This window comes from Cetorhinus maximus, chromosome 10, assembly GCF_964194155.1.
Source record: "Cetorhinus maximus chromosome 10, sCetMax3.hap1.1, whole genome shotgun sequence".
Lineage (NCBI taxonomy): Eukaryota > Metazoa > Chordata > Chondrichthyes > Lamniformes > Cetorhinidae > Cetorhinus > Cetorhinus maximus.
This window is the reverse complement of record NC_135888.1, coordinates 134,237,048-134,309,136: the sequence shown is the minus strand read 5'-3', so window position 1 is coordinate 134,309,136 and position 72,089 is coordinate 134,237,048. Positions and strand designations below refer to the sequence as shown.

General features: G+C 45.4%; 1 long non-coding RNA gene and 1 pseudogene across 1 annotated transcript; both read right to left on the bottom strand.

Moving 5' to 3' along the window:
* Positions 1-36,891: 36,891 nt before the first annotated feature.
* Positions 36,892-67,435, bottom strand: LOC144685314 (uncharacterized). Its single transcript, XR_013577710.1, has 3 exons — positions 67,371-67,435; positions 63,937-63,989; positions 36,892-37,481 (listed from the first exon to the last, which is right to left on the bottom strand). It is a non-coding gene; the product is annotated as an uncharacterized LOC144685314 (long non-coding RNA).
* Positions 67,436-67,442: 7 nt separating this feature from the next.
* On the bottom strand, positions 67,443-70,031 carry LOC144686111 (protocadherin-10 pseudogene; annotated as a pseudogene).
* Positions 70,032-72,089: the final 2,058 nt, after the last annotated feature.

The window sequence follows — 72,089 nt, the reverse complement described above, 5'->3', positions numbered from 1 at the left end:
ATTTGGCCTTATGAGGCTTAACCCTGTCCTGAGACGTCTCTTCATTAATAACTCTACGGGGGCAATAGCGGTGGCTGTAAGTGGCATAGTCTTATAGCTGAGCAGGAGACATGATAACTGCGTTGCTGTAGAGTGTCCCTCTAGTTTCTTCATCCCGGCCTTGAAGGTCTGGACTGCCCTCTCGGCCAACCCATTGGATGCAGGGCAGTATGGCGAGGCCTTAACATGTGTTATGCCATTGAGAGCTTTTGAATTCCCCACTGGTGAATGCCGTTCCATTATCAGACGCTATTATCTCTGGTAAACCATGTGTGGCGAAACTCTGACGCAATCTGTCTATGGTGGCAGCAGATGTGGGTGATTGTACCTCGTATACATCCACCCATTTGGAGTGGGAGTCAATAAGTAAGAGGAACATTGTGCCCAAAAAAGGCCCCATGTAGTCAACGTGGAGGCGGACCCATGGCCTTCCGGGCCATTCCCAAAGACGCGGTGGGGCAGAAGGGGGCAATTTCTACGCCTGTTGGCACTGCGTGCAGCTCTTGACCATGTTTTCGATTTCAGTGTCCATCCATGGCCAACGTAAGTAGCTGCGCGCCAACATTTTCATTCTGGAAATGCCAGGGTAAGCGCTATGCAATTCTATCAATAATGTTTGTCTTCCTCTGGGAGGCACAATGACTCTCGCTCCCCACAGTAAGATGCCATCCTGGTAGGTGAGCTCATATCTTTTGTTAGAATGGGTCTTCATTTCGTCCGACTTTGGCTCGTTAGACCATCCCTGCAAGACTGGATCGTGGTCTGTCCATTCTCTGATCTGTTTGGCATTCACTGGCGATGAATCCAGAAAGTTTAATAACAAGACAAGTTCTTGAGGGATGGGGACGTTCACATTGCTGTCCTTTAGAGGTAATCGGCTCAGCGCGTCGGCATTGGCAATCTGGCTTCCCGGCTGGTGGAAGATACCTTAATGTGTGTTCCCCTATGACCGTCGTGGATGAGCCTGTATCCACCTCCATTCGAATGGGTTTTCTGTTGGCTTCTACTGTCACGTAGATTGGCCCTGTTTTACCCATTTTTAAGTTGCGCAGCGAGTAAATATCTGATTCTGTTTCTTCTGCCTCCTTCATTATATAAATTCTACAACTTCTGCTTTTTTGTTTGAAATTTGGCCTCAATTTTTCTTTACAATATCGCATAATGCGCCCATTGCAATAGCGGTAGAAAGACTCGGATCGTAAGCAGATAGAATCAGCACCCACCTTTGGATGCACGCCGAGGCAATTAGGGGCATTGCCTTATCTTCCCCAAACAAGCCTGGTATTGGCTTGTGGTCAGATACGATGGTGAAGCAGCAGCCATGGATGTATGGATGAAATTTCTTAACACCAAATGCAATGGATAAGACTTCTTTCTCTATTTCTGACTACCTTTGCTCTGCCACACTGAGTGTTTTTGAGACGTAGCCAATGGGCCGTTCGGAGCCATGCACCATCTGGTGGGAGAGTACTGCCCCTACTCTGTAAGGGGATGCATCGCATATTAAAAGTGATTCTTTCTTTGGGTCAAAATGTACCAACAGAGCCAATGAATGTAGCAACTGCTTTACTGCTGTAAGGCCTGTTGTTGTGGGGCTTGCCAAGTCCACCTGTGGTTTTTCTTGAGTAACCCATATAATGGAGCCAGTACTGTTGACAAATTTGGGAGAAAATGACTGTAGTAGCTAACCATTCCCAAGTAGGACTTGAGTCCTGTGGCATTTTTCGGGGCTGGCGCCTCATGAGTAGCTCTCACCTTGTCTTCTACTGGGTGAAGGCCCTGCGAATCGACCCTATGACCCAAGTAAATCACTTCTTTTGCTTGAAAGATGCATTCTTCCCTTTTCAAGCATACTCCAGCTTATGAGAAATGCTTCATTACCTCTTCCAAGTTAGCCAGGCGATCTTCATCAGTTAGTCCTGTTACTAATGCATCATCGAGATAAACCACCACCTGGGGTAGACATTGGAGCAAATTTTCCATAGTCCATTGGAAAATGGCACAAGCCGATGAGGCTCTGATGGGTGACCTGGCATACTGGCATGACCCCCTACGTGTGTTGATAGTGATAAAATCCCGAGGCCTTTTCTAGCTCAACTTTCTGATAAGCGTGGCTCATGCCAAGCTTCATATATGTGGTTCCCCCTGCCAGCTTGGAGTACAATTCATCAATTTTTGGTATAGGATGCTTATCAAGTCTGGCTACTTTGTTAACAGTCAACTTGTAGTCCCTGCATATTCACACACTCTGGTCAGGCCTTAGTACTAGAAATATGGGCGCTGCCCATTCAGAAAATTGTACAGGTTGTAAGACACCCAACCTTTCCAGCCTGTCTAATTCAATATCCACCTTTTCTCATAACGCATAGGGGAACTGGCCTCGCCTTCAAATATCTGGGAGTCGCTCCAGGATCCACATGAATTTTAGTTTGCAGCCCCTGAATCTTCCCAAGCTCTTCCCTGAACACAGGGCATATTTCTGTAAAGATTCTTGCAGATCTTTCATTCCAAATTGAAAAATCTCAGCCCACTCCAACTTTATTTCCTTAAGCTATTTCGGACCAAGTCAAGTTGGACCCTCCTCTGCTACGACTATCAGTGGCAGGTTAGTAGACTCGTTTCCATATGATACTGGAACCTTTACTCGTATGTTTTCGCTAGTATGTTTTTAGTCTGACATCCGAGATTTCCAGCTTTAGTGAGCAGCCTCCTCCATTCAGATACTTAAACATGTGTTCCTCTATGGGGCTCGACACCTCAAATTGAATTTTAAACGCTGCGTTGTTACCGAGTGTCTCAGTTGAAAGTGGCCTTTCACTAGATTCACCAACTCATCAAAGCTCTTGGAATCTGGGGTGTTGGGTGCTGATAGGCTACAAATTAGGCCGTATGTTTTACTGCCACATGTCAATAAGAGGATCGCCCGCCTCTTCTCCTCCCCCGATATGTTGTTGGCCAAAAAGAAAAACGCGAGGCAGTCAATATAATGTGACCAGTCATCGGTGGCCTGATCAAATGGTTCAATGCGGCCATACTGTGGCATACTGGAGGGCAATAGTATCGATGGCTATGGTGAGGGCTTACAATTGTACTATACTTATAATCGGGCTGCAAGGCACGGCTGATTCACTACTGTTGAGCTTTCCCGGCTTTCCTTGGTGTCGTTAACTGGTCGTGTTTTGCCTCGTCGCCAGTTGTTATGTTTTACTTTGAGGTCGCTTTGCTTGCAAACCGGTTGCACGCTTATCTGTCGGCCGGTGAGTCGATTACAATATACTGCAGACACAGAGACCAATATGAAATGAAGCACATACTATTTATTTACACAAACACGAGCACTAACATGGTGTATGCTTCTCCAACCAGACCCTACCCTAGACTTACATTAATATGGTAGCCCGCGCTACACAGCAATTGGGTCTTACAGTCACATGGTCAATCTGCTCAAACTCTCTTAAAGATTACCGCAAGGAGTAGGCCACTCGGCCCCTCGATCCTGTTCTGACATTCAATAAGACCATGGCTGATCTGATTGTATCCATCCGCTTACCCCTGATAACCTTTCACTCCTTGTTGATCAAGAATCTATCTCCCTCTGCCTTAAAAATATTCAGACTCTGCTTCCACTGCCTTTTGAGAAAGGGAGTTCCAAAGACTCACTACCCTCTGAAAAATAAAAATTCCTGCTCATATTCATCTTAAATAGGCAAGCAAAGAGAGACAGAGTTAATGGGTTGCATTTGACAGCAATAAGCAACCACCACCCCCCCAAAACCTATCATAAGGTGTTGTGTGTAGGTCAATAGCTCTCACGAAGATTCTTGTATAGTTTAACAGTAAGAGTTTATGAACTACTCATAACTATATATGTATATGCAGTATAAGGCCTAGGATAGGAACTGTCTCCATGCTTGCCTGTACACACATCTCTACCAGTACAAGACTACCCTCTAGACTCAGATCGTGTGTTCTTTACATCACACTGTGGGCGGTACTGTGCCCAGTCCTACGTTAATCCTTTCTATGCCAGACCCTTATACTACACGCCCTCACTGTGCAAGAGTTGGCCGGCAGCTGATGCACAGGCTAAGAGTGGAACTTCTGGCCCTCAGATGGGGAAAGTCCCACCCTGAAGAGCTGCTGGCCAATCAGATTGGCCGTCAGCTCTAGCAGCCCCAGCAATGCCAGAACTCGGTAGTGAGTGCTACTGGGACTACAAGGGGGTCCACACAAAACTTTGATGGACCCTGGAACCTGTTAAGTCCCTTGCTATTCAGGAAGGAAGGAATCTGGCAGCCTAGTGAGGGGAGGGTGGTGGATGGGGGCAATGGAACGGGTTTTGGAGGACAGCTCGGGGGGAACAAAGTGGAGAGTAACTTTTTCAGGAGGGGTGCCCCTGATGCGCACAGGAGGCCCCGCAAAGGATGTCTGCCCTTTTCCTTCTGTCTTTTCACAACTTGTGTTTAAAAAACATATTATGGCCTGGGCAGCGTAATATTCAGGTAATTGGCTTGCTAGCAAGCTTAATCGGCCATTAATTAATTAGTTAAAAATGGCAGACGGGCTGCCGATTTCAATGCCCGTTCACCTATTGTATTATGGTGGACCAGGTCAGGGGTGGGTGGGAAGGTGGTGGGCTGAACACCCCTTGTATTTTACATGCCCCTGCCCCCCACTACCAAACACACTTCCAGTGGGGTGCCATAAGATCCAGACCAACATTTTGAGTCCAATATGACTGTTCCATGGAACTTCAGTCCCAAAGAAGAGTCACGTTAGACTTGAAACGTTAACTCTGTTTTCCTCTCTCCACAGATGCTGCTAGACCTGCTGAGTTTTCCCAGCACTTGCTGTTTTTATTTCAGATCTCCAGCGTCTGCAGTATTTTGCTTTAATTTTAGCTGGAATGGACTGAGCTGAGTAAAAGATGCTGAATATCTGTGTAAAAAGTTACTGTTGCTCCAGTCTGCCTAGTTGTCCTCTTATTGTCCCACAAACTGTTCTCTCTGATTTCATGTTTTCCCTCGGTTTACCCCTGAGGCATGGACACTGGGCAGGCAGGTTCACACATACCAACTCCTCACTGGTATAACATGGCAGATCTTAATTCCCCTCGACAGGGCAGTGGGGATTGGCAGGCCATTCAATTGTGGAGGGCATTATACCAAAGGCTGATTTGGTTTTCAGCTAATGTCTGCTTACATATGTACATACTCAGACATACATATACATACACCCAATCACACACATATACACTCAGATAAACACCCACAAAAATACACACACACATTTATACACATAATCACATTGATATACACATACACACACCCCAACATGTACATACGTGTATATATACACACATAAATAAACACACAAACAATGATGACAGGAAAAGACCCTCTAGTCCATCCAGCTTGTTCAGTGCATCATAATATATAGACTCCACACCGTCCGAAAGCCAAGTCCTCAGAGGAGGTTAAAAAAAAAAGTTGAATAGAAACTCAGGCCGATTAAGAGGAAAGAATTGGGAAACTTCTTCTCCGACAGGCAATCAATACCAGTCCATGAACCCACTCTGACCCTAATTACTGTTTGACAGGACATACACTTTTGTACAGACCGATCTCCGTTCCTGTCAGAAAGAGATCAAGTTCGTGCTTGAAGGAATTCAGTGATTCAGCGTTCATGACATAGGCCAGCAATTTGTTCCAATTATCTGGGTGAAACTTGCTGCTGTGCTAGCCTATAGAGGCCCAGTCATGACAAATTAATTGAGATATTTCTGTGAGTTGTGATCAACTGCTAAATTAATACAAGTCAGTCTCTCTTAGACTGATTGACAGTTCCAAAAAAGAAGCAAACCTGACAAATGCTACTTTGTTGTAAAACACCAGATGGTTCACTATGACCTTTAGGTAAGGAAGTCTGACATCCTTACTCAGTCTGGCAACTTCAGACCCACAGTGCTGTAGTTGATTGTTAAATGCCCTCTGAAATGGCCCAGCAAGCCACTCAGTTGTATCAATCCACTTCACTTCAAAGTCTAAAAGGAATGAAACTGGACAGACCTGAATCAACCTAGGCACCAGAAATGGCAAACCCAGTCCTGTTGACCATGCAAAGTCCTCCTAACTAACATCTGGGGGCTTGTGCAAAAGAGCTATCCCACAAACTAGTCAAGCTAACAGCCTGACACAGCCATACTCATGGAATCATACCTTGCCGATAATGCCCCAGACATCACCATCCCTGGGTATGTTACAGTGGGGCAGGAATTGCTCTGGGAGTCCTCAGCATTGACTCTGGATACCATGAAGCATCATGGGCAAGAAAACCTCCTGCTGATTACCAAAAGCTGCTGCCCACTACCCAACCCCACAGGTGATGTTGAACATCAGTTGCAAGAATCATTGAGGGTGGCAAAGGAACAGAATATACTTTGAGTGGGGAACTTCAATGTCCATCACCAAAAGTGATTCAGTAGCACCACTACTGACTGAACTGGCCGAGTCCTAAAGGACATAGCTGCTAGGCTGGGTCTGCAGCAGGTGGTGAGGGAACCAACAATAGGGGAAAATCTACTTGACCTCATCCTCACCAATCTACCTTTTCAGATGCATCTGTCCATGACAGTATCAGTAGAAATGACCGCCACAGAGTCCTTGTGGAGACGAAGTCCTGTCTTCACATTGAGGATACCCTCCATCGTGCTGTGTGCTAAATGAGTTAGATTTCAAACAGATCTAGCAACTCAAAACTGGGCATCCATGAGGCGCTGTGGGCCATCAGCAGCAGCAGAATTGTACTCAACCACAATCTGTAACCTCATGGCCCGGCATTTCCCCAACTCCAACATTACCATCAAGCCAGACGATCAACCCTGGTTCAACAAAGAGCGCAGGAGGGCATGCCAGGGGGAGCACAAGGCATACATAAAAATTAGATGTCAAACTGGTGAAACTACGATACAGGACTACTTACATGCCGAACAGCAGAAGCAGCATGCGATAGACAGAGCTAAGAGACCCCAAAACCTAACAGATCAGATCTAAGATCTGCAATCCTGCCACATCCAATCATGAATGGTGGTGGACAATTAAAAAGCTAACTGGAGGAGCAGGCTCTGCAAATTTCCCCATCTTCAATGATGGGGACCCCAGTGCAAAAGACAAGGCTGGAACATTTGCCAACACCTTCAGCCGGAAGTGCCGAGTGGATGATCCATCTCGACTTCCTCCTGAGATCACCAGTATCACAAATGCCAGTCTTCAGCCAATTTGATTCACTTCACATGATATCAAGAAATGGCTGAAGCCACTAGATACTGCAAAGGCAATGGGCCTTTGACAGAGTGCAGCTGGTAAACAATGGAATTACTGCATGTTTGGTGAGTAAGGGAGTTAGGGAAAAGAGGTGCTCTTTTCTTTCTCTATCTTTCTCAGCCTCCAGGAAACCGGGAGTTGAAAATCTGCACCAGAGGACTGTGTTTGAAAAAAAACCAAGAGTGATATCACAGGACAAAGATAAAATCATTGGTTGGTGAGAAACTGCTGTTAGGGAAAGTCTTTAGGATCTGAAAATTAGAAAAATGCATTCTTTTTAAAAGAAGGAGCTACTTAGGGCTGAAATTTCCATGCCCGCTGGCGTCAGCCATCATGGCGAGCATGAGCAGGAAGGACAAAAATCAGTTTCTCGCCATCGTGAAGCACGTTTGTAACCATCCACTCCACCCATCAATGGCTGGTCGCATTTCCTGCCACCAGATGTCGGGAACTTCATTGTAATACATCTGCATATCATTATAAGCCCAGCTCACCAGAATCACCCACCACGCTGGATCATCTGAGCACGTCGGTGTGATTGCATGCCAACGTGTTTCACAACTGTGCACCTGGTGAGTTACACTTCGCTCGGGACTTTGAGGTTTGCTTCCCTATTTTGCTTCGGGCAGTCTCACTGTCATCAGCGCCAGACTTCACAGGCAGCACCACATCACTTTTAGGGGACTTACGGGCAGGTCTCTACCTACCAGGTCAGCCATATGTGGATAGCTTTTCAATGGCTGCAGGGTTAGGGCTTGCTTGGGAAAGGGGGAGAAGTGGCCTCAGGCAAGAGCAGGACGAGAGCTGTACTTGGGAAGGGGGGGTATCCCAGGGTGTGTGTGGGGGCACATGTTGATCTGTGCAAGTGGCCTCAAGAGGGTGAGGGCTGAGGAGGCAGTCTCCAGAGGAGATGAGGCCAGATGGAGATGTGAGGGTGTGTGTGTGAGAGTGAGTGGTGATGTCCCTTGAGCTGGCAGTGAGTGAGATGCCAGTGAATGTGTGAGTTTAGAGTGATGAGATGGTTGCCTTGCCTTGGCGGCACGGATGACATCATTCACCCTCTTTCTGCACTGGATGGCCGACCTCTTCTGTGCAGCATTGGCACTGACCATCCCTGCCACTGCCTCCTTAGCCAGAGTGGTGACACTGATGGGCCTCCTGCAGCCAGAGCTGGGGTAGAGGACATCGTGGCGAGCTCCAACGGTATCCAGAAGGCGTCCCAAGGATGTATCACTAAATCAGGGGGCTGCACTCTTCTTGCCTTTTGGGGCCGTGTCTCCTGTGCAGCAGCCCTGGACTGGAAACACTGAGAGGCGTGCGTACGGGTGCACTTTACATATGGCGCTCAGCATAGAGGGAGCGGCAAAGTGATGGCGTGGCAGGCGAATCGAAGCCCACCTGCCATTGAAGCGGCATGTTTCCTGGGAATGCATGATTAATGAGGTGGAATTGGGACGATACAGCATGAGAAGCTGCCATTGCGACCAGTGGGTAAAATGTTCTTTTTCTGCTCACTACCACACTTAGTACAAATGTGGGATGATTCTGCCCTTAGATTTCAGTAAGAAACACAAGCAATAGGGAAGTAAAGTTAATTCATGGCCAGGTAAAATAAAGTAGTGTAAGTAAACCAAAGTAAAATAAAGTTGACATAAGGGAAGTAAGTTGAAGCTATGGCAGGACAGCTCAGTCATGTGGAATGCGTGTTTGTAACATGTGGGAAGTCATGGACGCCACCGGTGTCCTAGACAACCACATGTGTAGGAAGCGTCACAAGCTGCAGAAACTTGAGCTTCAGGTTTCGGAGCTCGAGCAGTGGCTGGACTCACTGTGGTGCATCCAAGAGGCTGAGAGCTACCTGGATAGCATGTTCAGAGAGGTGGTCACACCACAGCTTAGGAGCCTGGGAGCAGAAAGAGAATGGGTGACCACCAGGCAGTCCAGGAGAACTAGGCAGGTAGTGCAGGAGTCCTCTGGGGTCCAGCTTGTCAATCGGTTTTCCGTTTTGGATACCGATGAGGGCGTTGGATCCTCTGAGGAGTACAGCCAAGTTTGGGGCACTACAGGCAGCTCTGCTGTACAGGAGGGTAGGATGAAGAAAGGAAGAGCAATAGAGATAGGGGATTCATTTGTTAGGGAAACAGACGGGCATTTCTGCGGCCATAGACATGACTTCAGGATGGTATGTTGCTTTCTTGGCTCCAGGATCAAGGATATCACGGAGCAGTTGCAGGACATTCTTCTGGGGAGGGTGATCAACCATAGTTCGTGGTCCACATTGGCACCAATGACTTAGGTAGGAAAGGGGATGAGGTCCTGAAAGCAGGTTACAAGGAGCTAGGAAGAAAATTGAAAAGCAGGACCTCTATAGCAGTAATCTCAGGATTACTCCCAGTCCCATGTGCAAGCGAGTATAGAAACAGGAGAATTGAGCAAATAAACACATGGCTGGTAAGCTGGTGTAGGATGGAGGGCATCAGATTTCTGAGGCATTGGGACCAGTTCTGGGGAAGATGGGACCTGTACAAGCTGGACATTCTACACCTGAACAGAACTGGGATGAATATTCTCTCAGGCAAATTTGCTAGTGTTGTTGGAGGGGTGGGGAGGGTCGGTGGGGTTTAAACTAGATTGGCAGGGGGGTGGGAACCTGAGGGCAAATTCAGAACAGGGAACGGGAGATAGAAAATTCATGAGTGACTCTGAAAGACAGAAGGAGCCCAGGTTAAAAAGCGTACAGCACAGGGATTTGGTAGTGTTCAATGGTATATATGTAAATGCAAGGAGGATAGCAAATAAAGCCAATGAGCTGAGGGCACAGTTCGACACATGGTAGCATGATATAATCGCCATAACATAAACTTGGCTTAAAGTGGGGCAAAAATGGCAGCTCAACATCCTTGGATATAGAGTTTTCAAGCAGGATAGGGAGGGGGATAAAAAAAGGTGGGGGTGTAGCATTATTGGTTAAAGAAACAATTACAGGTATGAGGAGGGATGATATACTAAATCAAGCATCAAATGAGGCCATATGGGTTGAGCTCAGGAATAAAAAAGGGGCAGCCACACTGCTAGGAGTGTACTATAGACCCCAAGTAGTGGAAGGGAGTTAGAAGAGGAAATATACAGGCACATTACTGACTGCAAAAACAACAGGGCAGTAATTGCTGGGGACTTCAACCACCCTACCTGGGATACAAACATTGTGAAGGGCACAGAAGGCACAAAATTCTTGAACTACATTCAAGCGAACTTTTTTAGTCAACACGTAACAAGCCCAATGAGAGCGGGCGCAATTCTAGATTTAGTCTTAGGAAATGAAGCTGGGCAAGTGGATGAAGTAGCAGTGGGGGACCATTTTGGAGATAGTGCTTGGAGAGGACTGACATCCTTGAAGGTGGATAAATCACCAGGGCCAGATGGATTGTATCCCCCGGCTGTTGAAGAAAGCCAGGGAGGAAATAACGGATGCTCTGAGGATAATTTTCCAATTCTCACTGAATACAGGCGAGGAACCAGGGGATTGGAGGTCTGCGAACATTGTACCATTATTTTAAAAAGGTGCAAGGGATAGGCCAGAAAATTATAAGCTGGTCAGTCTGACTTCAGTGGTGGGCAAACTCAATTCTGAAAGACAGGATAAACTGTCCCACTTAGAAAGACATGGATTGATCAGCATGGCTCTGTTGGGGAAGATCATGTCTCACGAACTTAATCGAATTTTTTGAGGAAGTAACAAGGAGGATTGATGAGGGTAGTACAGTAGATGTTGACTACATGGATTTTAGTAAGGCGTTTGACAAGGCCCTACCTGACAGACTGGTCAGGAAAGTGAGATCCCATGGGATACAAAGGAAGGTGGCGAGCTGGATCCAACAATGGCTCAGTGACAGGAAACAAAGTGTAATTACTGATCGATGGATGTTATTTGCGAATGGAAAGCAGTTTCTAGTGGTGTTCCACAGGGCTCAGTGTTGGGGCCCTTGCTGTTTGTTGGATATATTAATGATTTGGGCTTAAATGTGGGAGGCATGATTGGGAAATTTGCAGATGACACAAAACTTGGCCGTGTAGTTGATAATGAAGAGGATAGCTGTCACTTCCAGAATGATATCACTGGTTTGGTGGAGTGGGTGGAAAAGTGGCAAGCGGAATTCAATCTGGAAAAGTGTGAGTTAGTTAATGTATTTGGGGCGGACAAACAAAGCAATGGTATACCCAATAAACAGAAGGATATTGAGTGGGATTGAGGAAGTGAAACACCTTGGAGAGCATGTCCACAGGCCCTTGAAGGTGGCAGGACAGGTCGATAAGGTGGTAAAGAAAGCATATGGGAAACTTTCCTTTAATGGATGATTTATTGAATACAAAGGCAGGGATGCAATGCTGGAACTGTATAAGACATTGTTTAGGCCACAGCTGGAATTTTGAGTATAGTTCTGGTCACCATATTACAGGAAGGACATAATTGCTCTGGAGAGAGTACAGAGCAGGTTTATAAGAATGTTACCAGGGCTTGAAAATTGCAGCTATGAGGAAAGATTGGATAGGCAAGGGTTGATTTCCTTAGAACAGAGGAGGCTGAGGGTTGACCTAATTGAGGTGTACAAAATTATGAGAGGCCTAGATAGGATAGACAGGAAAGACCTGTTTCCCTTACCTGAGGGGTCAATTTCCTAGGGAAATAGATTTAAGGTGATTGGTAGCAGGATTAAGGGAACATGAGGAAAACTGTTTCACCCAGAGCTAATGGGCGTCTAGAATTCACTGGCTAAGCTAGTGGCTGAGGATAAAATGCTCAATTCATTTAAAAGGTACCTGGATCTAAAACTGAAATGCTGTAACCTGAAAGGCTACAGACCCAGGTGCTGGAAAGTGGGATTAAAATGAGCGGCTAGTTTCTTTTTTTTCTCTTTTTTGGCCAGCGCAGACACGATGGGCTGAATGGCCTCTTTCTGCAACATACATTTTCTATGGTTCTAACATTCCAACAGTGGTACTGAAGACTTGTGTTCCAGAACTAGCCATGCCCATAACCAAGCTGTTCCAGCACAGCTACAACAATTGAAAAATTGCCCAGGCATGTCCTGTACACAAAAAGCAGGACCGATCCATCTCAGCCAATTACCACTCAATCAGTCTACTCTCAACCATTAGCAAAGTGATGGAAAGTGTCAGCGACAGTGCTATCAAGTGGCACTTACTCAGCAATAACCTGCTCCCTGACATTAGTTTGGGTTCTGTCAGGGCCATTGAGCTCCTGACTTCATTACAGTCTTGGTCCAAACATGGGCAAAAGAGCTGAACTCAAGAGTGACTGCCCTTGATATTAGGGCAGCATTTGACCAAGTGTGGCATCAAGAAGCCCTATCAAAACTGAAGGAAATTGGAATCAGGGGGAAAACTCTCCACTGGTTGGTGTCATACCTAGCACAAAGGAAGATGGTTGTTGGAGGTCAGTCATCTCAGTTCCAGGACATCGCTGCAGGACTTCCTCAGGGTGGTGTCCTAGGCCTAACCATCTTCAGCTGTTTCATCAATGACCTTCCTTCCATCATAAGGTCAGAAGTGGGGATGTTCACTGATGATTGCACAATGTTCAGCACCAGTTGCAATCCTCAGATACTGAAGCAGTCCATGTCCAAATGCAGCAAGACCTGGACAATATCCAGGGTTGGGCTGATAAGTGGCAAGTAACATTTGTGCCTCACGAGTGTCAGGCAATGATCATCTCCAACAAGAAAGAATCTAGCCATCTCCCCTTGATATTCAATCGCATTACCATCACCGAATCCCCCATTATCAATATCCTGAAGGTTATCATTGACCAGAAACTGAACTGGACCAGCCATATAAATACTGTAGCTACAAGGACAGGTCAGAGGCTGGCGATTCTTCTGCAACTATCTCACCTTCTGACTCTCTGAAGCCTGTCCACCATCTACAAGGCACAAGTCAGGAGTGTAATGGAATACTCTCCACTTGCTTGGATAAGTGCAGCTCCAACAACACTCAGGAAGCTTGACAAAGCAGCCACTTGATTGGCACCCCATCCACCACAATAAACATTCACTCCCTCCACCACCGATGCACAGTGGCAGCAGTGTGTACCACCTACAAGATGCACTGCAGCAAATCACCACGGCTCCTTCAACAGCACCTTCCAAACTCACAACCTCTACCATCTAGAAGGACTAGGGCAATAGATACATGGGAACACCATTGACTGGAAGTTCCCCTCCAAGCCATTCACTATCCTGACTTGGAAATATATCGCTGTTCCTTCACTGTCGCTGGGTCAAAATCCTGGAACTCCTGCCCTAAGAGCACTCTGGGTGTACCAACACCACATGGACTGCAGCGGTTCAAGAAGGTGACTCACCACCACCTTCTCAAGGGCAATTAGGGGTGGGCAATAAATACTGGCCTGGCCAGTGACACCCACATCCCATGAACGACTAAATAAAAAAACACGGAAAAGATGGGAAATACACAGCATGTTTGGCAGCATCTGTGGAACAGAAACAGTTTAACATTTAAGGTAAATAAACTATTAACAGAACACAGATTTCCAAATTGTTAGATTTTCAGATTTCCAGCATCTACAGTATTTTGCTTTTATGTTTAAGGGTTTGATCTCCCCAGAAGTGAAAACGCCTTCGTTATATCCACCCTAGCAAACACTTTTTGTAATCATGAGGACTTCTGCCAGGTAACCTCCTTCACCTGCATTTTTTAGAGAAAAGACTCCCAGTCTCTTCAGCCTTTCCTGATAGGCATAACTTCTGATCTCTGGTGACATCCTAGTAAATCTTTTTTGCACCTTCTCCAGTGCCTCTATATTTTCTTTCATAATATCGTGACAAGCACTGTGCACAGTCCTCCAAGTTTGTCCTACGCAAGTTGAACATAATTTCTCTGCTTTTCAATTCTATCTGTCTAGCATCAGATTAAAAATTTGTGGGTCGCAACCAAAGTCTTGCTCCAAGCTCTGTCCAGGTTGCTCAATGTCCAACCAGCATGCCGGGGGGGTGTGCAAACAATTCCCCGCATACCAAATTCCTGAATTGACTCATATTGCTGTGTGCATCTTCCAGTCACAGGACACACAAGAGGGTTGAAAATCTTAAGGACCCATTCTTCAATTCCAATAATTCCATTTCACTTGCTATATGAAAGCTGGCATACTACGTGTCCCTTAATTACATTTCCTCCTCTCCCTGTGAGAGGGAAAGGAAAATAAGAAGAAACAGCACTGGTTCAGGTGATATTCCAAAGCCAGGGAGACCATGAGTGGAAGTTGAAGGCATAGGGTGCAACAATCAAGCAAAGGAACACAGGTAAGTGGGAAGCATAACCCAAATGTCCCATTCGAATCTCAGTTCGGTTGCATTATGAGTACTTCATAATAAAATAAGGAAAGTGGCGAGATTTTGTAGCCTTAAACAAAACTAGTATTCCCCCAGCAGAGCCTCAAAATCGTTAAAATCATTCCATAATCGTTGTCTGGTGCCATGGTGCAAAAGCTGGATAGTGACCCATCAACTTGGCATAAATCTGGGGAAACTACCATGACGCCATCATCTTTGATGCTTCTGATCTGGAATTGGGGACACAGATAAGGGTGCATTGAATGAAAAATGGATGATGTTTGTCTTAAAAAAAACTTTGTTGTATGACAACTTACGTCTCAACAGTGCTTTTCACAACCTCATAACATTCCAAAGTGCTCTACAGCCAATGAAGTACGTTTGAAGTGTAGTCAGGGAGGTTATGCTGAATTTATATAAGACCCTCGTTAGACCTCAGCTGGGGTATTGTGTACAGTTCTGGGCGCCCCATTATAGGAAGGATGTGAACACATTGGAGAGAGTGCAGAAGAGGTTCACAAGAATGGTTCCAGGGATGAGAAACTTCAGATATGAGGATAGATTGGAGAAGTTGGGACTGTTTTCCTTGAAGAGGAGAAGGCTAAGCGGAGACTTCACAGAAGTTTTCAAAATCATGAGGGGGCTGGGCAGAGTAGATAGGGAGAAGCTGTTCCCGCTCGTAAAAGGATCAAGAACGAGAGGGCATAATGCTCATTTGGAGAGACGGTACAGGCACGATGGGCCAAATGGCCTCCTTCTGTGCCATTACGATTCTGTGATTCACTGTTGAAATGTAAGAAATACAACAGCCTTTTGCACATAGCAAAGTCCCACAGGCAGCAATGTGATAATGGTCAGGATACTCAAAGGAAAACAGGCGAACAAACTTCTGCATTCTCATCAAAGTTAATTCCTCCAGTAACGTAACCATGATCAGATGAAATCATCTCCATTGTTCTGGACACTGCATCTGCACGCAAAATAATTGACGGCTGAAGCAGATCAGCTTTTCCCAACCTAAGGACGGCAACCAATCCCAAGAAAACATTTTAAGGACACTCTGAAGTCCTCATTGAAAAGGGGACAAATTGACATGGGTATGTGGGAGGAACTTGCCACAAACCGTACCACATGGTGGTATCTCAGCCAACAAGCTATCACACAGTCAGAGGCTGCATAAATTCTGCTGCGGAGAATTGACAAAAATGGAAAGAGAGAACACTGGCCCCAGAGAGCCTGTCCTCCCCGCCCCCCTCCCCCACCCTCTTCCCCCCCTGCTCCCCCGAATCTTCCTCAGGCCATCCCTTCTGCCCTCTGCCCAAATACCTGTAGCTCTAGGGCTGACTAGCTGAGTCACCTGAGGACACACAAACCATGAATCCTGGCAGGCGTCATCCTGGTTTCAAGGGGCTGATGGCGAATGATCAGGTAATCCGGGGTTATTTTGTGATGATGATTGAGGGATAAATATTCTCTGTATAAACTTCCATCAGCTGCAATTTCTAATAGTAAATCATGCTAATTTCCACTGGCAATAATTAGAATATATTTTTGGAACGCATAGATTGAAATCACATGTAGGTAGAAGAAGTGGTGCTTGTATCAAAGACAGATGTTCAGTTAACATCATGGATTTGAAACATACAAAGTTGAGCTGTTCAAAATCCAAAATACAAAGTTCAAGCTGTCAAGACTCAGACACCACTCGACTACATATTAGAATGTTTATGACTAGCAGACCACTGGGGATCTAACTAACAAGATACTCAAAAATAGACAGAGTCTAGCCGCAGACAGCAGGCAACGTGAGTGATGGAGCCGAAATGTCGGGCAATGACCACACAAGCACAAAGGAACATTTGTCCATCTGTTCTGCTATATTTTTTCATGAAGGGGCAGATATGTCTCAATCTGTAGGGTATGAATGGAGCCAAAACTTACGTATTCATGAATTATTCTGAAATTAGAGTTGGAACATTACAATCTGCTCTGGATTCAGTCTGGCTCCTTTCTAACATTGATTCATCTATGACAATCGTAACCTAGATTCTATATCAAAATACATTGTTATGTTCTGCATCATATTTCGATGTGAAATGTTTGGTGCTCTGTTATACCTCACCTACAGCAGTGTGTTACCAAGGCCACAAAAGACAAATCAAAAACCCTAAGGGCCAAGAACCTAGAGGACTGAGCATTGTGGACCTCCAGTGTAAATTGGGCTCTGGGGCCTTGAAGGGACTGTTACAGAATCTTGTCAAGTCATATAAAATAATGAAAAATAATAGAAAAATTAACACCCAAAGCATTACATCAGGATAAACCATGACAGTGAAGCAAGAGTGCATAGGTTCAAACTTGTGAACAGCAAATTTAGAGCAGTTTATCATCATGCAAACGATTGCTTATAGCCTTCAGACTTTGTCTCTCTATCATATACCACCTTTTCTTCATCTTGCTGCATTTTTCTTAAGGGTGATGAATAAGCAGCTTTTGGTGTGAGTTAGGAAACAGGCATAGACTCATCGGCGTTTAGCACAGAAGGAGGCCATTCAGCCCATTATTTCTGCGTTGGTCAACAAAGATCTGGCTACACTGATCCCACTTTCCAGCACTTGGCCCATAGCCCTGGAGGCTATGGCAACAGAAGTGAATATCTAAATACTTCTTAAATGTTATGAGAAATTCTGACTCAACCACCCTTTCAGGCAGAGTTCCAGACACCCACCACCCTCTGAGTGAAAAACTTTCTCCTCAACTCCCCTCTTAGCCTCCTACCTCTTACCTTAAACCTATGCCCCCTGATTATTGACCCCTCTGCTAATGGAAAAAGTGCCTTCCTATCCACCCTGTCTATGCCCCTCATAATCTTATACACCTCTATCAGGTCCCCTCTCAACCTTTGCTACTCCAAGAAAACAACCTCAGCCTATCCAATCTTTCCTCATAGTTCAGACCTTCCTGCATAAGCAGATTGCCCAGGCAACAGAGTGTTAGATGAGCTCAAGTTAATAGAGATTGGGAGATGGGAGGTCAGCCAGGGGAGCATTGGAATACTCGAGTCTGGATGTAGCAAATGCATGGATGAGGGTTTCAGCAGCAGATGGGGGCAGAGACACTACTGGAACATTTTAGTATGTGAAAAACACTGTATAAATGCAAGTTGCTGTTATCGATACTACAATAGCCAGTGCTAGTTTGGATATTTTTTTGGATGTTCATCTCGATTTCTCAGCTAGCAAGCGTCAATAGAACATTTAGTCGGAGGCTCAATGCACTGCTGGGTATGAAAATTGTTCAATTGTTTATCACAGTCTGTCATAGTCTAAATGATGGCAGAGAATATAAATATCTGCTGTTTACATGTTCACTGTGCCAACTTCATGACAGCAGATGGCTGTGCTTGGATTGTGGATAGACAGGTATCCCTCAGGAATTATGTACATTGCATTAGCTTTATTGATTGTTCTGACATTTGAAAATGTGTTTAATTTTTTTTTATATAATGGAATTTTTGTGATGAGGTTTGATATGTTTAGCGAGCTGCTTTTACATAATTCTAAATACGTGCTCACAGAAAATTACATAGAATTACAGAGGAATATGCAGAACAGAGACAAAGCATTCGACCCAACTGGTCTATGCACCTTTCCTCAGCTAACCCTATCAGAATGGGCCTAGCCAAAAAGCTCCTTGAACTTCCAGAACTTTCTGGCACTTCTCTGTTTGGTTGTCTGTGAGTTTGGTACACTGAGGCACAGTATTAAAATGGAATTCTTACCAATTTAAAGCACCAGTGCCATAATCAACCTATCCCAGATCTTGGGCAGTTATGTGACCAAGAATACACCTCATCCCCTTTCTCAGACAGACAACACCTGCTGCGATATTTCTCAGTTTCCCATGGGAGGCATCCCATGTATGGAGCCATTTACACTCAACAGGCAGTGAAGGTTTTCATCTCATTATTGAGCCATAGAAGGGAACCATTCAGCCCATTGTGCCATATCAATGCTAACTCTTCAGCAGCTATCAGCCGTAGCTCAGTGGGTAGTATTCTCTTGCCTTTAAGTCAGAAGGTTGTGGGCACAAGCATCTAGTGTAGTATTGAGGGAGTGCTGGACTGTCAGAGATGAGACATTAAACTGAGGCCCCATCTGCCTTCTCAGGTGTGCATAGAAGATCTCATGGTGCCAATTCAGATAAGAGCAGGGGAGTTCTCCCTGGTGTCCTGGTCTATATTTATCCTTCAAGCAACATCACTAAAACAGAATATCAACTTGCAGTTTGCAGGATCTTACTAAAAAAACATATTGGCTGGATTTTCTGGTGTCAGAAATGGCAGCGTGTTCAGCATCCATTGTCGTTGTGTGTCAGAGAGGCCCAGCATCTCCAGAGCCTAAATCCAGAAGTTGTTATGGGCCAAGCAGCACAACTCCCAAGGCCTTGCAGCTTCTGTCACTGATCTGCAGATGTAAATGGCAGGTACGGAACAAGTGGGCTGATCATCCACTAACAAACTATACACAGAAAAATCTTAGGGCCAGTATTTCCCAGTATTAAGGAGAACATTGGAAATGGGCTTTTTTTAAATGTAAAAATTGATTTGTGTGAACGACCTTTAAGAACATTAATCTGACTTTTTAACTGTTTTAACAAGGTTTATCAGGATGTTTCATTGTTTCAATGTTTTAAGACAAAGCAACAATATCTTCTTTAAAAAATCAACATGAAAACTTTTTAAAAGTCCAATAAATCTTGTCAAAGAGTCTTATAGATTAAAGAAGTGCACACCAGGATAGATTCCTTACTCCTTCAAAGCCAAATTCTTACTATGCAGATAGTGCTTTTTTTTTTATTCATTCATGGGGTGTGGGCATCGTTGACTAGGCCAACATTTAAGTGTCAACCACATTGCTGTGGGTCTGGAGTCATGGGTAGGCCAGACCAGGTAAGGACAGCAGATTTCCTTCCCTAAAGAACATTAGTGAACCAGATGGGTTTTTACAACAATTGGCAATGATTTCATGGTTGTCATCGGACTTTTAATTCCAGATTTTTATTGGATTCAAATTCCATTTGCATGGTGGGATTTGAAACCAGGTGCCCTGAGCATTACTCTGGGTCTCTAGATTATTAATCCAGCAACAATATCATCATGCCATCATCTCCCCCACTAGGCAAGTTTCTAGTTTGATGTGGGGTCAGTGGCTGCTGCTGACTGCAAAATCTGGACCAATGTTGCACCCTGAAAGTTCCCTTCCTGCTCTGTTACTTGTCACCACCATATTATGTGTTCTTGTTGTGTTCCCAGATGTTGGTAATAATCCCACTTTAAGCTTGGAAAGATCAGAACTCTTTATGTTTAATACTTGCCATGCTGCCTTATACACTAGAAGTACCAATTTGAACTGTTACGCTTCACATGAGACTCTAGTGCAGCTGTGAAATGTGGCCTCCTGGAACACTTACACCTAACAATTATTCCTAGCTAACTAGTTCCTAGCTCTTTACAGATATTTACAGATAACACAACAGTGTATAACAGCTGCCGCATCAAAGCCTCCACCTGCTATCTCCACACTAACTCATTCTTTTGCTGGAACTCGAAACAGTGAAATTCCTCGCCTTCCCCATTTCCATAGCACCTTTCACAAACTCAGGACACCCAAAAACACTTTACAGCCAATTAAGTACTATTGAAGTGTGGCCATTGTTAGAATGTAGAAACCCATGGTAGCCAATGTGCACAGTGCAATGTCCCACCAAAAGCGCTGAGATAAAGACCAGATAATCTCTTTGCAGATTCATTTGCAGGTTCACCAATATTGACCAGGATATGCTCTTCTTTGAATTGTGTCATGGGATGTTAAATGTCGACCTGAGACGGGACCTCGGAAAAGCAAGAACCTCAGAGTTCCCTTGATTTAAATTGGAAAGTAATTCTAAATCAAAAGAACAGAGAAACACCACTGTAGCCCCGAACTTCATTGGAGCCTCCAGAGATGCAATTATTTTCACTCGCTGATGGCCAGTTTGAAGGGTTTTTTCTTGTCTCCCGCCAGAGTGACTTCGCAGGGCCAGAGGATCCAAGTAAGAGTTATAGGGCCACTGCAAAGGTTCATTCTCCATTACTCCCTTCACATAAAAAGCCAACCTGCAAATGCAGCAAAAGAAGAATTAAAGAAACGTCAGTCAGCAACTGGAAGAGAAAGAATAACATATCCCTTATTAGACCAATAACAAATCCCATATTAGATCAATAACATATGCCTTATTACCAATAACATATGCCTTATTAGACCAATAACATATCCCTTATTAGACCAATAACACATCCCTTATTAGACCAATAACATATCCCTTATTAGATCAATAACACATTCCTTATTAGACCAATAACATATCCCTTATTAGACCAATAACAAATCCCGTATTAGACCAATAACATATCTCTTATTAGACCAATAACAAGTCCCTTTTTAGCCAATAACATATCCCTTATTAGACCAATAACAAATCCCGTATTAGACCAATAACATATCTCTTATTAGACCAATAACATATCCCTTATTAGACCAATAACACATCCCTTATTAGACCAATAACATATCCCTTATTAGATCAATAACACATTCCTTATTAGACCAATAACATATCCCTTATTAGACCAATAACAAATCCCATATTAGACCAATAACATATCTCTTATTATACCAATAACAAGTCCCTTTTTAGCCAATAACATATCCCTTATTAGACCAATAACAAATCCCGTATTAGACCAATAACATATCTCTTATTAGACCAATAACATATCCCTTATTAGACCAATAACAAGTCCCTTTTTGACCAATAACATATCCCTTATATAATATTCCTTATTAGACCAATAACATATCACTTATTAGACCAATAACAAATCCCGTATTAGACCAATAACATATCGCTTATTGGACCACAAAGCCATTGTGATAAGTTGGTTTCAAGTTTGGTATTCATAATGTCATCAAATTCATTTGTCCAGTATTTGTACCAAACAAGAACACGAAACCTTAGTTTACAAGAATATATTAGAAAACAATTTGTGGCCTCTCACATTCCATTACAAAGACAAGAATAAATTAATTAGCAGTCTGTATTGCACCATAAATCAATGTTAATATTTAATAGTTTAGAATCCGAGAGTGCAGAAAGATGTCATTCAGATCTGCCGTGCATGTGCCAGATCTTTGAAAAAGCTCTCCAAGATAGCCCTATACCACAGCTTCTTCCCCATAAAACTGCAATTAGAACTCTCCAAGGAGATGTCCAATTACCTTTTGAAAGTTCTTCCGGAATCCACCCTTTCAGTTGGTACAGTCCAGAGCATAACAACCTTCTTTGTGAATAAATTTCTCCTATTTTGCCTTGAGTTCTTTTGCCAATTATTCTAAATGTGACCTTTAGTAACCAATGCATTTGCCAGAGGGAACAGTTTCTCCCTGTTAGGCTCGCCTTATCTTTCTCTGCTCTGAGGCGAACTTTTTCTCCAACCTTTCCACAAAACCGAAAGCTCAATTTCCTGGAATCAGCTGGGCAAACCTTCCTCTGCGCTCTCCCAAAGGTCTAACATCCTCCCTAAAGCGTTATGACCAGTATTGGACTTAAGGCAGGGATTCGGTGTTAGAGATGAAAGGGAACTGTTCGTGTTCGCAGTCATTACTCGTCTGAAACTAACAGCAACTTCTGGAGTCTGCACACGCACCATTAAGTGCAGAAATGCAGAAGTTGCTGTGTGAAATTAGGAAACACTTCTACTCGCAAAGAGTGGGAGACGTTTGGAGCTGTCTTCCAAAAAATGGTGATTGATGCTAGATCAATTGTTAAGTTTAAAGCTGAGATTGATAGGTTTTTGTTGTCCAAAGATATTAAGGGGTATGGGGAAAAAGCAGGTACATGTAGTTATTCACAGGTCAGCGATGATTCCATTTAATGACAACAGGTTTGATGGGCTAAATGGCTTACCCCTATTCATATGCTGCTAAGTTCCTACAACCCCTAGTTCTAGACTCTCCAGCCAAGGGGAAACTTTTCTTTTTCCTCCCAGCATCTCAGTATCTACCCTATCAAGCCCCCTCAGAACCTTAGTGAGATGACCACTCATTCTTCTGAACCTCAGAGAGTATAGACCCATTCTACTCAATCTCTCCTCATCTCATCCCAGGAGCCAATCTAATGAACTTTCATTGCTTCCGGACAGAGACTAAAACTGCGCACAGCACTCCAGCTGTGGTCTCACCAAATCCCAATGTTGCCTGCAAGTCTTTGTGGGGCTGTGCTCAAATTTCGCAAAGATGCATTCACAGCCAATGACATGTCCTCTTTATTTGAACAAGGTTTGGCAGAGGAGGGGGAAAGAAAGACCCTCATCCAAGATGTGCATCTCCTTCTATTGATGCAAGCACGTAAGAAGGTCCAACCATAAACCAGTGTTTCATCTCCTTGGCGTTGACAAGGCATTGACAGACGTGGAAAGCCATTCAGCTCATCGTATCTCATCCATCTAAAATAACCCATAGTTCCACAAAGTGGCATCCAACTGCTTGTTAGGGCACGAGTGTCCAAACGACAGCCCCAGGTTCCTTTGTGTACCCCTTCTGAGATGTGAGCAATTTCTGATGGTTCTTTTGAGCAGATTTTACATGTGAAAATTTTAATTGATTCAATTCCTTGTCAGCCCTCATTTGCAATTATTTCTAATTCGTTGGGTTGCCCTGTATGTCTTGTGAGCCTAGACATTTAGAAATAGCTGTTTTTACCACTGTTGCTTCATTCACAATGAAATCCCAAATCAGAACTGTGAGTCTGTGTAACTTCAGGTTTACCCAGTTCAACAGGGGCCTTAGTTTTCTATATGGCCCCAAGGTTTCATGATTTGCAAACAAGTGGCCCAGAATGATAAAGGTTTGGATAGGCCGATCTTACACAATTCAATCCCACATTTCAAAGGTGTAGAATAAATTCTAGAGAGGAGTGTGGGACTGAACATCAATTAAAATTGTGGGGCTGGGGGTGGGGGTGGGTGAGGAAACTTGCAAGCAATTAAAATTGACGAGGAATTGAATCAGTTGAAGTTTTCACATGTAAAATCTGCACAAAGGAACCATCAAATATTGCTCACAGCTCAGGAGGGCTAGACAAAGGCTTAGCTGAATTTCAGTATGAGCAAACAGATGAAGGTGAGGGAGACAGCACTGAGGAATTTGTACTTGCCAACGACACTGCTTTCAAATGGGATGTCATTAAGTCAAGCAGACTCCTGCCTGGTACACTCGCTGTTTTTGATTGGGATCAGGGAATGTGAGACTTCATATGTGAGGTGAATTCCACAAATACAGCATTGCAGTAAGTGATGTTGTTAGTTTAAAAAAACTGTGAATTCTGCAAGTAGCAAAATAAATGACTAAAGCAAGAATATAACTATTTGATATTTTTGATATGTGTAACAGAGTTTCTGTTTTAATATTTGTCAGGAAATTTAACACGAGCTATTCTGCTTTTTCTCGCTGACCTACATTGGCTTCCAAAGCCTTAAATTTTAAAATTCCCATCCTTGTCCTTTCTCAGCCTTACCTCTCCCTATCTCCACAAACTCCACTTCCCCAGCTTTCCTCTTCTCTGGATGGCCTTGTGCGCACCCTCCCCCATCATTCCGCCATTGAGGGCCATGCCTTCAGCCAGCGAGGCCCTTCGTTTTGGAATTCCCTCCATTTCCCCCCTCCTCCCTCTCATCTCCCTCTGCTCCTTTAAGTCCCTCGTTAAAACCCATCTCTTTCATCAACCTCTTCCTTTACAGCACAGTGCCTATTTTTTATTACCTTGAAACATCTTGGTCTGTTTTTCTACATTAAAGGTCTTCTATAAATGCAACCCATCATTACTGTTTCCATGGTCACCCTAATATTTACTTCCTTTATTGCTGAAGAAATAACCTGCCTGTACCTCCCCATCCATGTATTCCCCTGCATCCCACCTCCTCTCCTGAAAGTACAGACCCTTGTTTGCAAACGATTGTGTAGACCAGTTGGCAACTTGTACCAGTGCCCACTCTTCATTTGTGATCCTGTACAGCAACTGTCCATGGCCCATCTACCATGGGAAGCCTCACTGCCAAGTTCAATCCTATGCCTCACAGGGGTCCCAGCTGATAGCTGTTTCTCCCCAGGCCCAGGGCATGAAATCCCATTGCAACAGCACAAACACAGCTATAGTCAGCAACTGAGCATGGATTAAGAGAGAAAATATAGCCAAACTGAGAGATTATATCTATCAAGAAATCTTGCACAGGCTGTGGCTCTTTTCTCTAGAAAAGAGAATACTGAGGGGTGGCCTAATGAAGACCATTAAGATTATGAAACAGTTCGATGGGACAGACGTAGAAATGTTTCCACTTGTTGGGGGAACCAGAACTAGGGGCCAAATAAATATAAGATAGTCATTAATAAATTCAATAGAGAATTCAGGAGAAACTTCTTTACCCAGAGAGTGGTGAGAATGTGGAATGGCCACAAGGTAAGTTGAGGTGAATAATATAGATGCATTTATGAAGAAGTTGGATAAGTACATGAGGGAGAAAGGAATAGAAGATGATAGAGCCAGATGAAGAGGTTCACAAACACCGGTATGGCCCAGATGGGCCAAATAGCCTGTTTCTGAGTGTAATTCCTAAATAATTCTATGAAAGCAATGAGATGATGAGGGGAATTTTGACAATCAAAAATGGGTGGAGTAGAGGCAAATATTAAATGTTTAAAAATTGATACCTAATCTCAAACCACCCCACCCTGCCCATATTCTAGTTTTAATGAAGGCAGAACAAGATTTAGACAGCTAACCCACTCCCAGGAGATGGGTTTATCATTTAAATATGTTAATGAGGCCAACAGTTTCTGATTTAACCTCCCTTACAGGTTTAACTCTGGCTGGAGTTGGCAAACCAGAGCCCCTAGGGGGTGTGGATGGGTGGGGGGAGAGGAACATGGTGCAAGATGAGCTTTGGGGTGAAGGTAATTGCCTTATCCGCACTCTGGCCTCCTAAGGTCCCCTCACCATCATACCCCCCCTCCCCCCACCCCCATGGTGGCTTATAAGGTGGGGTTTGGGGGTGTATGTGAATTATCATGTAATACAAGGCAATTTTTTATGTTAATGGTATGTCGCTTATATTGTTAAAATACACGGGTGAAAGGTATTGATTAATTGAGTACATAGGGCACATGTAGAGACAGGGGTCGTCCAGCCCGACTGCCTCTCTTCCACAGCTATGTTCACAGCTGGCTATCCTTGGAGTGGGAGCACACGGCGTCCCCTGGCGTGCTTGAGACCTTCCATAGCCATTGGACACCACAGGGTTTGGAGTGCTTTATTAGCCTCCAAAACAATATTTTGATTTGATTGGAAAGTTTCATTTAAATGTTTCCCTTAGGGGCTGTCAATTCGATAGAATAAAATTGAACAAAATCAGTTCACTCCTTAACTTAATTTGCTAATTGTCTTGTTTCCCCTTCATTAACTGGGACACTGGGTGTTAGTAGGTAGGAGGCAGACGCATGTAATGCTGCATTCTGTAAATAAACCAACTACGAAGCAAAGGAATTGCGTCTTGTTTCATACGTCACCATTTGGCTTGGGATCCTATTATCATTTTAGGGTCATCCATTAAACTGAGCATCTGAACAAATGGCAGCCTTCAAAACTGAGTCTAGTGTCTGATGGCACTTGTTCAGCTGGTGGGTTAGCTAGGAACACTTTCACCTTTGAGACTGTAGGTTAAGGGTTTACAGTCCCACTCCAGACAGTTGAGCACACAACTTTCTAGACTGTTTTCCCCCCGGTGTCAACCATACGTGATCCTGGACAGTGATTGCCCATGGCCTATTCTACCACGGGAAGCATCACACCCAGTTCCAACCCTACACCTTGCAAAACACTTACACACTTTCCACCTGAGGCCTGGTTGATTGATTTATTTTGCCCCATCTCTAGACACAGGTTTGCAAAAGGCAATTATCAGAAGTGCCATCTTATGGATGAGACATTAAACCGAAGGCCCATTTTCCTTTCTTTAATGTGACCCATACTTTGACATAAAACTGCATTAAAATAAACAGAAAATACAGAGCACGTGCCAGCGCAGGTAATTTTATCAAACACTCCAAAAAATTGCAATGAATAGAAAATGGAAAAATCTGGTTGCAATGCAGTGAAATCCCTAAACAAGAATGAAAACAAGAGATTGCATTTATGTTGTGCCTCTCGCAGCCTCTGAACATCCCAAAGCCCTTTGAAGCCAATGAAGGACTGTTGCAGGAAACATGTCAGCCAGTATGCGCACAGCAAGCTCCCACAAACAGTGATGTGATAATGGCCAGATAATCTGCTCTTCAGTGATGTTGGTCAGGATGCTGGGGAGAACTTACCTGCTCTTCTTCAAAATAGTGACTGTGACTAGACTGATTCCCCCAGTGTCAGCCATTTGTGATCCTGGGCAGTGATTGCCCACAGCCTATTCTACCATGGGAATCATCACACCCAGTTCCAACCCTACACCTTGCAAAATATTCACACATTTTCCACCTGAGGCCTAGGGGACCTGGTTGGTTGGAGAGAATAGGATAGACAGGGTCTCAGTTTTACATCTTATTGAAAAATCAGTACCTCAGACAGTGCAGCACCCTCTCAGTACTGCACTGGAGTGTCAGCCTCGATGAATAAAAGAATTTGAACCCTAGACGTAAAGGTGAAAGGCCAGTGAATAACTCTGCACCGGCCAGTTCCAGATGCAAAACATTATTAAACATTGTGAGGAACCCAATAAGTCATTGGAATCATTTTTTCCATTTTCATTGCTTTGTTTATGCATTAACATTGCTCATTGTAACACCGGTTGTCCCACTCAGTGTGCTGACTAACTCTCCCCATCAATTCATCCAGTTAATGAAAACAGCAAAAACGGAGCAAGCTGTGACCGCTTGGAGTCAGCAAAGTAATTACTGTACGAACAAGATGTTAGGTGATGGAAATGTATCCATCTGACATTTTTTTTCCTGTCAGTTTGCTATGTCCCAATGGGAAAAAACCTCTATAAACGTGTAAACCAAAATAAATCATAAATGCTCTGCCACATTTGGTGTCAGCAATGATTCAGTGCATAGCTGTGTTGCCTCAGAATGTTGTGGCTTCAAGGTGCCAACAGAGAGACTGGAGCACAAAGTCTAGGCTGGCGCTCTAGCGGCAGTACCGAGGGTGCGCTGAACTCTCTGAACTGCTGCCTTTCAGATGAGAGGCCGAACCGAGGCCCAGTCTGCCCTCTCAGGTGGACATAAACAATCCCATGGCCACTACTTCGATGGGAGAGCAGAGGAATTCTCCCTACTATCCTGATCAACATTTATCCCTCAACCAATTTCGCTCAAACGAAGTTATCTGATCATTAGTGCACTGTTTGTGGGAGCTTGCTGTGTGCAAATTGGCTTCTGGGGTTCCTAAGTTGCAATAGTGGTCACACTTCAAAAGAAAGTATTTAATTGGCTGTAAAGCACTGTGGGATATCCTGAGGTTGTACAAGTTTCCATATAAATGCAAACTCTTTCTCCTCCGTCTTCCCATTTGTCTAGCCACAATTAGTAAGATGCCAATAGACAATGAGTCATGCTGATCACCAAGGTCCCAGGCTTCACCCTGGACTTAGCTGATCTTCGACAATGTGTAGATAAAGGCACTATTAATCACAGGGTGGGGAGTAGGGACAATTAGCCAGGCTTCCTATGTGTGATATCTTATGGGAAATTCCTGTCAGCCTAACTTAAATGTGAAGCCTCTGCAGCTCAATTAGCCTCCTGCTGTTCACTGTGCAGCTCACACTTGAAGATTGACATTTTGCAGTTTGCCATGAGTTTATTGTCAGCTTGGATCAGGAGAAGGCCTTTGACAGAATATCGCACACCTACATGGGGGATGTGCTCTCCAAAATGGGGTTTGGGGAGGGAATTCGAAATTGGATCCAACTGCTCTACACTAACATCAGTAGCGCAGTCTCAATCAATGGGTGGGAAACAGATAGCTTTCCGATTAAATCTGGAGTCAGGCAGGGCTGTCCTCTCTCGCCTGTCCTTTTCGTGTGCTGCATAGAACCCTTTGCCGAGTCCATCAGGAAGGATCCGGGCATAAGAGGAGTGACGATCCCAGGCAGTGGAGGCACTCAGGTAAAAGCCTCCCTGTACATGGACGACGTCGCCGTCTTCTGCTCGGATCCGCTGTCGGTGCGCAGACTGATGCACGTCTGCGACCAGTTCGAACTGGCCTCGGGAGCCAAGGTAAATCGTGGGAAGAGCGAGGCCATGTTCTTTGGGAACTGGGCTGACCGATCCTTTGTCCCCTTCACTGTCAGGGCTGACGGCCTGAAGGTGCTGGGGATATGGTTCGGAGGGACCGGGGCATGCGTTAGAAACTGGAAGGAGCGAGTGGCTATGGTGAAAAGGAAACTGGGCATGTGGGAGCGACGCTCCCTCTCCATTGCGGGTAAGAACCTGGTCATCAGGTGTGAGGTACTCTCGCTGTTGCTGTACGTGGCGCAGGTCTGGCCCATTCCACACTCCTGCGCGATGGCGATCACTCGAGCCATCTTCCGCTTTATCTGGAGGTCGAAAATGGATCGTGTCCGCAGGGACGCGATGTACAAGCCTCTAGATAAAGGGGGAAAAAACGTGCCCAACATCGCCCTCATACTGATGGCCACCTTTGTGTGTGGCTGCATCAAGCGGTGCGTAGACCCTCAGTACGCAAACACCAAGTGTCACTACGTGCTGAGGTTCTACCTGTCCCCGGTGTTGCGAAGGATGGGTCTGGCCACGCTGCCGCGGAACGCTCCAAGTAGTTGGACCGTGCCGTACCACCTGTCCCTGGTGGAAAAATTTATGCGGAAAAACACCTTTGACCACAAGTCCATCAGGCAGTGGTCAGCACGTAACGTCCTAGAGGCCCTAAGGGATAAGGAGAGGGTGGACCCTGTGGGATGGTTCCCCGAGCAGACTGTCAAAGTCATTTGGCAGAATGCCTCATCGCCAGAACTTTCCAACAAGCACCAAGACGTAGCTTGGCTGGTGGTGAGAAAGGCCCTCCCCGTCAGATCCTTCCTACACGCCAGGAGTCTCACCCCCTCTGCACGATGCCCTCGAGGTGGCTGTGGTGGGGAAGAGACCGTTGTTCACCTCCTTGTGGATTGTGCCTTTGCAAAGAAAGTCTGGAGAGAGATGCAGTGGTTGCTGTCGAGGTTCATCCCGAGCAGTTCTGTGACACAGGACTCTGTGCTCTACGGGCTGTTCCCAGGGACACACACCGAGACAAACATCGACTGCAGCTGGAGGATCATCAACTCGGTGAAAGACGCGCTTTGGTCTGCCCGAAACTTGTTGGTCTTCCAGCACAAAGAGTTGTCCCCGACCGATTGTTGCGGACTGGCACAATCCAAAGTCCAGGACTACGTGCTGAGGGACGCACTAAAGCTTGGGGCAGCTGCCGCAAAGGCGCAATGGGGAAGGGTCGCTGTCTAAGACCTTTCTACCACAGCGCACCGAGAGACTGGGAACTGTTTAGAGCCCCTCGGGCTGTACAGATCAAAATGAAAGGCTGTAAATGATTGTAATATTGTTTGTACTGATGCACCTGGTGATACATTTGTAAAAGTTTAACCTGGATTGTACCCTTGTAATGTTGTTTTTGAATTGGTTTTGAATGTGATTGAAGATTTTTTATGAATAAAGTATATTTTTACAATAAAAAAAAAATGAGTTTATTGTCAGCTTGGATCAGGAGAAGGCCTTTGACAGAATATCGCACACCTACATGGGGGATGTGCTCTCCAAAATGGGGTTTGGGGAGGGAATTCGAAATTGGATCCAACTGCTCTACACTAACATCAGTAGCGCAGTCTCAATCAATGGGTGGGAAACAGATAGCTTTCCGATTAAATCTGGAGTCAGGCAGGGCTGTCCTCTCTCGCCTGTCCTTTTCGTGTGCTGCATAGAACCCTTTGCCGAGTCCATCAGGAAGGATCCGGGCATAAGAGGAGTGACGATCCCAGGCAGTGGAGGCACTCAGGTAAAAGCCTCCCTGTACATGGACGACGTCGCCGTCTTCTGCTCGGATCCGCTGTCGGTGCGCAGACTGATGCACGTCTGCGACCAGTTCGAACTGGCCTCGGGAGCCAAGGTAAATCGTGGGAAGAGCGAGGCCATGTTCTTTGGGAACTGGGCTGACCGATCCTTTGTCCCCTTCACTGTCAGGGCTGACGGCCTGAAGGTGCTGGGGATATGGTTCGGAGGGACCGGGGCATGCGTTAGAAACTGGAAGGAGCGAGTGGCTATGGTGAAAAGGAAACTGGGCATGTGGGAGCGACGCTCCCTCTCCATTGCGGGTAAGAACCTGGTCATCAGGTGTGAGGTACTCTCGCTGTTGCTGTACGTGGCGCAGGTCTGGCCCATTCCACACTCCTGCGCGATGGCGATCACTCGAGCCATCTTCCGCTTTATCTGGAGGTCGAAAATGGATCGTGTCCGCAGGGACGCGATGTACAAGCCTCTAGATAAAGGGGGAAAAAACGTGCCCAACATCGCCCTCATACTGATGGCCACCTTTGTGTGTGGCTGCATCAAGCGGTGCGTAGACCCTCAGTACGCAAACACCAAGTGTCACTACGTGCTGAGGTTCTACCTGTCCCCGGTGTTGCGAAGGATGGGTCTGGCCACGCTGCCGCGGAACGCTCCAAGTAGTTGGACCGTGCCGTACCACCTGTCCCTGGTGGAAAAATTTATGCGGAAAAACACCTTTGACCACAAGTCCATCAGGCAGTGGTCAGCACGTAACGTCCTAGAGGCCCTAAGGGATAAGGAGAGGGTGGACCCTGTGGGATGGTTCCCCGAGCAGACTGTCAAAGTCATTTGGCAGAATGCCTCATCGCCAGAACTTTCCAACAAGCACCAAGACGTAGCTTGGCTGGTGGTGAGAAAGGCCCTCCCCGTCAGATCCTTCCTACACGCCAGGAGTCTCACCCCCTCTGCACGATGCCCTCGAGGTGGCTGTGGTGGGGAAGAGACCGTTGTTCACCTCCTTGTGGATTGTGCCTTTGCAAAGAAAGTCTGGAGAGAGATGCAGTGGTTGCTGTCGAGGTTCATCCCGAGCAGTTCTGTGACACAGGACTCTGTGCTCTACGGGCTGTTCCCAGGGACACACACCGAGACAAACATCGACTGCAGCTGGAGGATCATCAACTCGGTGAAAGACGCGCTTTGGTCTGCCCGAAACTTGTTGGTCTTCCAGCACAAAGAGTTGTCCCCGACCGATTGTTGCGGACTGGCACAATCCAAAGTCCAGGACTACGTGCTGAGGGACGCACTAAAGCTTGGGGCAGCTGCCGCAAAGGCGCAATGGGGAAGGGTCGCTGTCTAAGACCTTTCTACCACAGCGCACCGAGAGACTGGGAACTGTTTAGAGCCCCTCGGGCTGTACAGATCAAAATGAAAGGCTGTAAATGATTGTAATATTGTTTGTACTGATGCACCTGGTGATACATTTTGTAAAAGTTTAACCTGGATTGTACCCTTGTAATGTTGTTTTTGAAATGGTTTTGAATGTGATTGAAGATTTTTTATGAATAAAGTATATTTTTACAATAAAAAAAAAAAAAAATGAGTTTATTGTCCCCGGGAGGTGTCAGCTGTGGCTCAGTTCATAGCACCCTCGCCTTTGAATCAGAGGGTTGTGGGTTCATGTCCCACTCCCGGAAACCAAGAACTGTGATTGTACTCGAAGAGTTGCAATCTGTGACTGTTGATAACTCGAAAATGAGTTTATTTGCCGTGAAACCCCTCTTTGAGTCCCTGACACACTGGTGGGAAGCGATCAAGGGAAGCATCAAGAGGTTTTTCATCCTCAAAGGCACCCAGAAAGCTAGAAAGGAACAGAGGGAAATGTCCCAACTCCAGAAAAAGATGCAGAATCTGCTCCGGCTGCAGTCGATGGGGGTCGATGTCAAGGAGGAGCTCCAAGAGGTGAAGGGCCAGCAAGCCTCGCACTTTGCCTCGGAGGCCTCCAAGATCATCTTCCGTTCCAGAGTCCGCTCCGTGGAGCAGGATGAGACGTGCTCACGTTTCTTCTTCCAAAAGGTACACAGAGAGCGCTCTGCGATCAGCAGCCTGAAGGAAGAAGACGGCTCAGTAAAGTCATCACGGTCCGACATTCTGAGGATCAGCAAATCCTTTTATGCCGGATTGTATGACGTGAAGCCCACGGACAGCACGGCCTCCCAGTCCTTCCTGTCCTCTATCACGGAGGTCTTAGACCACAGTACGCGGGAGAGCCTGGACAAACCGCTAACTCCTGATGAACTGACTAAGGCCCTTGAGTCCTTCGAGAAGAGTAAAACTCCCGGAAGCGACGGCTTGCCGGCGGAGTTGTATTCGGCTCTGTGGGACTTGATCGGCCCAGACCTGCTAGGAGTGTACGAGAGTATGCTCCTGGCCGGTAGTATGTCAGAATCCATGAGGAAAGGCATCATCACCCTCATCTACAAGCACAAAGGGAGGAAATTAGAAATTGGCGACCCATTTCACTGTTGAATGTGGACTATAAGATTCTGTCCAAGGTCATCGCCAATCGGGTCAAATCCGCTCTGGAATTGGTGATTCACCCTGACCAGACCTGCTCTGTGCCAGGCAGGAAGATCTCTGACAGCCTCGCGCTGCTCGGGAATACGATTGCCTATGTACAGGACAGGGGTGTGGATACCTGCCTCATCAGCTTGGATCAGGAGAAGGCCTTTGACAGAATATCGCACACCTACATGGGGGATGTGCTCTCCAAAATGGGGTTTGGGGAGGGAATTCAAAATTGGATCCAACTGCTCTACACTAACATCAGTAGCGCAGTCTCAATCAATGGGTGGGAAACAGATAGCTTTCCGATTAAATCTGGAGTCAGGCAGGGCTGTCCTCTCTCGCCTGTCCTTTTCGTGTGTTGCATAGAACCCTTTGCCGAGTCCATCAGGAAGGATCCGGGCATAAGAGGAGTGACGATCCCAGGCAGTGGAGGCACTCAGGTAAAAGCCTCCCTGTACATGGACGACGTCGCCGTCTTCTGCTCGGATCCACTGTCGGTGCGCAGACTGATGCACATCTGCGACCAGTTCGAACTGGCCTCGGGAGCCAAGGTAAATCGTGGGAAGAGCGAGGCCATGTTCTTTGGGAACTGGGCTGACCGATCCTTTGTCCCCTTCACTGTCAGGGCTGACGGCCTGAAGGTGCTGGGGATATGGTTCGGAGGGACCGGGGCATGCGTTAGAAGCTGGAAGGAGCGAGTGGCTATGGTGAAAAGGAAACTGGGCATGTGGGAGCGACGCTCCCTCTCCATTGCGGGTAAGAACCTGGTCATCAGGTGTGAGGCACTCTCGCTGTTGCTGTACGTGGCGCAGGTCTGGCCCATTCCAGACTCCTGCGCGATGGCGATCACTCGAGCCATCTTCCGCTTTATCTGGAGGTCGAAAATGGATCGTGTCCGCAGGGACGCGATGTACAAGCCTCTAGATAAAGGGGGAAAAAACGTGCCCAACATCGCCCTCATACTGATGGCCACCTTTGTGTGTGGCTGCATCAAGCGGTGCGTAGACCCTCAGTACGCAAACACCAAGTGTCACTACGTGCTGAGGTTCTACCTGTCCCCGGTGTTGCGAAGGATGGGTCTGGCCACGCTGCCGCGGAACGCTCCAAGTAGTTGAACCGTGCAGTACCACCTGTCCCTCGTGGAAAAATTTATGCAGAAAAACACCTTTGACCACAAGTCCATCAGGCAGTGGTCAGCACGTAACGTCCTAGAGGCCCTGAGGGAAAAGGAGAGGGTGGACCCTGTGGGATGGTTCCCCGAGCAGACTGTCAAAGTCATTTGGCAGAATGCCTTATCGCCAGAACTTTCCAACAAGCACCAAGACGTAGCTTGGCTGGTGGTGAGAAAGGCCCTCCCCGTCAGATCCTTCCTACACGCCAGGAGTCTCACCCCCTCTGCACGTTGCCCTCGAGGTGGCTGTGGTGGGGAAGAGACCGTTGTCCACCTCCTTGTGGATTGTGTCTTTGCAAAGAAAGTCTGGAGAGAGATGCAGTGGTTGCTGTCGAGGTTCATCCCGAGCAGTTCTGTGACACAGGACTCTGTGCTCTACGGGCTGTTCCCAGGGACACACACCGAGACAAACATCAACTGCAGCTGGAGGATCATCAACTCGGTGAAAGACGCGCTTTGGTCTGCCCGAAACTTGTTGGTCTTCCAGCACAAAGAGTTGTCCCCGACCGATTGTTGCGGACTGGCACAATCCAAAGTCCAGGACTACGTGCTGAGGGACGCACTAAAGCTTGGGGCAGCTGCCGCAAAGGCGCAATGGGGAAGGGTTGCTGTCTAAGACCTTTCTGCCACAGCGCACCGAGGGACTGGGAACTGTTTAGAGCCCCTCGGGCTGTACAGCTCAAAATGAAAGGCTGTAAATGATTGTAATATTGTTTGTACTGATGCACCTGGTGATACATTTTGTAAAAGTTTAACCTGGATTGTACCCTTGTAATGGTGTTTTTGAAATGGTTTGGAATGTGATTGAAGAAATTTTATGAATAAAGTATATTTTTGCAAAAAAAAAAAAAAAAAATGAGTTTATTTGGTGAGTTTCTGACCATAAAAGCCTTGGTTTTGACCTGCGCTGGAGCTGACCTTAGCTGATCTCAGCCACCATGGTGTTTGTGGGGGTGTGGCAGTGGGTGGGGGCACTGCAGGGGGGAGGAGGATTGATTGAAGCCTCTGGATGAGCAGGAGGGAATAAACCAGTTCTGCAACTCCACCTGGGTGTAGATGTTTCTGTACAGCAGAGGCTGAATGGAGCTGGTTGCATTCCCTCCTCACCTCCCCCTACAACCCCCTCCCATCCCCCACCCCCACTCACTCCCTCCACACCCCCGCCCCCACATGATGGAATCATTTCTCAGGGTCATTCTCAAGGTTTGTAGGGGACGGTAAAATAATGGTTATGTTATTGGACTAGTAATCCAGAGGTTTTGATTAATCCTCTGGGAGACATCATTCCCAACCCCATCACAGAGAATTTAAATTCAATTAAATAAATCTGAAATAGAAACTGGTTTGTTGTAATATTTCATCTGGTTCACTCATGTCCCTTTAGGGAAGGAAATCTGCCGTCTTTACCCGGTCTGGCCTACATGTGACTCCAGACCCACAGCGATGTGGTTGACTCTTTAACTGCCCTCTGAAATGGCCAAGCAATTGCCACTCAGTTAAGGCTGGACAATAAATGCTGACCTTACCAGTGATGCCCATATCCTATGAATAAATAATTTCTTTAAAAAAATCATTTGGCCAATAATGGATAATGGCCACTTGGGTGAAATACTGGAGGACAACTGACCCCAGGAAGCAACCAATGCCTTTCGGAGAGAACAACATTAGCAAAGGCAAAGGTATCTGCCAACTTAGGTGAGGCGCTGGAGGGCAGCCATTGGCAGGTGAGGCGCTGGAGGGCAGCCATTGGCAGATGAGGCGCTGGAGGGCAGCCATTGGCTGGTGAGGCGCTGGAGGGCAGCCATTGGCAGGTAAGGCGCTGGAGGGCAGCCATTGGCAGGTGAGGCGCTGGAGGGCAGCCATTGGCAGGTGAGGCGCTGGAGGGCAGCCATTGGCAGGTGAGGTGCTGGAGGGCAGCCATTGGCAGGTGAGGCGCTGGAGGGCAGCCATTGGCAGGGTAATTCTGTCCCAACATGAGTTAGTACCTCCAATCTGAAAGTAAAATTGATTCCACCTGACTTCACTCAGCATTTGATGAATGTTCAGCCCCTCAACATAAAACTTCTTTTCAAAAAAGAGCTGGTAACAGGTGGCGCTGGGAATATAATTCATTTCCGCACAATTTCTAACATTCAGAGGCAGAGAGAAATTGTCTTTGCGACAAAACACAGTAGAAGATAAAACATCACAATCTCATTTAATCTGAAACATGCTCCAAACACGGTCTTAGATTGACAGATCATTGAATGATATGGTGCAGGAGGAGGCCTGTAACGCTGCACCTATGCCAATTCTCCGAAAGAACCACAGATTGATCCAAATTCTCCACACTCCCCTTTTCCCCCACTCCAACCACTGCTCTTTCTCCATCGTCCTGTGAATCTTTCCTTTCTAATTCATGATCCAATTCGCTTTTAAACGTTACCACTGAATCTGCTTCCATCACCCTCTCCGGCAGTGTGTTCAAGACCACAGCAACTTGCTGTGTAAAAACAAACACTCCTCATCTCCTCATGGCTTTGTTTTTTGCCCAATTAATGGTGAATCATCTTTTGCTATAATGATTTAAATGACTTTTTTTTTAAGCTGGGGCGTGAATCCATCCTGAAAGCCACAGTAAATTGAGAACTTTAACTCAAAGTTCTATCCCGCTCGATATTGAGTGATGAAGTCAGTTTTGTTTTTTTCCCAAAGGTTGAGAAAGTGCTGTTCAGGTCCATGTCACTGGCTGACGTCAGTTTGCTGGACTTCAATGGGGCACTGCCGGGTATGTAGACATTCAGCTTGTATCCAGTGGGCTGCTCAGGGTAAGGGTACTGAGGCCCATACCTTGGTGTCCATCCAAGACCATCAACTCCTGGCGATGGGGCTAACCGATTGGTTTCTGTATTGAAATAAAAAGAAACAAATTATCAGATTCCCTGCGTAGTGCCATCAAAAGTTGCGTGTATGTTGAAAGAGAGAAATGTAGCCTAACCTTGGCACATCCCAATGTGCTTTACAGCCAATGGTGGACTTTTGAAGTGTAGTCATTGTAAGGAACATGGCAGCCAATTTGTGCACTGCAAGATCCCCACAAAAGGAATAATATACTGATCAGATAATCTGTTTTAGAGACGTTGATTGAGGGGTGCATATTGTCCAGGACACTGGGGAGAACCCCCTGCTCTTCTTCCAAATAGTGCCATGGGGTGTTTTATGTCCCCTGCGTTCCCCCTCCCCCTCCCCACTGCCGAGGGGACAGGCAGGGTCTCGACTTAACATCTCAACAGAAAGATGGAAGATCCAACAGTGCAGCACTCCCTCAATACTGGGCTGGGAATGTCAGCATAGATTTTGTACTCAAGTGGGACTTGAACGCACGACCTCTCACTCAGAGGTGAGAGCGCCACCAACTGGGGACATACAAATATGAAGGCTTTACTATTTTTCAATAAAAACAGCGCGAATTATGTATGGGGTGATACAATATAAATATCGAAAATGATGAAAGGGCCATCGAATTATACAGCACAGAAGGAGGCCATTTGGCCCATCATCCCTGTGCTGGTTCTCTGAAAGAGGTAACAGAGCAGACTGTTTCCATTTGCTGAGTGGTCTAAAACGAATGGCTGTAGATACAAGATTAAATGGAAGTGATTCAGAAGAAAAGGCACGAGAAAGCTTCTTCCCAGAGCTATGAGGCTGTGGAGTTCACCCCCAGGATTTGTGATGGATGCAGAAACTGTCAAGATTTGAGCTTCGCTGCACAAATGGATAAAGGAAAAGAGTTTGAAGAGATATAGCAACAGGGATTAGGACGAGTTACTTGCATGGTAGATAAACTGCGATACCAACTGGTTGGACCAAATGGCCCATTTCTGTGAAATCTGTTCTATTTCCGCGTTGCAGTTTTTCACAGGCAGTACTCGATTGTGTCCACAAGGCGGCACTGATGAGCACTGATGGAGTCACGTCTGAACATGTAGCAGATATTCGCCTCTTGGCGGCGCTGTTGGATCGCGGAGGAGATTTCTTTCTCAAAATCTGATGCTTCTGAAACACCAGCCACTTGTACCTCAATAGTTTTCACATGTCACTGGGAGAAGATTTGTACTATTATAATTAAGCAGTTTACTGGGTTTGCTTTAGGTTTGTCAAGTTTAAAGGAAGTCTAAACTGAATTTAAAACGTACAAATGAAGGAAATGGCTAAAAGAGTTTATCAAAAGCATAGCTTCAAAATGCTTCAAAGAATGTTGCACATGATATTATTGAGTCTCTTTCATTCTAATGATTCCATTAAATGACTGAATACTTCCAGATTGACAGAATAAAAGGTAAAGTCCAGCAATTCCTCCATGGATGATCCAGGTTGTTGATTTTCAGTGTGAATAAAATCAATTCTCTACTGGCGTTACAGATACTCTGGTGTATTATTCACATTTTATGCACTAATCCCTTGATTACTGATGTTCCAAATCATATTGTTAAGTTATGTCAAACTATGCCTCCCTGCATTCATTTCACCCACTATTTGTGGTTGTGCTTTTCACTGGCTAGGCCCTAAACTCTGTCATTCCCACTATAAAATTCTCTCTATTCCTTTTAAGACCCTCCTAAAACCTAGCTCTTTTTCCACAGTCCCTTAATGTTCTCTAGCGGATAATTATACTCAGGAGGGGACTGAGGTGCACGGCATCCAGTTATACACCACCACTGGATGGGCAACTCTCCCACAATGGCAAGTTGCGCAAACTGAATTCAATAAATCTCTGGGTTGGCACCAGTTTTTATTGAAAATGATCAAGATTGTTATAAAACCCCAACTGGTTCTCTATTGTCCTTCAGGGAAGGATGCCTGTAACACTACCTGATCTGGTCTACATGTGACACCAGTCCACATTGCTCTTAGTGAACTTGGCAAATAACCAGACTTGCATGCAACCGAGAACAAATACAAAGAATTATCTCAGGTTGCAAGGTATGTACAGCACAGAAACAGGACATTCAGCCGAAATGGGCTATTGCCGGTGTTTATGGTCTAAATGAGTCTCCCACCCCCACCCCTCTTCATCTAATCCCATCAACATTTCCTTCTATTACTTTCCCCTTCATGTTTATCTAGCTACCCCCTGTATGGATCTGTGCCGTTCACCTCTGCTGCAATCTTTGGTAGCGAGTTCCACATTCTCCTCACTCTCTAGGTAAAGAAGTTTCTCCTGAATTCCCAATTGGATTTATCAGTGACCAGGCCTAGCTCTCTCGCAAATGGAAACATCCCCTCTTCATCTAACCTATTAAAAGCTTTCATAACCTTGAAGGCTTCTAGCAGGTGACCTTGAGAAAGAAAATAGCCCCATCCTGTTCAATCTTTCCTGATAGGTATAAATTCTCAATTCTAATATCATTCCAATATAGAAACATAGGCAAGTTACAGAACAAAGGAGTCTATTCGGCCCATCATATCTGTGCTGGCTGAAAAAGAGTTACCCAGATTGAATTCTATTTGCTGCTTTCTAGTTTGTGATCTGCAACCCTGTGGGTAACGTGAGCATGTGTGAACAGTGCACCACCTAGTGGTGGCATTGTCAATAAACGTCGCCTTTTTTAAATGTGGGGATAGTTCCTGCACCATCCTTTCAGGAGGTGAGTTTCAGACCCTCACCACTCCGAGTGGAAAAAAAAATTCCCTTTGACTCCCCTTTACTCCTCCTGTCCTCCTAGTTTAAATCTATGCTGACTGGGTATTGACCACTCTGCTAAGCAAAATAGGTCCTTCCTAACCAATACTAAATCTATTTTGAGCCTTCGTAATTTAATACGCCCCAATTAAATCTCCCCTCAGCCTCCTCTGTTCCAAAGAAAACAACCCCAGCCCATCCAATCACTAAAATTCCACAGTCCTGGCGACGTCCTGGTAAATCCCCCTCTGTCCCTCTCTCGAGTACAATCATATCCTTCCTGAAATGTGGTGAGCAGAGCTATATGCAGTACTCTAGCTGTGTCCTGACTAGTGTTTTACACAGTTTCAGCATAACCTCCCTGCTTTTGTATTTTATGCGCAGCTAATAAAGGAAAATGTCACCTATACTTTCTTTACAACTCTATCTAATGGTGCTGCTACCTCCAAGGATCTGCAGGCATCCAGTTCAAGTTCCCTCTGTTCCACTACACTTCTCAGGACCCTACTATTTATTGTAAATTCCTTTGCCTTGTTTGCCCTCCCCAAATGCACAGCCACACATTTCTCCAGCTTGAACTCCATTTGCCAGTTTTCTGCCCACCTGACCAATCCATTTATATCTTCCTGCAGTCTACAGTTTTCTTCCTCTGCATCTTGTATCATCGACAAACATCTTAATCATGATCCCTACATTTAATTTTCAATGATTGACAAATACCAGAAAAAGCAAGGGACCTAGTGCTGAACCCTACTGGAAACAGCCTTTCCAGTCAAGAGTTAGGAAATCTTTTTTCACCTTCTCCAGTTCCTCTATATCCTGTCTATATTATGGAACTGTGCACAATACTCCATGTGTAGTCTAACCAAGGTTCTATAGACCTTTATATCTCTGCTTTTCAATTCTGTTCCTCTAGAAATGAACTCCGGTGCTTTGATTGATATATTTATTATTAACTTGCATCTCTACTTGATGAGACCTGTGGATTTGAAGTGAATCTGTGTTAAATCCTATGCTATTAGTGTTTTTAGTTTTCTAAACAGCAACAAATATAATCACACACACAATGACTTACTTTCACCTGCAATAATAGTTGTTATACAGGTACCATTAACATTGGCAATACAGTCATTACAGATGGATGACCCCATGTTATATTTCTATCCTCCACATCCTCATCCCTCCCTCCCTCCCTCCCTATCTCAGTAACCTCCTCCAGCCTCCCAAGAACAATGCATTCCTCCAATTCTGGCCTCTTACCCATCCCTCACTTCCATCACTCCACCATTGGCAGCAATGCCTTCAGCTGTATGGGCTCCAAGATCTGGAATTTGCTCCGTAAATCTCTCCACCTCTTTCCTCCTTTAAAACACTCCTCAAATCGTAACTCTTTGCACAAGTTTTTGGTCAGCTCTCCTGGTAACTCCTTATGTGGCATCTGTGTCGAAGTTTACCTGTGAAGGGCCTTGAGACATTTTACTACCTTAAAGATGAGACATAAATACGGTTCAAAATTTGTTTTATTCTCTCGTGGAATGTGAGTGTCGCTGGCTGGGCCAACGTTTATTGCCCATCCTTAAGTGCCCTTGAGAAGGTGGTGGCGAGCTACCCTCTTGAACCGCTGCAGTCCATGTGATGCAGCTACACCCACAGTGCTGTCACGGAGGGAGTTCCAGGATTTTGACCCAGCGACAGCAAAGGAACGGCGATATATTTCCAAGTCAGGATGGCTTGTAGGTAACTGGCTTGTAGGGAAACATCCATGTGACGGTGTTCCCATGCATCTGCTATCCTTGTCCTTCTAGACCGTAGAGGTCACAGGTTTGGAAGGTGCAGTTGAAGGAGCCTTGGTGAGTTGCTGCAGTGCATCTTGTCTATGGTACACACACTGCTGCCACTGTCCGTTGGTCATGGAGGGAGCGAATGCTTAAAGTGCTGGATGGGGTGCCGATCATGGGGACTGCTTTGTCCTGGATGGTGTTGAGCTTCTTGAGTGTTATTGGAGCTGCACTCATACAGGCAAGTGGAGAGTAGAAACATAAGAATAGGCCATTCATCCCATCCATCCATTGGCTGATCATCTATCTCAACGCTACTTTCCCGTGCTACCCCCATATCCCTTGATGTCATTAATATCCATAAATCGATCAATCCCTGTCTTGAACATGCTCAATTATTGAGCTTCCACAGGCCTTTGGGGTAAAAAATTCCAAAGATTCACCACCCTCTGAGTGAAGAAATTCCTCCTCATCTCAGCCCTAAATGGCCTACCCCTTATTCTGAGACTGGGACCTCTGGTTTTAGACTCACGAGCTTGGGGAAACATCCTGTCTACATCCACCTTGTCGCACCCTGTAAGAGTTTTGTAAGTTTCAATGAGATCGCTCTCATTCTTCGAAACTCTAGTAAATACAGGTCCAGTTTCCTCAAGGTGCTATAGCTGAATTTGCAGATGACACCAAAATAGGTGGGAAAGTAAGTTGCAATGATGAAATAAGAAATTTACAAATGGATATGGACAGATTTGGTGAATGGGCCAAAATTTGGCAGATGGAGTTTCACGTGGATAAGTGTGAGGTTCTCCATTTTGGTCAGAAAAATAAAAAGGTGATTTATTATTTAAATGGAGAGAAACTTCAGAATGCTTCAGTGCAGAGGGATCTGGGTGTCCTTGTGCATGAATCGCTGAAAGCTAGTATGCAGGTACAGCAGGTAATAAGGAAGGCAAATGGAATTTTGGCATTTATTGCTAAAGGAATAGAGTATAAAAATAGGGAAGTGTTGTTGCAACTATACAAGGCATTGGTGAGATCGCACCTGGAGTACTGTGCACAGTATTGGTCCCCTTACTTGAAGAATGATGTAGTTGCATTGGAGGTGGTTCAGAGGAGGTTCACTAGATTGATTCCAGAGATGCGGGGCTTGTCTTATGAGGAGAGATTGAGCAGTTTAGGCCTATACTCGCTAGAGTTTAGAAGCTTGAGAAGAGATCTAATTGAGGTATATAAGATGCTAAAGGGGATAGACAAAGTAGACGTGGAGCGGATGTTTCCCCTTGTGGGGCATTCTAGAAGAAGAGGCCATAGTTTTAGGCAAAGGGGTGGTAGATTTAAATCAGAGATGAGGAGGAATTACTTTTCTCAAAGGGTCGTGAATCTGTGGAATTCACTATCTCAGAGTGCAGTGGATGCCGGGACGCTGAATAAATTTAAGGAGATAGACAGATTTTTAATTAGTAACAGGGTTGAAAGATTATGGGGAGAGGGTGGGAAATTTGAGTTGAGGCCGAATGAGATCAGCCATGATCGTAATGAATGGTGGGGCAGGCTCGAGGGGCTGAATTGCCTATTCCTGCTCCTAGTTCTTATGTTCTTATGTTAATCACTCCTCTTAAGACAATCCTACCATCCCAGGGATTAACCTGGTGAACCTCTATTGCACAGCCTCCATGGCAAATACATCATTCCTTAGATAATGAGACCAAAACTGTACACAATACTCCTGGTGTGGTCTCACTAAGGCTCTATACAACTGCAGCTAACCATCTTTACCCCTGTACTCAAACCCTCTTGTGATGAAGGCCAACATCCCATTTACCCTCTCAATTGCTTGATACACCTGCAAGCTGGCTTTTAGAAACTCATGAACAAGGGCACCCAGGTCCCTTTGCACGTCAACAGTCCCCAACATTTCACTACTTAAGGAATACTCTGCATTTCTGTTTTTTCTACCAAAGTGGGGAACTTCACACTTATTCACATTATATTCCATCTGCCATGTTCTAGCCCATTCACTTAGCCTGTCCAAGTCCCCTTGAAGCCTCCTTGCATCCTCCTCACAACTTACATTCCCACTTAGTTTTGTGCCATCAACAAATTTGGAAATATTTCAATTGGCCCCCACATCCAAATCATTGATACAGATTGTGAACAACTGTGGCCCTAGCACTGATCTTTGTGGAACCTAACTAATAACAGCCTGCCAGCCTGAGAATGACCCATTTATTCCTACTCTCTGCCCGCCAACCAATTCTCAATCCATACCAGTATATAACCTCCAACCCCACGTGCTCTAATTTTGTTTACAAACCTCCTGAATGGGACCTTTTCAAAAGCTTTCCGAAAATACTATGTTCAATGATTCTCCTTTATCTATGCTACAAGTAGCATCCTCAAAAAAACTCCCAACAGGTTTGTTAAACGTGAATTCCCTTTCATAAATCTATATTGACTCTGCCCAATAATGTCATTATTTTCCAAGTGTCTAGTTATCACATCTTTTATAATAGATTCTAACATTTCCCTACTACTGACATCAAACGAACAGGTCTGTAGTTCTGTGTTTTCTCTCTCCCTCCCTTCGTAAATAGTGGGCTTACACTTGCTACTTTCCAGTCCGCAGGAACCTTTCCAGAATCTATAGAAATTTGAAAGAAAACCACCAATAACCACTATCTCTATAGCCACCTCCATCAACACTCTGGGATGTAGCTTATCAGGTCCAGGGGATTTATCAACCTACAATCCAATTAATTTTTTGAGTACTATCTCTTTATTACTACTAATTTCTTTCAGTTGCTCATTTCCACAAGCTCCTTGGTTCTCTAGTATTTCTGGGAGATTTTCTGTATCTTCCTCCATGAACACAGACACAAAGAGATTGTTTAGTTTCTCTGCCATTTCCTTATTCTCCATTATAAATTCCCCTATCTCTGCCTGTAATGACATTCGTCCTTGCTAAGCTTTTCCTTTTCACATATCTAAAGAAGATTTTACAGTCCGCCTTTATGTTTCTCGCTGGCTTACATTCATATTCTCTTTTCCCTTTATCAGTTTCTTGGTCCTCCTCTGCTAGATTATAAATTATTCCCAATCCTTGGGATCACCATTTTTTCTGGCAACTTCCTTTGATCTAATGCAACCTTTAACTTCTTTTGTTAGCCGCATCCGACTCACCTTCCCTGTTAGGCTTTTGTGTCTTAGAGGAATGTATATTTGTTGTGAACCATGTAATACTTCTTTAAATATTAGCCATTGTCTGTCTATCGTCAAATCTTTTGGTGAATTTTCCCAATCCACCATTGCCAATTTGCCCCTCATACCTTCAGATTTAGGACCCTAGTTTTGTAATAAACTATATCACTTTCAAACGTAATGTAAAATTCTATAATATTACGGTCTCTATTTCTTAAAGGCTCCTTTACAGAAAGGTTATAATTAGCCCTTCTCATTATCCTTGAATATTCAGCTCCCAGTCTCGGTCACCCTGCTGCCACATCTCTGTGATGGCAATTAATTAATCTCCATTTACCTCTCTTTGTGCTTTCAAATCACCTACCTTATTGTGAATGCTGCATGCATTCAGACAGCGTGCCCTTAACTTTGTACTTTTAACATTATTCCGCATTCTAATCCTATCAGTCACCATCACTGGTGCATTCTCCATGGCAACGCCACTTGCCAACCAATCAGCACTTTCTTCACATACAATATAAATTGTTGTTTTCCCCCTATTGGTATTCTTGCAAGTGTCCTGATGAGTGCAAGATGAAAAGCTTAGACATGTCTCTTTTTTCAGCAATATTCAAATTAGACCTTTCTCATTACATCATTCTAAATCTAAAATAGCCCGATCCCTAGTTGGCTCTTCAACATACTGCTCCAGAAACCCATCTCGTACACACTCCAGGAATTCACCCTCTGCAGCATTAGTGCTAAATTAGGGTTACCCAGTCTATATGTAAACTGAAGTTGCCCATTGTTACTGTATTTCCCATGTTACATGCAGCTCTAATTTCCTGATTTATGCTGTGCCCAATGTTACCCCTACAGTTTGGTGGCCTATAAACAACTCCCAGTGTTTGTTGCCCCTTGCTGTTTCTTAGCTCCACACAAACTCATTCTACATATTGATCCTTCAATCTAAGACCCTCTCTCATTAATGTACTGATCTCATCCATTATTAACAGCGCCACCCCACCTCCTTTTCCTTTTTGCCTATCATTGCTAAATGAAGTTCCCAATCTCGGTCACCCTGTAACCACATCTCCATAATGGCAATTAAATCATATCCATTTCCTCTACTTGTGCCTTCAACTCATCTACCTTGTTGCGAATTCTGCGTGCATTCAGATAGAGTGCCCTTAACATTGTATTTTTAACATTATTCTGCATTCTGATCCTATTTGATGCTTGCCTTTGTTTTACCTGTTTTCTGGTTTCATTTGCTACTTTTCTACATTTTTGTTACCAGTTTTGCTTCCCTCCAATCTGCGCTCCCTGTCAGATTCCCATCCCCCTGACAATCTAGTTTAAACTCTCTCCAACAGCACTACCAAATCTCCCTGCGAGAATGTTAGTCCTGGTCTTGCTAAGGTACAACCCGTCCATCTTGCACAGTTTCCACCTGCCCCGGAACCAAAGCCTCAGAAATATGACGCCCTCCCTCCTATACTAATTCTCCAGCCATTGTTCAATCCTCCTATTCCTATGTTCATAAGCACATGGTACTGGGAGTAATACTGAGATTACTACTCTTGAGATCTTGCTTTTTAATCTCTTCCCTAACTCCCTAAAATCTGCTATCAAGACCTCATCCCTCTTCCTATCTATGTCGTTTGTACAAATGTGGACCGGGACCTCTGTGTTCAGCCTCCCCCAAAAGAATGTCCTGCAGCCACTCTGTGACATCCTTGATCCAGGCACCAGGGAAGTAACACCTCATCCTGGAGCCACATCTACAGCCCTATCACTATAGCTCTTCCACTCTTCTTTCTCCTCTCCTGTGCAGCTGAGTCACCTGTGGTGCCACAGACTTGGATCTTGCTGCGTTCCTCAGAGGAACCATTGCCCTCACCAGTACCCAAAATGGAAAACCGGCTAGTGAGCAAGATCGACTCAGTGGACTCCAGCACTACCTGCCTAGTTCTCTTAAACTGCCTGGTGGTCACCCATTCCCTCTCTGTCTGCACGCATCTAACTTGCAGCGTGACCACCCCCCTAAATATGCTATCCACGTAGTTCCCTGCCTCGCAGATGCACCACAGTGACTCTTGCTGCTGCTCAAGTTTCAAAACCCAGAGCTCAAGCTTCTGCAGCTGGTGACACTTCCTACAGATGTGTTTGTCTAGAACACACGGTGCATCCATGACTTCCCATATTCCACAGGTTGCACATTCCTAACTTTATGAACTATTTATTATAAGTAGAATAACTTACCATTACTTACCAAACAGCTTCTCCCTGTACCGAAGTAGGAACCAAATACTGGAGGCTGAAAAAAGTAGAAAAAGAAAGGAGCACCTCCTTCCTCTCTTCACTGAACTCCTTCATTCACCAAACTCCCACCTGCTCACTCTGTAAAGTCGCACTCCGACAAATCACACTAAGCCATGTATTTATAGTAGCTGAGTCACCTCAGCTAAAAACCAAATTAAGCTAGCTACCTAATTAAATAAATACTGCTGCTCTCTAGTAGAAAGCTTATTTATCCCTGGCTGAGACTGGATTTAGAAATTTAAACTTGAACAGTAATGTTTAGTTAAATGCTAAATGCAAACAAAACTAGAATAAAACTCCCTCACTCCCAGCTTCTCACTCTGTAAAGTTGCACACCATACCCCATCACACGCCTACCTGCGCCTTCTCGATTGTGGACAGGCTTTGGGGAGTCAGGAGGAGAGTTACTCACCACAGAATTCCCAACCTCTGAACTTCACTTGTAGCCATAGTGTATATATATGGCTGGTCCAGTTCAATTTCTGGTCAATGCTAATCCCCATGATGTTGATGGTGGGGAATTCAGCAATGGCAATGCCATTGAATATCAAGGGGAGATGGTTAGATTCTCTCTTGTTGGAGATGGTCATTGCCTGGCACTTGTGTAGTGCAAATGTTGCTTGTCACTTATCAGGCAAAGCCTATCACCCAGGTTTTGCTGCATGTAGACATGGATGGCTTCTGTATCTGAGGAGTCATGAATGGTATTGAACATTGTGCAATCATCATTCTGACATAATGATGGTGAGAAGGTCATTGATGAAGCAACTGAAGATGGTTGGGCCTAGGACACTATCTTGATGAACTCCTGCAGTGATGTCCTGGGACTGAGATAATTAGTCTCCAACAACTACAACCATCTTCCTTTGTGCTGGGTATGACTCCAACCAGCAAAGAGTTTCCCCCTGATTCCCATTGACATCAAGTTGGCCAGGGCTCTTTTGATGCTACATTCGGTCAAATGCTGCCTTGATGTCAAGGGCAGTCACTCTCGCCTCACCTCTCGAATTCAGCTCTTTTGCCCATCTTTGGACCAAGGCTGTAATGAGGTCAGGAGCCAAGTATTCTTGGCAGAACCCAAACTGAGCATCATTCCTGAGTAAGTGCCACTTGGTAGCACTGTCAACAATACCTTGCATCACTTTGCTGATGGTCAAGAGGCTGCTGGAGTGGTAATTGGCTGGGTTGGATTTGTCTTGTTTTTTGTGGACAGGACATACCTGGGCAATCTACAACATTGTCATATAGATACCAGTGTTGTAGCTGTACTGAAACATCTTGGCTAGGGGGAGGGGTGGGTAGATGGCTAGTTCTGGAGCACAAGTCTTCAATACTCCAGCTGGGATGTTGTCAAGGCCCATAGCCTTTGCTGTATCCAGTGCCTTCAACCGTATCTTGATATCACATGGACTTGTTGTTTCAGGGCCATTTAGTTGAGGGAGGGCACTAGGGAAATTCCTTAATCTTCTTTAAATAGAGCCAGGGAGCCTTCAATCAACTTACCACAATCAACTATTATCATGAGAAAACCTACCGTACTTTATGTCTCAAAGTACTCGCATTACTGTGTCCCAAGATGTTATTTTTGAATAAAACCTATTTAATTTACAATTTAATGAAACAACGATGTTTGTGTGGCGGTTCAGTTTAGCTGATTCTGCTCAGTAGGTAGCACCCGCGCCTCAGAGTCAGAGGGTCACGGGTTAATTTCTGCTCCAGAGTCTTGAGCACAATCTGTCGGCTGACACTATAGTGTAGTATTCAATCAACTTGAACCATCAGAGCAAATAGATGGAATGTTGTTCTGTTAATTACTTCACCATCTTCTTTCCCTGGGACCGCACTGTTGATAATCGTAGGACTTTGGGTAGAGGAAGATGTGTGGAGCAGACCTATAGTTTTAATGCGTACTCTATCCAGTGGATAACAGACCCTGAAATGTGCTGCTCCATCAGTACTGCTCTGATGTTTCAGACTAGATGATGTCATCAGTCCAATTCATCGCCTTCTGATTCAGAGCCTCATAGAGCGAGCTTGCATTTACATAGCGCATTTCATAACCTTTGGATGTCACAAAGCACTTTACAGACACTTTTGAAGTATAGTCACTATTATAATGTAGAAGATACAGCAACCAATTTGCACACAGCAAGCTCCCACAGACAGCAATCTGTTTTAGTGTGACGTTAGTTAAGGGATAAATATTGGCCAGGACACTCGGGAGAATGCCCCTGCTCTTCTTCAAACTTTGTCACGGGATCTTTTATATTGACCTGAGAGAGAAAACAGGACTGGGATTTAACCTCTGACCTGTAATATTGCACCTTTGACTGTGTAGCACTCCCTCCCTGACATTATAGTGTCAGCCGACAGATTGTGCTCAAGACTCTGGAGTAGAAATTAACCCGTGACCTTCTGACTCTGAGGTGCGGGTGCTACCTACTGAGCAGAATCAGCTAAACTGAACTGCCACACAAACATCGTTGTTTCATTAAATTGTAAATTAAATAGGTTTTATTCAAAAATAACATCTTGGGACGCAGTAATACGAGTACTTTGAGACATAAGGTACGGTAGGTTTTCTCATAATAATAGTTGATTGTGGTAATGGGCTCCAGTATTAGGTTCTATGCGGTACCCTGTACTAGATATGGGGTCACCTGACTGAGAGTTGAAGGTCAGATGGCACATGTTGGAGCCTGTCTTGACAAAATTCAGTTACTGCAGATATGTGTTTACTTTGGAATAATGTGTTATCAATAAAGTTAGCTCAACTACAACATCGATGGCCTGTTTGCATCATTGAAACAATAACCAAGACAGGTTTAACATGCTTAAGAGGAACAGGCAACTTTGGAGGTTGGTCCCTAAAGCTCTCCATCACTGGGTTTTTTTCTCACCTCATGTCTGTTGCAGGCTGACTGATAGGATTTTGAAGTATAGTCACCATTATGAAGTAGGAGATACAGCAGCCAATTTGCACACAGCAAACTCCCACAAACAAAAACAGCTTTAATCTGTCAACAACACATTTTATCACGTGATCATCAAGATGGCTAAATTGCCCTTGGTATTTTTTCATCTAGGCATTCCTATGTTCCTAAGTAACCACCTATGCCAGATTCCATTTATTACATGGATACATAGACCTGATGCTTACCAATACTGTGTAAGGAGAGATGGTGGAGTAGTGGCAATATCACTAAACTAATAATCCAGAAACCCAAGCTAATCCTCTGGGGTAATGGGCTTCAGATCCCACCATGGCAGCCAATGAAATTTGAATTCAGTTAATAAATCTTGAATATAAAATGAGCCTCTGTAATGGTGACCAGGAAAGAAAAACTACCATCCTTGTCTGGCTTACATGTGACTCCAGATCCATAGCAATGTGGTTGAGTCTTAACTGCCCCTCTGAATAGGCCTAGCAAGCCACTCAGTTCAAGGGCAATTATAGGGTTGGGCAATGAATTTTTTTAAAAACTGCACTTCGGCTGATAAGCTGAGACTGAGCAATACCCAGTGCCTGCCTGGTAGGATTGTTAACTGTCTTGGCCAAGTGTGGCATTCTTACTCTCGTTCATCGTTTGAGACGAAGGTGACCATGTTCATCACCTGCAGTGTTGACTCGGGTTCCAGCGGGTACATAGGTGATGCTAAGGCCGGTCTGTGGCTGGAAGGTTCCGCTGCAAATGGGACAGGATGCTGGCTCGGGATTTCCTTTCCCTGCGTTTTCTCTCTGCCTCCGACAGATGCTCGCTTTCGAAGGAGACACACCTTTTTTTTTGTTTGGTTGCACAGGTGCAGCAAACCGGGACGAACATCTCCCTGGACTTGAGGTCGATATCAAATCTCCAAAGTGAAGTCTTCGGAGCGCCATCGCAGCGCTTCCCCTTTGACCGCATGAGAGGGCACCCCAGACTCAAGCTCTCCACAGAAGACTTGCTTTGGGAATTGGGTGTCATGCATTCTGGCGACATGACCAGCCCATCTCAGTTGTGACTATCTCAATATGGTGTGGTTGTTTGGCCTGCTAGCTCGGGGGAGCCCCCCAGTGTCTGCTATTTTGTCCTGTCACAAGATCTTCAGAAGCTTCTAAAGGCAGCTCAAGTGAAAGTGGTTGAGCTTCTTGGCAGGACACTGGCACACAGTCCAAATCTTGCATGTGTACAGCAGAGTGGGCGGGCCTATCTAACTATGTGGCTAAACTGCTTAAGTACTGAGGGAGTGCTGCACTGTCAGAGGTGTTGTCTTTCAGATGAGACATTAAACTGAGGCCCTGATTGCCCCCTCAGGTGGATGTAAAAGTTTCCAAACAACTATTCAGAGAAGAGCAGGGGAGTTCTCCCCTGTATCCCTCAACCAACATTCACTAAAATAGATTAGCTGGTCACTATCACATCAGCGTTTATGGACTTTGCTGCACACAGCTTGCCAGCTGTGTTTTCCACAACACCAACTATACTTTGAAGTACTTCAATGACTATAAAGTGCACTTGGGGCATCCTGAGTAATAGGGAAGGCAAATGGAATGTTGGCCTTTATTTCAAAGGGAATGGAGTACAAAAATAGGGAAGTCTTGCTAAAACTATACAAGGCACCAGTTAGACCACATCTAGAATACTGTGAACAGTTTTGGTCCCCTTACCTATGGAAAGATATACTGGCATTGGAGGCAGTCCAGAGAAGGTTGATCCCGGGTATGGAGGGATTTTCTTATGAGGAGAGGTTGAGTAGGTTTGGGCCTGTACTCATTGGAGTTTAGAAGAATGAGAGGCGACCTTATTGAAATGTATAAGATTCTTAGGGGCTTGACAGGGTAGATGCTGAGAGGTTGTTTACCTCTTGTGGGAGAGTCTAGGACCAGAGGGCATAATCTCAGAGTAAGGGATCTCCCATTTAAAACAGAGATGAGGAGGAATTTCTTCTCTGAGGGTAGTCACTCTGTGGAATTCTTTACTGCAGAGGGCTGTAGAGGCTGGGTTGTTAAGTATATTCAAGGATGAGATAGACAGATCTTTAATCAGTAAGGGAATCAAGGGTTACAGAGAAAAGGCAGAAAAGTGAAGTTGCGGCTTATCAGATCAGCCATGATCTCGTTGAATGGTGGAGCAGACTCACTGGGACGAATGGCCTACTTCTGCTCCTACGTCTCTTGGTCTTATGAGTTCATGAAATGCTTTATTTTCTTCTTACCCTCCCAGCAGGTTAAGATCAATGTTAGGGGGAACAGGCAGCAGTGTTAGAAAACAGGAGTTACACTCAACACAGTGCCAAACTCGAGTGGTGTGAGATGGCCCTTTCCAATACACCGGCACAAAATTCACATTGAAAATGTCACTTCCCTTACCTCCTGAGCCTCCAGTGCCTCAGATTTAGAATTCTCATTCTTGCACATAAGTCCCTCCATGGCCTCAACCTTTTCCACCCCTGTAATCAGTTCTGACACAACATCCCCAAACGCCCACTTCACCTCACTGACCTCCCCACCAATTCCATCCCTTTGCACCGCCCCTCCCCACATTGGCAGCTCTGCTTCAGCCACTTATGACCCAGAGTTTGGAATTCTCTCCTGAAACCCTCTCACTCTCTCTTAGTCTTTAAGCTTCTTTAAACACCACTTCTTTGGCCAGGCTTTTGAACATTCCTCTTAACAATTCCTTCTCTGGGTAAGATATCATGTTTTACTTACACCTTAGTAATGCACTCTGGAAGTGTTAAAGTGTATTATAGCAAGTTGTTATTGTGGTAGTTAATTAACCATTCTCTTCCTCTGGGGCCAGACTTGATAACAGATTTGGTTTTGGTAAAAGCAAGATGTGAGAAGCTCAGTAAACTAAAGCAAAACCTTGACACTAATGAGTAAGTTTAAAGGTATAATTTATTCCCACAAGCGCACTGTTGGTTTATTGAATTCAAATATGGTCTAAATAGGCAGATTTGCATGTTGTTCCACATTTTTGTGAAATTGGAATGAATTATTATGCTTTACTATCACCTGTTGCTAGCAGTGTAACATTTCAGATATACGGGTTTGCAAGATAAATTATAATGACTTAATCCAAGAAAATACGTGGCCAATAGACAAATGATGATCTAAAGACCCAAGAGTTGAAATTGCTGAAAGGAAAGACATGTTGCCAAAGCTTTTCATCTTGCACTAATCAGAACCAAATGCAAGAATGCCAAATTTCAAACAATCACTACAATTTATAAGACAGGAGAAAAGGGTGCTGATTGGTTGACTTACTCTGCACTGGAGTGCTGCTTTGGGCTGCGTAAATTGGAGTTAGGTGAGTGAGGGACATTTAAGGGTTAATCTAAGGGTTAATTTATATCTAAGGTCTAGTCTTTAATTTACCAATTAACTAAAAGTTGCTCTTTGGGTTGGGAGAAAGTGAGTTTTAGTCCAGCCTTAAAACAAGATTTAAACATGGACAAAAGAGCTGAACTCTCGAGGTGAGGTGAGAGTGACTGCCCTTGACATCGAGCCAGCATTTGACCAAATGTAGCATCAAGGAACCCTAGCAAAACTGGAGTCAATGGGAATCAGGGGGAAAACTCTCTGCTGGTTGGAGTCATGCCTAGCACAAAGGAAAATGATTGTGGTTGTTGGAAGTCAGTCATCTCAGCTCCAGGACTTCACTGCAGGAGTTCCTCAGGGTAGTGTCCTCAGCCCAACCATCTCCAGCTGCTTATCAATGACCCCCCTCCTTCCATCATAAGGTCAAAATTGGGGATGTTCACTGATGATTGCACAATGTTCAGTATCATTCATGACTCCTCAGATACTGAAGCAGTCCATGTCCAAATGCAGCAAGACCTGGACAATATCCAGGCTTGGGCTGACAAGTGGCAAGTAACATTTGTACCACACAAGTGTCAGGCAATGACCATCCCCAGCAAGAGAGAATCCAACCATCACCCCTTGACATTCAATGACATTGCCATCACTGAATCCCCCACTATCAACATCCTAAGGGTTACCATTGACCAGGAACTGAACTGGACTAGCCATATAAATACTGTGGCTGCAAGAGCAGGTCAGAGATTAGGAATCATGCGACGAGTAACTCCTGACTCCCCAAAGGCAGTCCAGAATCTACAAGGCACAAGTCAGGAGTGTGATGGAATACTCCCCACTTGCCCGGATGAGTGCAGCTCCCACAACACTGAAGAAGCTTGACACCATCCAGGACAAAGCAGCCCACTTGATTGGCACCAAATCCACAAACATTCACAACCTCCACAACCGATGCACAGTAGCAGCAGTGTGTACCATCTACAAGATGCACTGCAGGAATTCACCAAGGCTCCTTTGACAGCACCTTCCAAACCCACGGCCTCTACCATCTAGAAGGACAAAGGCAGCAGATAGTTGGGAACACCGCCACCTGGGAGTTCCCCTCCAAGTCAGTCACCATCCTGACTTGGAAATGTATCACTGTTCCTTCACTGTCGCTGGATCAAAATCCTGGAACTCTCTTCCTAACAGCACAGTGGGTGTACCTACACCACACGGATTGCAGTGGTTCAAGAAGGCAGCTCACCACCACCTTAAGGGCAACTAGGGATGGGCAATAAATGCTGGCCCAGCCAGCGAAGCCAACACCCTGTGAATGAATGGGGGAAAAGGCTCTGCTTGCAGCTACATCCAGTTAATTAAGTAACTGGCATAAACAGGCTTTCAGAAGCTAGATGCAGAGAGCATAAAAACAGGCCATCTATAGTGCTGCCTTGTCTGTCCTGGAGTGCTGCTTTGGACTGCATTAGGGTGTTTAAGTTGGAGTTTGAATGAGAGAATCCGGAGAAGAGAGAAGGAGGTGATTCCCTTCATTTTTTATCTTTCCTCAGAAAGAAGAGCGGCGACCTTGGTACGTAGGACCTGGTGATTATTTCTACTATCCATAATCTTTAAACTTGAGGAAGTAAAAGTAAAGGGAGTAATTTAAGGGTATGTCATGGCAGGGCAGCTCAGCCAAGTGGAATGCTCCTCCTGTGCAACGTGGGAAGTCGGGAACACTTCCAATATCCAGGCCGATCACGTGTGCAGGAAGTGTCTCCAGCTGCAGCTACTTGAAATCCATGTTTTGGAGCTAGAGTTGCGGCTGGAGTTACTGTGGAGCATCCACAAGGCTGAGATCTTCACAGCATGTACAGTGAGGTAGTCACACCACAGGTCAAGAGTACACAGGCAGAATGGATGACTGTCAGACAGAGTAAAAGCACTGGGAACCTAGTGCAGGTGTCCCCTGGGTCCATCTCCCCCTCTAACAGAATATTTGCTTGGATACTACTGGGTGAGATGGTTTCTTAGGGGAATGCAGCGAGAGCCAAGTCTGTGGCATCACACTTGGCTCAGCTGCATGGGAGGAGAAAAGAGTGGGAAAGCAATAGTGATAGGGGATTCTATCATAAGGGGAACAGAAAGACATTTCTGCAGCCACAGATGGGACACCAGGATTGCCTCCCTGGTGCCAGGGTCAAGCATGTCACTGAACGGCTGCAGGACATCCTGAAGAGGGAGGGTGAACAGCCAGAGGTCATGGTCCATATGGGACAAAAAAACTGTGTAAAAATGTTAAAAAGACAGCTCTAGAGGCACTGTATCTGAATGCGTGGAGCATTCACAATAAGGTGGATGAATTAACAGCACAAATAGATGTAAATGGGTATGATATGACTGCGATTCCGGAGACATGGCTGCAGGGTGACCAAGGCTGGGAACTGAATTCCCAAGAATAATCTATATTTAGGAAGGTCAGGCAAAAAGGAGAGGAGGTGGGGCGATGTTGTTAGTTAAGGATGAAATCAATGCAATAGTTAGAGAGGATATTGACTCAGAAAATCCAGGGGTAGAATCAGTCTTGGTGGAGCTAAGAAGCAACAAGGGGCAGAAAACATTTTAATGGGAGTTGTTTATAGGCCTCCAAACAGTAGTGATAAGGTAGGGGACGGCATTAAACAGGAAATTAGAGATGCATGTAACAAGGGTGCTGCAGTGATCATGGGTGACTTTAATTACATATCAACTGGGCAAACCAAATTTTCAATAAATACTGTGGCGGAAGAATTCCTGGAGTGTGTGCGAGATGTTTTTTGTTAGACCAGTACGTCAAGGAACCAACTAGAGAACAGGCTATCCTACATTTGGCATTGTGCAATGAGTAGGGTTAATTAATAATCTTGTTCTGCAGGGTCCCTTAGGGAACAGTGACCATAACATGATAGGATTCTTCATTCGGATGGAAAGTGAAGTAGTCCAATCCAAAACTAGGGTCCCAAATCTAAACAAACGAAACTACAAAGATATAAGGCATGGACTGGTTAAGACAGATTGGGGAACGTCATTAAAAGGATAGACGGCAGCTAATATTTAAGGAATTAATGTATGCATTGTAAAAGTTATACATTCCATTCTATGTAAAAACACAACAGGAAAAGCGGCCCAACCATGGCTAACAAAAGAAATTAAGGATAGTATTAGATCCAAAGAGGAGTCATATAAAGTTGCTAGAAAAAAGTAGCAAGCCTGAGGATTGGGAGCAGTTTAGAATTCAGCAAAAGAGGACCAAGAGATTAATTAAAAGGGGAAAAATAGAGTATGAGAGTAAACTTGCAGGGAACATAAGAGCGGACTGTAAAAGCTTCTATAAGTATATAAAAAGAAAAAGATTAGTAAAGAAAATTCTCATTCTTTTAAACTCCAGTGAATACAGACCTAGTCGGCCCAATCCGTCCTCATACAACAAGGGAACATAGTCGAATAATAGAGAACAAGGAAATCGCAGAGGGAACCAAATGTAATATTTCCAAGTTTTCTGGCAACACAAAACTAGGTGGGAATGTGAGTTGTGAAGAGGCTTCAAGGCAATTCAGACAAGTTGAGTGGGTGGGCAAATACATGGCAGATGCAATATAATGTAGATCGGTGTGAAGTTATCCACTTTGGTAGGAGAAACAGAATGGTAGAGTATTATTTAAATGGTGATAGATTGGGAAATGTTGATGTACATAGGGACCTGGGTGTCCTTGTACACCAATCACTGAAAACAAGCACGCAGGTGCAGCAAGCAGTTAAGAAGGCAAATGGTATGTTGGCCTTCATTGCGAAAGGACTTATGTACAGGAGCAGGGATGTCTTACTGTAGCTATACAGTATCCAACTATACTGGAGTATTGTGTGCAGTTTTGGTCTCCTTACCAAAGAAAGGATATACTTGCCATAGAGGGAGTGCAGCGAAGGTTCACCAGACTGATTCCTGGGATGGCAGGATTGTTGAATGAGGACAGATTGGGCCAACTAGGCCAGTATTCACTGGAGTTTAAAAGAATGAGAGGGGGCCTCATTGAAATGTATAAAATTCTGGAGGGGTGGGCAGACTGGATGGAGGGATGATGTTTCCTCTGGCTGAGGGGCGGATCGAGAACAAGGGGTCACAGTCTCAGAATACGGGCTAGGCCATTTTGGACTGAGATGAGGGTGGGAATTCTCTAGAGAACTCTCTATCACAGAGGCCTGTGGAGGCCAAGTCACTGAACATATTTAAGAAGGAAATAGATTTTTAGACCCTAAAGTCATCAAGGGGTTTGGGGAGAGAGCGGGAGTATGGTGTTGAGATAGAGGATCAGCCATGATCATTTTGAATGGTGGAGCAGGCTCGAAGGGCTGATTGACCTACTCCTTCCTGCTCATATTTTCTATGTTTCTACAGATGTTGCTTTTCCTGTCATAACAAAACTTTCTGCTAGCTGCTTATTAGGAAAGAAAAGGCATAAAACGTATCCTGTCCCTGGTGTAAATACAATTGCAACTGCTGGACTACTGCCATAATTTCCCCACAATATACAGTAAAATAATGAGCTGTCTTATAGTTTTAATATAAAGTAAATGAAATGTGGTGACTATTGTTTAAGCACAGCTGGCTGCAAACTCTATAATGTTCCTCACTCATCAAAGCTGCCACAGCCTAAGGGAAGTAAAGTCTGTCTCAATAAAAGGCTATTTTATCACATGCAGTGGACCTTATCGAGTTGCAATTTACTGATACAAAAGCTGGAAATCATCTGAAATTTTCTGTTCTTATTAATGCAGTTCCCTTGTGTTAGTTCTGTATTCGGTGCACCATAATGAGGCATGAACAGGTGAGTAAGCACCATGAAATGTTGGAAGGACTCAGCAGGACAGGCAGCATTGCTGAAGAAAGAAACACAGTTAACATTTCAGGTCATACTCTCCACCAATCTTGCCTGACCTACTGAGTATTTCCAGCCTTTTCTGTTTTTATTTCAGACCCCCAGCGCCTACAGCATTTTGGTTTTTATGCCAGTGAGTAACACAGTGTCTATCTGAAATAAACAGAGCATTTAGGACAAAATAACCAGGAACTTTGAAATTGCCACTAATGCAAATGAATAATGGTTGTGGCCTTTCTGGCTGCTTTCTGGAGCAAATGTCCATATAAACATGTGTAATTTAAGTGGTGGGGGATGCAACAATAAAGGTGAAGTTGTCAAGGACTGAAATTCCTCTGTGCATTAGTATAACAACACCACCAGCCCATTTTAAATAAATGGATTAATGCCCTCATTAATTTACTTCTAAAATGGATTGAAAATTGGTTAAATCAAAGGAACAGTGAGTATTCAATAAAGGGAACTGGTCTAAACTGACAAAGGGTCACCAATGGGGTGCCAAAGGAATCATTGCTGTTTGGAGATGGGGACCAAAACAAAACTGCAGGTGACAGCAAATTGCAGAGAGAGGTCACACAGTAGAGACAAACCAAATGGAAAGGGGTCTGAATAGGTTGGGAGGGCGGCTGATGGTGGCAAATAGCATGTGACATGGACAAACACAAAGTAATTAGGACACTAGCAGATAAGATGAACAGTGGCTATATCAACTAAATGGCTCTAGGGTACAGGAGACAATGCAGAAGGAATCACAGACATCAGTGGATCGCACACTGAGAAACAACCACACAATGTGTGGAAGTAGTAAGGGTTAAGGTCTTGGGATGTAAAGCCAAGGGCAGAGAATGCAGAGTTAATAAACAGTCAGTAAAAGGCACTGATACAGAACTATGTGGAATATGATTTGTGATTCTGGTCACTGTACTACAGCAGGGATATGCTGGCCCTGAGGCAATGCAACAAAGATACATCTGAGCTAGAATAAGAGCTTGAAGAACCTGGGATTGTTTATTCTGGAGAAGAGATATTAATCAAGTTTATTTATATAGCCTCTTTCATGTTGTAAAACATCCCAAGGAGCTTAACAGGAGCACAATCAGACAAACATTGACACCGAAGCAAAGGAGAAATCTTAGGAGAGGTGTTTAAAACATCTTAATCAAAGAGGTAAGTTTTAGGAGTGTCTTAAAGAAGGAGTGAGAGGCACAAGTAAGGAAGGGTTTAGGGAGAGATCCAAGAGCTTTGGGACCATACAGCTGATGGCTTAGCTTCCAATGGTGGCATCAAGGGTGTACATTAATGTACAAGGCCAGAATTGGAGAAAGACAACTCTTCACCAACAATAACAGCTTGTACATATATAGTGCTTTTCATGTAATAAAATGTCCCAAGGTGGCTCACAGGAGCATTATAAAGCAAAATTCGACACCAAGCCAGATAAGGAGATATGTAGGCATTGGCTAAAACCTTGATCAAAGAGGCAGGTTTTAAGGAGTGTCTTAAAAGAGGAAAGTGAGGGACAGAGGTTTAGGGAGGGCATTCCACAGCCTGGGGCCTGGGCAGCGAAAGGAGCAAATTCTAATGGCAAAACAATTAAAGTCTGGAATGCTCAGGAGTCCAGAATTAGAGGAGCACAAACCTCAGAGCTGGAGGAGATTACAGAAATAGAAAGGAGTAAGGCCATGGAGGTATTTAAAACAAGGATGAGAGTTTTAAAATTGAGACGTTGCTTCACCAGAACCAAGATCAGCAAGCACAGAGGTGATGGTTGAACGTAACTATACGAGTAAGGACATGGGCAGCTGATCCTCAGAGGACTTCAAAGCTATGGAGAGTTGAATGTGGAAAGCCAGCCAGGGTTGCATTAGAATAGTCAGGATTAGAGATAACAAAAGCATGAATGAGGTTTCCAGCAGCAGATGAGCTGAGGCAGGGCGGAACTGAGTGATGTTAGAGATGGAAATAGCCAGTCTCAGTGATGGTTGCAGTTTACAGTTTAGAGTTAGGGGGGGAGATGAAGCCGAGGTTTGAACACACAGATAAGAATTGGTAGACCAGGAGCCAATCTAGGTCAGCAAACACAGAAGTGTTTGGTAAGTAGAACTTGCTGTGGGACAAACTATAAGCAGCAGGGTTTGGATGGCTCAGGTTGATGGAAAAGTAGGAAACCAGAAAGGAGAGCATTGGAATAGTCAAGTCCAGAGTTAACAAAAGCATAGGTGATGTTTTCAGCTGCAGTTAAGCTGGCATGGGGCCTGGCAGGCAGGGAGTTGACAGACAGCTTTCCTTTATTCATATGGGATGTGGGCTTCGCTGGCTGGGCCAGCATTTATTGTCCATCCCTAATTGGCCTTGTTCAGACGACATTTTTAAGAGTCAACCACATTGCTATGGGTCTGGAGTCACATGTAGACCAGACCAGGTAAGGGTGGCAGATTTTCTTCCCTAAAGGACATTAGTGAACCAGATGGGTCTTTATGACAATTGGAAATGGTTTCATGATCATCATCAGACTTGTAATTCCAGGTTTTTTTTAAATTTAATTCACATTTCACCATCTGCCATGGTGGGATTCGAGCATTACCCAGGGTCTCTGGATTACCAGTCCAGTGACTATACCACTGCCAGCACCTCCCCCTAACAGGTGAAACCAGGAGTTCTTAGCGATGAAGGTAAAATGGGGTCAGAAGCTCATCTCAGGATCAAATTGTATGTCAATGTTCCAGATTGAATTGGTGATGAGGGAGCAGAGTTTGTGGCAAGGACCAAAAGCAATGGCTCGAGTTTGCCCAATGTTTAATTGGGGGGAATTGCAGCTCATTGGGAGATGGATGGGAAACAGCCTGACAGTCCAGAGGCAATGGAGTAGTCAAGAGAGATCGTACTGCGGTAAAGCCAATTGCTGTCAACATACATTTGTCTCTGTATTTTTGGATGTTGTTGCCAAGGGCCAGCATACAGGTGAGAAATAGGAGATGGCCAAAGATAGACCTTTAATGGACTTCAGAGGTAATGGTGTCTCCAAATGCCTGTCTCACTCCTTCTTGAGATTGTGAAGGTTTCTGGTTTGTCTTGTTGCTACAGGATCTATTGTAATCATTCATCACCTCTGTGCAATATAGTTAAATGTCATCTGCCCAATAACCACTTCCCCTCATCTGAATTTCATCCTGTGTCCCATTTCTTCCTGGGGGCCCCCATAAACAGATTTTCACTACCCTTAAGGTTCTTTCATTCCCTTAAGATGTCCCTTTCAGGGTTACTCCTGCATAAAATAGATGCATGGATTTCAAAATCTCATCACATTAATTTCATTCTACTGTTTTCATTACTTATGATTTTGTTATTTTAATGAACACTGCTGACATTAACATAATCAGGGTGGTCATGCAGATTTAACTGGTTTAGAAGTGACGAACGCTTTGCTGCTAACCCTTGTTGGATTGAATTAATGACCGAGGCACAGAGAGAGAGACATACAAAGAGAGTGGGTGAGAGACAGACAGGGAAACATAGAGAGAAAGACAAAGGGAAGAGACAGAGGGAGGGAGAGAGAGAGTGAAAGGGAAATAAACATACAGAGACAAAGGGAGAGGCAGAGAGACACGCAGAGTGGATGTTAGAGGGGGGCGACAAAGAGGGAGAGAAGCATACTGATAGAGTGACTCGAAAAGAGAGAGACGCACACACACGCACAGAGTCACTGTTAGTGGTGGGGGCGGGGGGATAAACAGAGAGAGGTCCAAGAGAGAGAGACATACACAGAGAGGCTGTTAGAGGAAGAGGGAGAGAGGCACACAGAAAGAGGGATTGGTTGAGGGACATGCGCGCACACACAACACAGAGGGAGTGTTGGAGGGGGAGACGTCGAGGGAGAGACACACGGAAAGAGGGACTGGAAGAAGAAGACATACAGAGACAGATAGATTAGGCTGGTAAAATAGGTGGACCCGCTGAGTTCGCCTGCTGCATTACGGCTATGGCCATGAACAACACCATTTTCTGCTCGTGTCCGGCAATCCTTAATAATCAACAATACCGAGCTATACTTTGCCCCACTCATTGTGGAGACTGTACCGCCCTTAATGTGGGAATGAAAAAAAACGGAGATGCTGATACCCTAACACCGCACAGGAAAGGAGCTTTAACACCGTTACAAATTCTCCCAGGTGGATACACTTGAAGATTGGGCCAATAAAAATTTACTTTAAATAAGTAATAATTTAACTAATGGATGTTAAATGTTTTATAAAACCTCAGTGTTGTGCTCAGTGTCCTCGTTTCCTGAGCCTCTGTCTGTTTCAGGCTTTGAGAAAACACTGAGAAAGGCGCACATGAAATGATCAGTGACAACCATCAGTCCTCGGACACTGAGAAACGTACCGACAAGTAACATCAGAGTTACATTCCGAGTGGAAAAAAGGTCCCTATTCTCTACCATAACGGCGAGGTAAAAGTTGTACTTACTAAAACAGGAGCACTGTGAAAGCAAGTGAGAAATATTAAATATAAAAAAAATAATAGTCACCAGTAATTTGACTGACTCGCCCCCCCCACCAGCCCCCACTTCAGTTCGGCCGCTGATCTGAGTGACAATTTACCGGATTGTTGAAATAAAATATAAAATTATATTAAAAGCCAGAGCAAGAGACAGCAAAGCAAACACAGCTGTATTTATGGGAGCTTGAATGTTATCCTTTAGATTTCCCACCCAGCGGGTCCCTTAAGCAATCATTAAACCCGCTTTAGCAGTCACGTCAAAGTGTGTCAAAATGTTTTCATAAATAAGTGATGTGAATAGTTGGAATAACAGAAACGCCTGCCAGTGCCGGTGTTTATATTCAAGCTGCCTCCCTTAGTCACCCCACTCTCCCCTGAGTATTCACCGGTTGGTGTGGTGACCGCTGACCGCACTTTGCCTGACTCCATCTGCCCATCGTGTTGGATTCCCGTCTCCTCCGGGTCCCATGAGCTGTGAATGAACATAAATAATAAAGAAAAAACCGCAGTGTGAGACTAGGTATGAGCGAGAGAGAGAGAGAGAGAGAGAGATAAATGTGTAAAGGAACTTTAATCCAAAGGAACAAGGCTTAATGGTGACAACATGAAGCGAAACCAAACAAAACAGGCAGAGGGAGAGAGAGAGAGAGAGAGAGCAGCTAAAAAGCATGGAGATGGGAATGAGTTGAGGAAAGCTTTAGTACCTGAGGCCAACATTTCTTTGGAAAGGCGGGTAGTCAGTGTTTTGTTGTTTAACCTGAAAAACACAACAGGGCCTATTTGTTTTGTATCTACTCGCCAATGCAGACAACACACCAAGACTTGAGACTGTTTGCATGTGTATTTCAGGGAGGGAAAGAGGAATTGTTTACAATCTGTGTAATCTCGGCTAATCCACTTCTCTCCCCCTGTTAAAAGTTAGCAACACCAGCCTCGGAACGCACCCAGTCCAAATGCGGCGCCGTGAAGGGTAAAATATACACCGAGGATGCAAAGGGGAAGATCTGCCTGACCGCCACCACACCGCTCTCTTCAAGAGGGCGACCTGTTGTTTGGGTCCATTGGTTTTTTTTTATCACCCGATCGACAGTGAACAGAGCCTCGAAAGGGTTAACCGCTAATTAAACCGTGCCAATAATTGGACGGATTAACCGCAGTACCAATGTTTCAGAGCGCTAGCGGGAAGAGCAGTTCAAGGTCAGAGCACAAAGAAAATCTGTAAACTGAATCATTTGTATTTGTGTTTTGCACGCTGCACTTTTGAAGCCAATAATTTTGATGGAACCGCATTTGACGTTAATTAAATGCGTGTTTGCGGGTTTATGAAGCCTTCTCCGGCGCGGCACTAGCTGTCGGAATCCTTTCTTCTCAAAAATAAACTGTCTCTACACATGGTTTCAGATAATTTGCACTCGAAATCCAAATTTAAATAATGCATTTTCTTATGCAACTGACACAAAGACAACCCGGAGCAACCACCGGGATATTTTCTCTCTCATACACACACACACATATATCTCTGCTCTCGAGATCCCAATTCCTCTGCACATCAATATTAATTGAGATTATCAGTTTGACAATATAAGGAAATGGATGTTCCCAAGACAGTCGGGGAAAAGGCTTGTATTAAGGCGTGTGAGTATTATTCATCCGACTGAATATTAATTCTGTTGCTGTGGAAGCCTTTGATATATGCCCCAGTCCAATTGATTTACACAGGACTATAATGTGGGTGAAGGGACAGCGTGCTACAGATCGTATCGGATCAACACAAACTGTGCCATTAGCAATGATTCCCCCCCGCCATCACCTCACATAACACAATCTGATAACACGCAGATTGGTTGTGTTTGGCGAACGAGATGAACTAATTGGAAATTAATGACAGCGGAATGGATGCTGTGACAGCAAGAGAGAAATTTTTTTTCCAGCAGTTTTGAATCTATTAGTAAAATACGGGGAAACAAAGCGAGGTTGAGAACAGTCGATTATGTTGCATCCGTATTCACTGCCCGAAAGGGCGGCGGAGGCAGATTCACTGGTAACTTTCCAAAGGGAATTAGACAAATACTTGATCAGGAAAAATGCAGAGTGATGGAGTGAGGAAGTGGGACACAGTAGCTCTTTCAGAGAGCCAGTACGGATGCGATGGACCGAGTGGCCTCCCTCTAGGCTTTAAGATTCTATGGTAATACAAGGTGCTAACTACACCAAGGCACAATACCACAACCTCCTTCAAATCAATTCAAACTGAATTAAAAGCCCCGTGGATAATAGTCAGCTCAGTCTGCTGTCGCTATAAAGGAATATAGTTTCCAGCTGTTTATCTCACCTCCCCCCCCCCTCTCCAACCCTGTATCTCGCTGCTAACGAATAAAGCGAGAAGAATACTGTAGGCTGACTCCGCTGGCGAGTGTACACATCGCCGTATTGCAGGAACAGCTACTTTCAACCCGTCTCTTCGAAGCTGCAATAAAAACCTTTCAACAAAAAAAGTGACACAAAGTATTGTGATTGATGACTGCCGGGTAATGAAATGTCTCTTTCAGGGCCTGGGGGCATCGGTGTCTGATCAAGTGCTCGCCCTCGAGTCCGTGTGGAGCGTCCAACATCCCCACTGAATCAGATCACGGTGGAAGTGCAGGGGGGGGTCAGTGACATTGGTTAACACTGATCTGCCTTAGCGCCGAATGTATAGGTCGGACTTGTTGTTAATATATTTCGACATGGGCGTGATTGCAATCGCGCCAGGAGTACATTTCTTGTTATCTAAGGACCGGGCAAAACCCCAAAGTAATGGCTATGGGCGAATAATTCCTTTGTCAGCAAGGTTATGGTGAAATAGACCGCTCTTTGTTAAGGCGGCTACGGTTTCGCTAATTGTAACGCACAGATCAAATCTACCCCGGTTGGGACAGTCGGCGTGATAAGCCATTCAGGATCTTAGACTGTGTAGCGAGATGCCCCAAAATGACTGTCCGTTTTCGGTGCCTGTGGTAGCAAGGAACAAATGTTGCAGATCTCTCCTGTTGAAACCATGATTGCTAATAAACTTGCTAATAATATAAATGACAGCGGGATCCGCACGAGGCTTCGATGTAACAGGTTAAGATTAAAAGACAGATATTGATAATGTGAGAACAGTCAGTGTGTGAACGAGGTGGGGCGGAATTTGGTCTATGATTGCACAGCTAGCAATGAGGCACTCCGTCTCCTCGCTCGGGTGGGACATGAAGTCAACAGCAACCCTCCCCACACCCCACCCCCCCCACCCCCCCCACCTCCCCATAAAGCTATAAATTCAATACAAGTCACCTGCTAGGTAAGTGTAAACTGTAATTTGAAACGAATAACCCTGGGTGGGATATTGTAATGGGGACCAAATATTTATACATAAGGAACATCTTTCCATTGATGCAGCTTCCTGCTAATGAGGTTCACGTATATAGAGTTATACAGCACAGAAGCAGGCCTTTCGGCCCATCGTGTCCGTGCCGGCCATCAAGCACCTATCTATTCTAATCCCATTTACCAGCACTTGGCCCGTAGTCCTGCATGCTATAGCGATATGCTATACCATATATGTCTACGTGTGAGGTTCGATGAGGAAATTCAACATGGGTGTCTGTGTGCGTCTATGTGTGCGAGTGTGTATGTCTGTATGTGTATGTGCATGTGTGTCTCTGTGTGGGTGTATGTGTGCGAGTGTGTGTGTGTCTGTGTGTGTGAGAGGTGATGAGGAGATTTTTCTTCGGAAGGGATCTGGAATAGCCTGACTGGAACGAACAGATTTAACAGTAATTTTCAGCAGGACATAAGCTAGAAAGGCAAACTTTGCAGGTCTGAGGAGAAAGAACAGTATGTGTGTTTGGGGGTAGGGGGGGTGGTGGGAGGAGGAGAGGGGTGAGGCTAACTGGATAGGTCTTTCAAAAAGCCGGAACAAGGAAGATGGCCCGAATGGCCGCTTTCTGGGTTGTATGGCTCTAATATAGGCAGCACAGCTCTTTCGGAGGAGGTTGTAATGAGTTGTGAGCGAGGGTGAAATGTAATAGCGATCAATCCAGGAAAATAAATGATTCGGCTCAATTTCCGACACTGGCAAAGCGCTCGGCAGCGAGTTGGAAGGGTGCAGCCTCACCTCACCCGGCGCCTTGGTCTCAGCGCTGACCGCCAGACCACTCCATCCGGCCACTCGGACGTCGCAGCCGCGGGCATGATTGTTACTGGGCGGGGTGGCCGGCCCGCAGGGCTTCAGGAACATGAAGTCACTCTTGGCCGATTCCGGGGTCAGGCACACCCGGTAGCGGTAAGCCTGGGAGGGGAGGCGGCAGCCGCCGAGCTCGGCGCCGTTGGCTGCCGGCTTGGCACCGGCTGCCAGCTGGAGGTTCACGTCGGGCTTCTTGAAGATCTCGGCCGAGTTCCTCCTGCGGGTTAAGCAGGTTGCGGCGCAGCAGGAAGAGAGCGGCGGGCAGGCGTAAGCACGGATCCTGTCCCGGTGACACCGGATGAGAGCGAGGACCACGATGGCCAGGAGGAAGAGGAAGGAGATGGAGCCCAGGGAAATGATCAGGTAGAAGGTTAAATCCGAACTGAGCTCGGTTTCCCTGGTGAAGTCCGGTTGCGGGTCCGGGACGCTGTTTCCCGCAGTTAACAGGATGGTGACGGTGGAGGAGAGCGGGGGCACCCCGCTGTCCTTGGCCTGGACAATCAGGGTCTGCTGGGGGGAGTCCTTGAGGCTGAAGCGCCGGGCCATCCGGATCTCCCCCGTGTGGATCTCCAGGTTGAAGAGCCCCCGGTCGGTGGCCCGGAGCAGCCGGTAGGAGAGCCTCGCGTTCTGCCCCTCGTCCGCGTCCACCGCCGTCACCTTGACCGCCAGGTCCCCCACCTCGGCCGAGCGGGGCACCGTCTCCGCTGCCACCGAGCCGTTCCGCGGCAAGGGCGACACGATGACCGGCCCGTTGTCGTTCTGGTCCAGGATGAAGACGTGGACGGTCGTGTTGCTGCTGAGCGGCGTAAAGCCGGTGTCCTGCGCCTGAATTTGGATCTGGAATTCTTTGAGTTGCTCGTAGTCGAAGGAGCGCAGGGCGTAGACGTTGCCGTTGTCGGAGTTTATGGACACGTAGGTGGAGATGGACATTCCCTGGATCTCTTCCTCCAGGATCGAGTAGAACAGGTAGGAATTCTGGTTTAAATCGGGATCCTCCGCCCTCACGGAGCAAATCGAGGCTCCCGGGGCGTTATTCTCCGTCACATAAACCGTGTAGGAGGGTCGGGTGAAACGGGGCGGGTTGTCATTCACGTCCGACACCCTGACCCTGATGGTCCGGTTGCTGGAGAGCGGTGGGGAGCCGCTGTCCCTGGCCGTCACCGTGATGTTGTACTCGGGCACCTCCTCGCGGTCCAGCCGCCGCTCGGTGACCAGGGTGTAGTACTTCTTGAAGGACGGCAGCAGCTTGAACGGGAGGCTCCCGGTGAGGCGGCAGCTGACCCTACCGTTAGCCCCGGTGTCCCGGTCCGTCACGCTGATCAGAGCGATGACCGTGCCCGGGGAAGCGTCCTCGGGGACCGGGCTGGACAGGGAGGTGAGGATTATCTCCGGGCAGTTGTCGTTCCCGTCCTGGACCTCCACGATCACATTGCAATGGGCAGCCACTGCATTCGGCCCCATGTCCTTGGCCTGGACAAAGATCTCATGGACCGGACTCCCCTCATAATCCAACACCCCCTTCACTCTGACCTGTCCCGTTTGCGGATCCACCGAGAACAACTCCCGTACCGTCTCGTGCGCGTGGTTACCGAACGAGTAAACTATTCGGCCATTGGTGCCTTCATCCAAATCCGTGGCATTCAGTTGGATGACCAGAGTCCCCCTGGGCACGTTTTCCGGCAACCTCACCGTGTAGACGGCCTGCTCGAAGACCGGGAGGTTGTCGTTGGCGTCCAGCACGTTGACGGTGATGCGAACGGTCCCGGATTTCTCCGGGATCCCTCCGTCCAGGGCGGTCAGCAGCAGCCGGTGAAGGGCTTGCTGCTCCCGGTCCAGGGGCTTCTCCAGGATCAGCTCCGGGAACTTGCTGCGCTCGCTCCGGGTCTGCACCTCCAGGACGAAGTGTTCGTTCGGGCTGAGCCGGTAGGTGCGGAGAGAATTGGTGCCAACGTCCGGATCGTGCGCGCTTTCCAGAGGGAAGCGAGCTCCCGGAGCCGCCGACTCGGTGATCTCCAACTTGACCTGACTGTTGGGGAAACTGGGAACATTGTCGTTCACGTCTAGGATCTCGATTTCAGCCTGGTAGAGTTCCAAAGGGTTTTCGATCACAACTTCAAGGTTAAGGAAACAGGTGGGTTTCAGCCCGCACAGTTGTTCTCTGTCGATCTTTTCATTCACAAACAATATCCCATTCTCCAAATTTACCTCCAAATATTGCTTGCGGGCACTGGACACTATCCGGAACCTGCGGGCGGACAGTTCGGCCACGTTTAATCCCAGGTCGTCGGCGATATTCCCAACGAAAGCTCCGTGTTTCAACTCCTCGGGAATCGAATAGCGGATCTGCCCTCTCGCTCCATCCAAAAAGCTCACCAGCCTCAATAAAAATAACACGAAACCTTTGCATATCCGGCTTCCAGCCGAATTAGCCATATCACTGTGAATCACCCAGTCGTTATCGACTTACATCATTCGGTACTGGATCCAGAAGTGAGCTCCCATCTATTTTCATGTAAAACTTTCTCTCTTTTTTTTCAGATCTTGAAGCAGGATTTTGGATGGATCCGAGCGGACCCGCCGATGTGACCGTATCGTGAGAGTCTCCAGCCCCGCACATTCCGGCCCGAATCTCCACTGATCTCTGAGTGCACCCGCCCCCACCCACCCCCCACGTCCGATGTGTTTAAACAGCCTAGGGTTGGTCTGAGCACTGCTCCTCGCTCGCTCCTGTGCTCCTGATTAATGTTGAGAAGGGAAGGGAGGGCGGGAAGCTCCCCAGCTCCCCAGCTGCATTTCAGCACCTCATTGGAGGAACAGCACCATCGAGGTACTCGCTCCAACACCAGCGCTCCGGGCGTCTTAAGAACGATTGTTATTCGTGGTGTTGCTTCGACCCATTGTCCCCGAGCTTCTGCCTCCCTCTGGAACTACCTGCTTCATTTAACAACGGAATTTCGAAAAGCGTAACGCAGGCATTAATGTACTTAAGCTTGTATTTATAGGACCTCATCAGGTCTCACCAATGTCCCACATAGATTCCTGCGTATAATAAAAGTAATCGGGATTGTTATGTAGCAAAATGGCAAACATTGTTATCTTAGATGCAAATAAAGCCAAGCTTGGCGCCCTCTAATAGTGAGATCTCGTTTTCCCCAGCTTTCTCGCCTACAATTTATATGCCTGCCGTTCTCTAGTTGGTAGCACTCTTTGAGTGCTTCTAAGTCAGAAGGTTATGGGTTCAATCACCGCTCCAGAGACACGAGCAAAAAAATTCACATGAACACTCCAATGCGGTATTGAGGAGGTGCTGCACAGTCAGAGCTGCCCTCTTTCCAATGGAATATTAAACTGCGCATTTGTTTGTCCTCTCGGGTGAACGTAAAAGATCCTTTAGAAGCAATGAAACGTCCCCTAAGGGCACCTCGTCTATTATTTGTCCGTAAGCCAACACCTAAAAACAGATTTCCATTATCCATTTCAGTTTGTGGGATCTTGCTGTGTATAATTTGAATGTATACAAAGTGACGAAGCTTGAAAAGTACTTCACTCAGTAAAACCTTTCGTCATTAAAGGCTATAAAAATGCAGGTCTGTGTTTCAGCCTTGGTGCTATTCTATGCTGTGGCCCTTTGTCCCTCATCTAGGTTTCTCAATTTTGAAACTTCTGTGCAAGTAAATTACATGTGTAGTAACACAGAACAATGTAATTCCAACTCTTGCACTATACAATGTAAATTTCACAGTTGAGGACTGGTTATGTTTTCTGATTAGTTTCTGACTAGAATAGGCAAAGTCATTGCAGTTATCAGCAAATCTGATCTTTTTTTAAATCATTCTGCTAGGACCAATGTAACGGGAATTGACTGTTTTTTTATCGCTATTAGTTAATCATAGCACAACTGTTTACCTTTTTTAATTACTTCTGTGATATAAGAAATATTGGGGAAAACACACCTATGAAGATATAAAGTTCATGAAGAGCAGCACTTTCCACTTATAATTGTCAAATAATGTCATTTTCTCTCGCAATATTCCCTTTCCACTGCTTTCCTAGAATCATGGTCATACAACAAAAAATGAGGCCATTAGGCCCATTAGGCCTGTGTCAGCTCTTTGAAAGAGCTATTCAATTAGTCCAGTCTCCTGCTCTTTCCCTATGGCCATGCAAATTTTTCCTTTTCATGTCTATATCTAATTCCCTTTTAAAAGTTACTAATGAAGCCTTTTCAGGCACTGCATTGCTGGTCCTATCAACTCACTGTGTTAAAAATAAATCCACATCTCCTCTCTTGTCCTTTTGCCAATTATCTTAAAAGTTGTGGGTTCAAGTCTCACCCCAGAGATTTTACCATAAAATTTAGGCTAAGACTCCAGGGAATGCTGCGCTGTTAAACTGAGAAACATTCTCTACTCTTGGTCCTCAAACCATCCTGCGACACTATTTTCAAAGAAGAGCAAGGGACTTCTCCCCAGTGTCCTGGCACCAATATTTATCCCTGGGCCAACATCACTGAAATAATATTATTTTGCCATTATCACATTGTTAGTTGTGGAACAATGCTGTGCACAAAGTACCAGCAGTGTTTCCTACATTTTTCTATTCATTTCTGGAAAGTAGGCACCGCTGGCTAGACCAGCATTTATTGCCATC